This window comes from Carassius gibelio, chromosome B19 (genome assembly GCF_023724105.1).
Source record: "Carassius gibelio isolate Cgi1373 ecotype wild population from Czech Republic chromosome B19, carGib1.2-hapl.c, whole genome shotgun sequence".
NCBI lineage: Eukaryota > Metazoa > Chordata > Actinopteri > Cypriniformes > Cyprinidae > Carassius > Carassius gibelio.
The window spans coordinates 33827037-33899125 of NC_068414.1; the positions used below are offsets into that span (position 1 = coordinate 33827037).

Consider the following 72089-nt stretch of genomic DNA (forward strand, 5'->3'; position numbering starts at 1 on the left):
TGAGAATTACTAATAAGACTCTACAAATGTCCTTTTTTATGGAAAATGTTAATCATCTTTAAAAAAGAAATACAATTGTCATAATGGGAAAGAATTAAAAACATTTCTTATTGAAAAATATAATTCACTTTTATTTTCGGGGAAACCATCATTTACAATTATGAGATATGAAATAAAACTCAAAATTAAAATATCCACAGACATTACGGTAAAGAGACAGAGGAGAAAATGTTTAATGGTTATTGAAATCAATTAATCAATCACAAAAAAAGTTCCTATAAATGCTTAATTTAAAAAAAATATTTATTATTTTGCATTTTTATTTAATTAAGTAGTATGTCCAGACACGGCAGTAAAAAGATTTTTAGATTATTTTAGATTTTAAAATACAGAAAATATTTTTTTTAAGTATTTTTTAATTATTATGTTTTTTAAATGCTAAAATTTTAAATCTTAATGTTAATTAAAATATGTAAAATATGATTTTTAATAGTATTGTTTTTTATTATTTAGTTTCTGGGTTGAAACGTGACCTGGCTGTGCATGTTTTCACCCAGAGATTCACCCAGGAGCGTTTTTAGTGTTTCTATGTATAAGTGTGTGTGTGTGTGTGTGTGTGTGTGTGGCATTGGATTGGGCATGTCGCTGACACCCGGACGTCCCCTGAGGCAGCGGGAGCTGATTAGCTCTTGGTTAGGGGCAGTTGAGCTGTAAGGCGCGCTGAGGTTATGAGTGAGTTTTTAGCTGTGTGTGTGGGAGTGTTATTATAGCACTCGGCTCTGGCAGGGGAAGCAGAGAAAATGTGCAAAACATACGCCTTCTCTCGCTGTCTGCCTGTCTCTCTCACTCTCTCTGGCTCCTCTAAACAAAGCAGGTGATTCAGTCGAGTCATCCAGAGGTTAAAAACATGGCACGGCTCTTCTGAGCGTGTCACCAAGATGGAAACCTCATGAATATTCAGCGGGAGCAGCAACAGAGTGCTTTGATCCGGAGCTTCTCTGTTTAAAGAAGCGCAGTGTGAAGGTGTCTGTCTGAGGAACAGTCAGTGAAAGCACTAAACGAGTGTGTGGGCACATGCACAGATCGTACGTTCCTGTCGGTGTCTGTGTAATTGTTCACACTGGATCCGTAGGCCGATCGCCGGCTTTATTCACAAGCCTCTCGTGTAAGAAACGAGGCCATAGGAATTACAAATCACAATGGAGATCTCTTTACAATCACATTATTTCAAAAACAAATGAGCTGAGCTAGATAAGACAATCCCAGAATGCATTGCAAGCTCAAGATGGCAGACGAGTCAACAGAAATGCTGGTTATTTCATTAAATATGAAAAAAAGTAGTAATATAATCTAATTTAACTTGACTTTTTTTTCACACAGCTAATCTAAAATATGTTACCAAACTGTAGCTTATATTTACATTTATGCATTGAGCAGATGCTTTTTCCCTAAAGTGACATACAATAGAGAAAGTAAAAACGATTCTAAGAGCCAAATACACAATTCCAGGTTTATAAGGTTTATATATATATATGTATACTAAAATATGTCTCAAAATATATTTATGTACATATATTCTCTATTTTTATACATTTCTGGAAATATACATTTAAAATAAAACTTCAAAAACATGCAAAAAAGGCAGAAAAATATAATTGCAAAAATGTTTCAAAACATGTTTACAGATGCTGATGCCTGAAACAACATACAGAACTAACAAATATTGCTACAAGTGTGATTGCATCATATAATAATTATTAATTATTAATAATATTAATAATGTTCATCGTCTGGCTGACTACTTCTTGTATTAATTTTTCTGAAAAATCCTGTCAAACGTGCACAAACTGACAGTCACCAATTATAAGCTACTACTAAATATTGTAGAAGTTTAATTTTCTGTAAAGCTGCTTTGTAATAATTTGTATCAAAAAAGCGCTATACAAATAAACTTGAATTGAACTGAATTAAATGTATTTTTCTTGTCCCTAAAATACATTTAGGAATATATTTAGAAACATGAAGGTTGAAACTAAATAAGTTTTACATTTCAAATATATATTTCATTGAGCTTCACTGTTTACCATATACTTCAAATGTTTTGTGATTTATTTATTTATGGGATTGAATACACAGACAATGTACTACTATATAGAACTAATATATACTAATATATATATCTATATATATATATCTATATATATATCTATATATATATATATATATATATATCTATATATATATATATATATATATATATATATATATATATATATATATATATATATATATATATATATATATATATATTCTACTACTAACAAAAATTACAAAACCACATAAAATGATATAATATTTTTCAATATCTTTTCCAGCATCAAATAATCTGAGCTGCTCCACACTCATTTTATACTGTAGTTCTGTCCTCTTACTGTATATCAGACTCATTTGTGTCTGTTTTTATTTCCCCTGAGGAGTTTTATGTTGACTGAAACACAACTGAGCAACCTCTGAGCAAATAAACATCTCCTCTGGGTGATGACGGTGCACAGACACTGATTAGTCTCTGTTTCACAGGATTTCCTCATTTTGTTGGTCTTGTACGGTTTAAAGCTTTCAGAAGTGCTCAGATCACCTGCACACGACTCAACACTCATCCTCGCTTCCACAGGACGACTGCCTCCGGGAGCTCTCGGTTCAGGCTGTGTCCGGCAGGGGTGGACTGGCCATCGGGAACACCGGGACATTTCCCGGTGCCCTGACGGTCATTCTGACGGCCAAACTGAATCAAATGATTCGCGACCAGACTACGAACTACCGAACTGATTTAAATGATTTGTGATCCCCAAACTGACTCAAATGATTCGCGAACCCGCTTTGAACTCCCGAACTGACTCAAATGATTCGCGAACCCGCTTTGAACTCCCGAAATGACTAAAATGATTCGTGATCCTGCTCCGAACTCCCAAACTGACTCAAATGATTCGCGATCCCGCTCCGAACTCCCAAACTGACTCAAATGATTCGCGATCCCGCTACGAACTCCCGAACTGATTCAAATGATTTGCGATCTCCAAATTGACTCAAATGAATCGCAAACCAGCTTTGAACTCCCGAAATGACTCAAATGAATCGCGAACCAGCTATGAACTCCCGAACTGATTCAAATGATTTGAAAATAATCCCCAAACTGACTCAAATGATTCGCGATCCCGCTACGAACTCCTGAACTGACTCAAATGATTCACGAACCCGCTACGAACTCCCAAACTGACTCAAATGATTCGCGATCCCGCTACGAACTCCCGAACTGACTCAAATGATTCACGAACCCGCTACGAACTCCCGAACTGACTCAAATGATTCACGAACCCGCTACGAACTCCCGAACTGACTCAAATGATTCGCGATCCTGCTCTGGACTCCAGAACTGATTCAAATGATTTGCGATCCCCAAACTGACTCAAATGAATCGCGATCCCGCTCCTATTTCCCGAACTGATTCAAATGAGTTGCGATCCCCAAACTGACTCAAATGAATCGCGATCCCGCTCCGATTTCCCGAACTGATTCAAATGATTTGCGATCCCACTAGTTTTTAACTGCAGATAGTGCTCTAACTTAGTTTTTGACCACACACTCAAATGGTAATGAAGAACAGCCCTACAGAACAGAAAAGAACAGCCATACAATCTGCAGTATGAGACATACGGTCAAATCAAGTTTTTTATTATTCTTCACATCCATGAATAAAAGTCATGTGGGTTTGGAACAACAAAGGTAAACAAGTAAATGGTGACAGAATTTTTTTTTTTTTTGAATGAATGCTTTAATTCTACTGATAATTGATTTTCAGTTATTTGTGCTATATTCTTTTTTTCCTTAACACAACCATTAGTTGCTTGGTTTATTGAACGGTTACTGTAATAATCTATTTATACCATGGTTTGTCTAAATATCTGATTCTGATCTGCTAAAAGGTGTACATTAAAATACTTTGATTCACAGGTAGTTCCAGTCAGTTTAATTACAATTAAAGTTTAATGTGCTGCTGTAATGTCATGCATGCAAACAAAACACTTGCACACGAAGATCGGAGATTAAAGTAATGTGAACTGAGACATTTTGCATATAATTTATAGTCCAAAATGCAATGCTGTTTTACATTTGATTACTGTATTTTAATTCTGTACTTAAAATCTAATGCAAGACCTACCTTAAAAAACCCTGAAAGTCAGTTTATTTTATTTGTATCTTTACTCTGTTGTATTTATTTGTGCTGTTGCTTGTAGTTAGAATATTCTCAATAATATGATAATATATATATTTTTTGAAAGTATAGTTTTTCCATAAACATAGCACATACAACGTTACCGAAACCGTGACTCTAAAACCGTGAAACAAACCGAACTGTGAAAAAGTTGAACTGTTCCACCGTAATATTTACATAATCATTTGGCAGACGGACGCTTTCATTCAAAGCAACTTACAATAGATAAAATCTATAAAAAATAAATAAAACAAAAGGGGGTGGACAGTTCAGCTTTTGAGTCAGAGCAGGAACCTTCAGGTAAAGTTTAAGATATTAGCAAAACTAAACATGCTAGCTATACTCTTAGAAAAATATATGAGCTTTCATGATTTATAAGATCATCAGTAGTAGGACTGTGATCATTGGGACACACAATTGATGGCTGCATAATTAATACAGATTATTGAAAGTGCTTATTTCATATTGCAGAGAAACTCAATGTGCAGAGTGAGAGAGGGGGATTCAGTGAAAGATGATGGAGACAGTGAATGCCTTGATACTTCTTGATACTTCATTTGATTATTTTGCCGTTCACAGTCTGAGGATTTTGATTTATTTTTTAAGTATAACCCAATTCAAACCACTGAAAGAGCCAAAGAGTTTAACAGTCTGGTGGACACATGAATTGGGTGGTGACTGCAGCAACAGAGGAGGCCTGGGATGGAGTCAAATTCCCTGATTTACTGTCCCAGTCCGCCACTGGTGCCCGGTCTTTATTGAGGTCCTGGCGAGACTCAAACGAAGCAAACACAGAGCTCGTCTGCTGTGGGACACTGGGTTACACTGGGCCGCTGCTCGCTCTCGGACGCTCACGAAAGCGCCTGACGTGAGGAACGTCTGAGAGGAGCCAAGTGTGCCATTTGTTGAGATGTGCTGCGTCATCGTGAAAAATAATTAAAGAATCAGGCAGAAACATGTGACTGGAAAAGGCTTTTCAAACCAGCCTGACGACTGGGACAGACTTACCGGGACAAACTCACCCGAGATCAATAGAGAGGAAAGAACAGGGTCTGAGGAGGACGGAGGCATGTGTCAGGAATACTGATGAATAATCTCATTCAGCTTCACGACATAATCGGATTTAAATACACTTTTTACTTGGAGTTTCCTCCGCTTGACCTTAAAGATGCATCTTTATTATGGGAACGGTTTATCAAAACCCTCCGGCAAAATGAGAAATGACAGAGCACATCACAGCAGGAATAGATCGCTAGAACGATAGAACGATAGATAGAATGATAGATAGAACGATAGATAGATGATAAAATGATAGAACGATAGATAGGATGGTAGATAAATAAATAAATAGAACGATAGATAGAACGATAGATAGATAGAAAGAAAGAAAGAAAGAATGATAGATAGATAGATAGATAGATAGATAGATAGATAGATAGATAGATAGATAGAACGATAGATAGATAGAACGATAGATAGAACGATAGATAGCTAGATAGATAGATAGATAGATAGATAGATAGATAGATAGATAGAACGATAGATAGATAGATAGATAGATAGATAGATAGATAGATAGATAGATAGATAGATAGAACGATAGATAGATAGATATAGATAGAATGATAGATAGAATGATAGAATGACAGATAGAACGATAGATAGATAGAACGATAGATAGAACGATAGATAGAACGATAGATAGAACGATAGATAGATAGATAGATAGATAGATAGATAGATAGATAGATAGATAGATAGATAGATAGATAGCAATTGCAATGATATTTCACAATAATACTGATTTCAGTGAATGATCAAATAAATGTTGAGCAGAAGAGACTTCTTGCAAAGACTAAGGAAAAGCGATGATGAGAGATGTTTTGGTGGAGTATGGAAAATATTTCCAGGGCGGCTTTGTGAGAGCTTTGTTTCCTTTGTGACTGATCGACTGATCGAGTTTTACAGAGAGACACTGGATATTATGTAACTGTGTCTTGATGGATAGCACTCATGTTAGTAAGGTTATCTCAAGGTGAGACTAAACCATGAGGGAAATCTGACACAACCAGACTGAAGGAAAACTCACATGCAACGAAACTGTATTTAGATGATCATGATTTAGCAGTGTGCATGTGTTTTTAGCTGTATGCAGCTTTATTCATCAGCGAAGACATGAAGATCCAACACCTGACACTCCTTTAATTATCCTGAGATCTTTATCAGGGGAGCAGTCAGCTTTGGCAGATATCAGCATCAGATTTGTATGTCTGTTTGACAGAAGCATTTCAAGGACTTACAGTCAACACTGCAAACTGACAGTTTTACTGCGATCGTAATGCTGGTCTGTTCTTCAAGTGTTCCAGGCTCATTAATGAGTCTGTGATTGATATATTTATAGCTGGACGTCCTTGAGCACGCTGCCGGGTGGTGTTGAAGAAATGATTAAAAACTCACACGTAACAAAGAAGCAGATCTCCCGAGGCCGTTAATAGATGCAGCACAGACTGAGAAACACTTTCACTGTCCTGGAGCAGGATTTTATAGTATTTATGAAACATGTTTACATCATTTATGTCTAGGAGTGAAAGAAGGTGTCATTATCCAACACACCATCATGCATGTGTCAGAGTATCTTTACAAATTTTATGCATCAGAGACACAGTGGAAAATAAAATGTATTATGCAAAATAATTTTAATATAAAAGAGTATTCAAATATATTTACAAGTATTATTTTAATATCATTTGATCATCTTGCTTCAGCATGTAATCAGTTTGATTGGCAGGTACTGTTTGGAGCGCATCACATGTGTGAGACTGCAGGAACAAGCACAAACACTGAAGATGACCACATGTGAAGAGCCTGGTTTGTTCTGCAAAAAACAACACTGCTGCAAACATCTTAAGGTGTAGTGAGCAGGAAAGTGTGTGAGAGAAACTGGTGCTCTTTCAGCATTTTCCCAACCAATCGATTCAACAGTCCCTGATGAGGGCGATCAGGCACATCGTGCTCATTGCTGCAGAGATGCACACACACACACACACACACAGCTCTGATGCATGTTCCCAGGCATGGTTTACATTATCGTGGCAATCCTTTTAAAATGTGCAACCTGCAGAAAATGTATTTCATCTGCAGAAAGTGCAGAATATGTTTGTTGTATCTGATCAGGAACGAAACCCCTTTCAGATATTTTGGAGATATGGTTGAAAATGACCTTCGGAGCCAAAAACACTTCTACTAAAGATGGATTATGAGGAGCCATGAGAGTCAATAAGCAGCAGTAAAGAGCAGAAGTGCGTCAACAACTGTACATGCATCAGTGACCTTTGACCTGACCTCCCTGACTCAAAGATGAGCAGATGGTTAGGAAGATGGACGGACAGACAGACAGACAGACAGATAGACAGATAGATAGATAGATAGATAGATAGATAGATAGATAGATAGATAGATAGATAGATAGATAGATAGATAGATAGATAGATAGAGACAGCTGATGTCCTCAAGGGTCTCAGAACATAGTCTCCTTCAATTACAGTCTGGCCGAGTGCTGTACAATGAAGGAGTGCATTAGGATGAACTCAGAATGGACTCTCCTCTGTCTGCTCATCCTGTGCTTTCTGCAACTTGAACCTGCCGCATTAGAGCGGACTGTCAGCTTTCCACTGACGTTAGCTCAAATAGCTCAAATAACTCCGCTGTCTGAGGCAAGTCCATCGATCCCCGGGCTTCTCGTCCATTATCCAGCCTCCAGCCACGCACTGACATCCTCACTTATTTCATGTTGTTGTGTCTTATCTGAATCATTTGTAAAGAGAGTAATAAAATCACGTTGTGCGCTAATATACGGAGAGTTCTGCTATTAAAAATAGTACAATAAAAGATGAGGGAATCTAATCCAGCTCTCCTATGAAGCACTGAGCGTGTGTGTGTGAGCAGCATCTCGAGCGAGGTTCAGGAGGACTGTAATAGTGTCATGTGTCATTAGAGGGAGAGTCAGGTTTAATTATGGCAGGAAAGATAAAAGCAGTCAAGCAGCTCGTGGAGGGTTTCCACCAGTCTGTCTAGAGTTTATCACAGGTTCAAAGCATCTCTGTATCTCTCTCTCTCTCAAAGAAAATTACACTTTAACATCATTTTCCGGTGCACCACCATAACATCCTTCTGGCTGTATTTACACGACAAGCACTAATGTCTAAAGCCCATCATTTCACACACATCCCATTGTTTGTCCTTTCTTGTTGCATGTTAGACCACTTAAAGATGAGAAATGCAATTTTAGAGACAGACAGACAGACAAACAGTCATGTTTTTATTTTTATTTTTTTAATACACGTACTTCACTACAGAAAACAAGCTCAAACATTCTATTTGACACGTTAGGTTTTTCATGGTAGAATTCAAACACCGTGTGTATGACATGAGGGCGAGAATATGACGACAGAAGTGTGATTCTCTCTTTAAGATCCTCTCTGCTAATGGAATTACTGGACAGACTCTCAGCTCGTAAACAGACAGGAGATCCAGTTTCTTAGCATCTGTCATTCACTCACTGGGCTTTTAGCAGAACACCATTTAAAAAATCCTCTCCACGCACCTTACATGTGTGAGAGACGTTAAGCTGAACCCTGTCAGCCACACACACACACACACACACACACACAGCTGCTGCTGCTGAGGCTTAATCAGAACATTTACAGTCAAGTGGCTCAAGCTAATTCACCTTAATAGCATGTCAAGAGCATTTTTACATGAAATATTCCCCAATTCTGCAGCGTTCCACAGCGTGCTAATACGTCTGTCCTGCCTGCAGAGCGAGATTGAACACGGTCTTTATCAAGGCACAGAGGCTCTTTAGGTTGACGAATAGATACTCGCAGCGCTTCTGCACAATTTCCCTCTTTTAATTGTGTTATTCAAAGGAAGGAAGAGTAATGACCGAATCTCTGCGCTCCTAAGACTCATTTCTCTGCTGGCTTGTTGTGGGATCGGTTTTCTCTAGTCTCTGCTGTGATTTCTTTCTTTCCTTCTCTTTCTCTCTATTAAAAGTAAACTGTGTAATTTTTGTGCCACTATATCAGCAAACAGAATTATAAAACTACTGATTGTTTTCAAGGAGCTTCTTCATGTTTACTCCACAGATACAGAACGCCTACATCACACTCATGCTACTGCCGCAACAAAACTAGACTACAATCAAATTAGGTTGCTTGGGTGTTAAATACATTGTATTTTAAATATGCATGTAAATATATTTTATATATGCATGTTATACACATCCATATTTCTTTGTGCTAATGAATTTGATAAAAAATGGCCGATAACAAGAAGACTTCTATGGAAGTTCATGTTTCCACCACAGGGTAAAAAAACAAAAAACAAAAAAAAGTTACATGCAACGTTTTGTGAGTTATGAGTTATGTAGCTCTGTCGAGATGTATAGAAATCATTATATAGAATAAGATTCCAATTATAAAAACCAGTAGCAACACTGGCAATTGTGAGAAAATAAAAACTGAGAAAACATTGCAATTACTTTAATTAATTCATTTATTCAATCATTAATTCATTCTGGGGGGAGGGGGGTGCAAGATATAAAGAACTCCGGAAAAAAAAAAAAAAAAGTAAGCTGATAAATTATTCTGTGAATTTGAAAAAATAGTGACAAACTGCAAGATGTAAACTCTGTGTAGTAAAAGCACGATTATGACTTTATAACTTGCAAATGAGAAATAAACTCACAATTCTGATTTAAAAAAAAAAAATCAGAATTGAGAGATAAAAAGTTGCAATTACATTTTTTATTTTTAGATACTGTGGCGGAAACAAGCTTCCATAGATTTCTGAGCTGGTCAGATTCAAGGACGGATCTGAGATTTCTCAGTAAACAGATCCGGCTCGGACCAGGTCAGATGTCAAGATCAGATTTCAACAGGTCAGTTTCAGCAGGTCAGTTACAGTAAGTGCAGAAAGAGGAAGTGTCATGTTAACAGACAGGAAGAGAGGATGCTACAAATCATCTGAACTCTGCATTAACTTGTGTCTATTCTGTGTTGTGGACACACACACAAACACAGGCTGAAGCTCTAATATAAGTTGTTCCTCAGTAACAAGCCTGAGCCCATAAATCGCCCTGACTAGTGAAGACATCTCTCTTTCTCGCTCTCTCAGCAGGAGATCATTTTAAGATTTACAGTGTCCCAGAATGAGAGAGAGGCTTGTCGGAAATAGTGATTCACAGCTGATAGTGTATGTTCACTTTAAAGAGTTAGTTCAACCAAAAATATATAATCTGTCATCATTTACTCACTTTCTTATTGTTATTTGGTGAAAATGGTTGTTTGTTTCCATCTAAATAGTATGGATGGGATCAGAAAGACAAGAAAATGATGCAACACGCCATGAAAGTATCATAACAGTAATCTATATGACTCATGCTATTTACAAATCTTTTGAAGTCAATTGATGCTTTGTGTGAGGAAAATACTGAAATGTAACGATTTACTCACTGATCTTCTTTCCATTGAGCTATTAACATCAAGCTGTTGAGCTGTGATTGGTTCATTTAATCAGCAGTTTTGAATAGGATCAGTCTAATTCAGTAGTGTAGCCAGAAAAGAGACTCTGGGTGTGCATATGAAAATCTGGGTGTGCCACATTTATTGTCAGATTACTGTGCAAAATTATGGGATAGTATTTTTGTCACACTGCTTCCATCCAACCATACTCCTAGTGTTAATTTGCAGGTCGTGTCAAAATGTAGTCAATTGTTAAATGTAATAATTTTCTTCCAAATACGATCATTTTGAACTTTAGCTATTTCATTTTGTTTATTTTTCATTACAATTTATTCACTTACAATAAATAAATTACAATATATAATTATAGGATTAAAATGAATTGTAGTTGCTCAATATAGATCTTTTTTTTTCATGTTTTTGTAATGTCTGGGAAGCCAGAACGCGCATGCATCAACAGAAACATTTATTAGCTGAACACTGTTTTTTTTTACGTGCCATTTATAGCAAGACATATTACAGATGATATTACAGATGATATTACAGATGCTTTGTCAGATTTAAGTTGAAGCGCGTGCCGAACCGTGTGTGATGAACCGAACGTTTTGGTTTATTTCAGCAAACCGTACCATCCCTATTACCTCAATAATCAATCAATTACAGGCCTAAAACAATCATGCCCGAGCAGACGGATATTAGTACATCTCATCACACCGGCACCCGCGTCTAAATCAGTTGTATGGTCTGGTTTTCAGTCTAAAACAGTTGTGTCAAGTATAAATGTCTCGTCTGTTTCGGGACGTGCGCGCGCAGTCAGCGGAGGCTCGCACCTTTTTTTCTCAGATTTTGAAAAATCTTCGCGATCGACTTAAAATGCTTCCAAGATCGACTTGTCGACCGCGATCGACGGGTTGGTGACTCCAGATATAGCGACCAACTTTTTTTGAGCAAGCATTGATTATGCGTGACACAGTCTCAATTTGTGAGACGCATGTATTGGGCTTCAAACGCTGTGCGCTGTGGTCACCCTACCTGTTACACCCGTCTAAAGTGTGTCCACCTTTGTGTGTGGGTCCATGTACATGCTGAATCGACAGGTAAAAAAAAAAAAAAACCCTCAAGTCCAAATATTCATTTATCACCAATCACCTGTTTGACAAACACTTCCTGCTAAGATGTCCAGATCTGAATTAAACGAAATCTCAAACATGCTCCGAAGTCCCGATCTGAATCAACCGAGTCGTGAACAGGCTCCGAAGTGCCGATCTGAATCAACCGAGTCGCGAACAGGCTCCGAAGTGCCGATCTGAATCAACCGAGTCGCGAACATGCTCCGAAGTGCCGATCTGAATCAACCGAGTCGCGAACAGGCTCCGAAGTGCCGATCTGAATCAACCGAGTCGCGAACATGCTCCGAAATGCCGATCTGAATCAACCGAGTCGCGAACTGGTCCGAAGTGCCGATCTGAATCAACCGAGTCGCGAACAGGCTCCAAAGTGCCGATCTGAATCAACCGAGTCGCGAACAGGCTCCGAAGTGCCGATCTGAATCAGCCGAGTCGCGAACATGCTCCGAAGTGCCGATCTGAATCAACCGAGTCGCGAACTGGTCCGACGTGCCGATCTGAATCAACCGAGTCGCGAACAGGCTCCAAAGTGCCGATCTGAATCAACCGAGTCGCGAACAAAATATATATATAGACCCTTTTACAGTTGGTAAACAATGTGACGTATTTGTGTGGGCGGGGCTTAGCTGGAGGCAGAAAGATTCCCCTCAACACTTGAACAAACGGTAGCTAGCGAGTTTTCTTCGCTTGTTTTTTTAACAATGACTGGAGAAAATCTGAATATATCCGCTTTATCTGAATATTTAAGGTCACTCACTGTCCGGGACCGCGATAATTATTTGAAAAAGTTAACTTTAACGGACGGAACACTTACACTTACCTGATAGAGAAACCGAGCATGTATAGTAAAGAGAAAATGAGGGCGTATAAATCCTTAGATTAAATAAAGAGTGACATTACAGTAAAATTATTATTAAGATGTAAATAGTTTCTAGAAATAAAAATTCTGAAGACTGCAAATTAATTATAAACTTTCTGTATTTATTCTTTCTTACCATGTTCTTAAATTCCGGTCACAATTAATCACAACAATGTATATAAAATGTTCTCCGTCGATTCTGGCAACCAACAAGACAACAAGACGACATTTTAAGCTCCTTGAGTAGCCGACCCTGTGTTGGTTTGTATTAGCCGACCTCCAGTTTTCCGTTTGTTTTGCCTCCAGCTAGCGCCGTAACGTACCTCTGACGTCCGCGCAAAAGGGGTCTATATATTCTAAGTAAACAACAATAGCCCAAGTTTAGTAAACATTTTTTATTGAGACTATAAAAAATAATTCTGCATCTATTTTTAGATGTGCCAGCTGCCACTGTGGGTGGCACAGGCACACCCTTGCACACCCGTGGCTACGCCACTGGTCTAATTTATGAAGTAATTTAGACCGGGTTTCTTTTCATCATTTTCATTTCAAGATTTTCCTCAAAGCATTATATGACTCTAGAAGATTTGGAAGTTGTGCCTGAGTCATATAGACCAAGTCTTGATACTTTTAAGGTGCATATTCTTGTAATTCATGAACATTTTAGATAACAACATTTAGATCATTTCCACTGTAAGTCAGAGTATTTTCTCAGAGTCTTTGTTTGTTCATAGCTGATTTGTTTTTGATTTTTTTAATTGCTTGGCAACAGATACAAATGCTCAGAAATCTATGAGCCTTTCATTTCTCAAGAATGTTATTAAAATACAGTGTCTATACGGCAGAGCAGATATCTGAAATGTAATAAAAACCCCTAGAGCTCCAGGACTCATTGTTAGAAATGAGAAACCATGGCAAAATCTTCGATTATTTCTTTAGTCAATTGAAATGTGTCACTTTAGCAATGATGATTGTCTATACCACATACACAAAGACATGTTTAATACTGCTTCTGAATGAACACATAGACACAAATAAAACACTATAATAAAAAAAAAACTAGATTAGACAACATTATCAGACAGACTAAACTACAACATCATAATCAGACAGACTAAACTAGAGTATTAGACAAGCTACAACATTATCAGATATATTAAACTCTAGTATCAGACAAGCTACATTATCGGACAGACTAAACTCTAGTTAAAGACAAACTACAACATAATCAGACAGACTAAACTGCAACATGTTACATTATAATCAGAGAGACTAAACTAGTATCAGACAAGCAATAACATTATTAGACATTAAACTCTAATATTAGACAAACTACAACATTATCAAACAGAAAATCCAATATTAAACAGACTACAACATTATTAGACAAACAATAATATAATCATTTAAAAACCCTAAAATCTGATAAACTCAAGTTATGCAAACCAGAACATTGCAATTAGTCATTTTAAATCAGACACAAAAGAAGCCAATAACAACACATCTTAAAACCCTCTAATACCGATTAATCAGAATCCTATTATCAGACACAACCAAACCCTATAATCAGACACTGGGACTTCAGGATGTGAAGTACCTCATCTCTCTCAGACACACCTGCAGCAGAGCAACACAGGTCAAAGAGCCGGAGATGTTTTATATGAAGTGCTTTTATAACCTTTAAAATATCTGATTCTTTGCCAATGCTCTCAGAGCAGCAGAAGCCAGATGAACAGAGAGGACAGTACATTCAATTAAATTAAAGAGAAAAGAATTATTGATCCACAGAGTTCGCAGTGCGAGACACAGCAGGACAATGTGTCGTTCATTTGTCTCGAAACCACACCGCAACATGCAAGATGAGAGCTTTCCTGAGGCCCAATTTACTCTCATCTGCTCCTGTATGTGTGTGTGTAAGTATGTGGGTTGTGCTGACAGTTAATATCCTTCTTTTAAGAATATGGTTCTGCGGTACCTGGAATCGATTACAGGAGGACGACAGGCGACGCTCCTCACAGGAAACTGCTGCATTCCCTGGGGCCTCTTACACTCACCGCCTGAAAAGTGCTGAGCGCATGGAGCCGCACTGAAACAGAGCATCTACTCAACTATCTCTCTACCGTCTCCAGGACGAAGCAGGTCGTGCAAACCGGACCTCAGAGAGACGAAAACGACAACAATGAAGCCATTCAAATTACATCCGGATCCTTTATCTTCCTCCAGCTGACAGTGTTGAGTTTGCAGCATTTGCACTGATTCCTGAAAACTAATTAGGAAAAACATAATGCTTTCATGAGTCATTCATCATGAGCGCTATTGTGCTGGGGAAGCTGCTTTGAAACTGTAACGCGTCAAGCTACAAGCTTCTCGCAGACTGAAGCAGTTAAACAGGTCAAGCTAGCGTTTGAGTAATTAGTTATCAACTCTACAAGCTGCTGACAAAACATTAAAGCTGTTTAAAGGGGAAATATGCATTGAGAAAGAGTTTAATACATGCTGCTGCAAATATTTTGCTACAAAAAAATCCTGCATATTAAGCATTTTTGAATGTATAAATCAGACTTTGCAATGCTACATAGAGAAAAGGGCTTATGAGAGCATTTCTTTACCTGTAAAGTGTGACGAGTCCCTCGTTACTTCCACTAAGACCGGTCAGTGGGTGTGGTTGGAAGGCTCGTCAACGGAATGGTGTACACCTGTTCCTTCCCTATATAGTGTCAGCTCTGTTTGGTGTGGAGTGTGAACTCCCGGTTGTTTGGTTTTGCTTTGGCTATTTTGAGGTTATGATTAGTTTAACTCGGTTCTGTTGGATGCTTGGAGCATTTGTTTGTTTGAAGGAATCGTGTTTTGGTTTGTTGATTTCTTATTTTATGTTCTTTATTTATTTTAATAAATATCTTTGTTGCAACATACCAACCTGACTATGTCCTCCTTCCCATTTGTCACGGCTTTGAGCCGGTCGTGACAAATGTGGGGGCTCGTCCGGGATTTAAGTGATTTGTTTGGTAAAAATATTACTCAGTTTTATTGATTTGATGATTGATTTGTTAAATTAATATTTCTGTTTGCTCTTTTGGTAATGTTTAATATTTGGTTCTACAAATTCTGGAGGATATAGTGGTTGGTTGGTTGGTTGGTTGGTTTGTTTGTTTTGTTGCTCTCCGGGAGTTCAGGTTTGGTAAGTATTGGCTACTCTTTGTATATATTTAGAGGGGAAGTTTATTGGATTTGCTTTTCCCTGGTTAGGCTTAGCGGGGTATCCTTAACGGGATACTCTGATCTTTTTTATTTTAGTTTATTTTTTTTGTACGGTGAAAGCAGTCAGAGCAGTTGTCTCTGGAACACATCCGTGTTTTGTGGTAGTGACTCGTTAATCGGTTGCTATTGCAAACACTGGTTTATGGTGTATAAGAACCCACTGCAAGTAACTGTATGAAGATTAGGGATGAGTTTAGTTGTAGTTTTGAAGTTTAGTTAGAGGGAATTGCTTATCCAAATTTTAGCCCTCAAATATGTTTGGAAAAATTAAGTAGCCAATTTGTTGTTTGACCATGGCCTCAAAAATTGGGGAGTTTATTAGTGCTCCATCTGAAAGTTTGTTGAATAATTTAACTAAGGATCAATTGGTGGAACTTGCAGGTCACTATGAAATTAACTTGGTAAGCAAAGATAAACGTTTAAAAGATAACATTAAATTATTGATAAAAACGGAACTAATTGAACGTGGAATTTTAGACCCTCAGTCTCCAGAAGGTGCTTCAGATTTTGTTGATGCGTCTACAATGTCTCATTTAACGTTTGAGCAACAAAAACAATTCTTGTTAATTCAGAATGAGATGAAAGGGAAGATGTTAGAAGCTCAAAATCGCGTGGAGATGTCGTCTAAAATTCAATTACAACAACAGCAACTTGATCTTGAACGTTTTCGTTTAGATCTGATAAGAGAAGGAAAACTTGGGGTAATGGGAGGTGTAGACCGTGACTCGACTTCGTTTAAATTTGATGTAGTGACTAATATGAGATTGATCCCTAGGTTTGACGAGAAAGATGTCGAACGCTTCTTTTTGTTGTTTGAGCGTGTGGCAGATGCAAGAAAGTGGCCTGATGAGGAACGTACACTTATGTTGCAGTCTGTTTTTACAGGCAAAGCTCAAGAAGCGTATGCATCTCTTAGTGTAGAAGATGCTAATGATTATTTGACCGTTAAGAATGCAGTTTTGAGGGCATATGAATTGGTTCCAGAGGCCTACAGGCAAAAATTTAGGTCCTGGAAAAAAGAAGATAGCCAAACGCATGTTGAGTTTGTACATGATATTTCAGTTTACTTCAGTCGTTGGTGTACTGCTTCTGACGTGAAGACGTTAGATAATTTGAAGGACTTGATGTTGCTTGAACAGTTTAAAAACTCAGTTTCACGAAGAGTAGCAACATATATCAGTGAGAAAAAACCCGCCACCGCATATGAGGCAGCTATTATGGCAGAGACAGAGAAAACCAGTGTAATTATTGCCGTGCGTTTGGTCACTGGAAGAATGAGTGTCCGTCTTTAAAAGCAAAAGATGATGCTAAAGTGAAATCTAAGTCTTCAGTGAAATCTGTTGCTCTGGCTGTGACCACTTCGGGAGTTAATATGCAGAGGAATTGTTCATCATGTGTTTCAACTTTTTCTCCATTTGTTACAGATGGTTTTGTTAGACTGCTTAACTCTACAGAGGATGTACCAGTCAAAATTCTCCGTGATACAGGATCAGCAGAAACTTTTGTCTTAGAATCTGTTTTATCTTTTTCAGATGACTCATACACTGGAAAAAATGTGTTGATTAGGGGTATTGGATTAAATGTGATATCTGTTCCCTTGCACAAAATTGTTCTGTTTTCCAATTTGATCCAGGGAGATGTGGAGGTTGGGGTGCGTTCCTGTTTGCCTGTAGAAGGAGTGCAGGTAATCTTGGGAAACGATTTGGCGGGTGACCGAGTTTGGCAGGACATTTTGCCGAATTTGGTGGTTATGCCATCTGCTTTGATGGAGTCGAGTGACGAAAGTTCTACTGGTTGCTCGAATGTGTTTCCGTCATGTGTGATAACAAGGTCTATAAGTAAAACACAGTCTGACGGTAAACTGGAAACTAAAAGGGTGTTGAGTGAAACTCTAGAAATTCCTTCTCTCCTTTCTGTGTCACGTGACAATTTAATTAAAGAGCAAAAAGCTGACATGACTCTCAGTGAGTTATTTGACCGTGTTGTCCCGAATGATACAATCGTTAATCTCCCTTCTGGATATTATCTAGAGGAAGATGTGTTAGTGCGAAAATGGGTACCGCATGGAGAATTTGTACTTGGTGATCCCATACAACAAATTGTTGTACCTCAGTCTCTCCGTCAGGTTGTCTTACAAACGGCCCATGACACTTCAGGACATCTGGGCGTAAAAAAGACGTACAAGTTACTGTTAAAACGTTTCTTTTGGCCAAAATTAAAGCGTGATATATCAAAGTATATTAAGTCTTGTCAAACGTGTCAGCTGACGGGAAAACCGAATCAGACTATGAAACCTGCCCCTCTGTATCCAATTCCTGCTATTGGCCTACCATTTGAACACCTTATTGTGGACTGTGTGGGGCCATTGCCACGATCGAAAGCTGGAAATGAATATTTGCTTACTGTTATGTGTCAAGCGACTAGATATCCGGCTGTATATCCATTACGTTCTTTAACTGCAAAGTTAGTTCTAAAGGCACTGACTCAGTTTATCTCTGTATTTGGGATACCACGGATAATTCAGTCTGATCAGGGGAGTAATTTTACTTCAAAATTGTTTGGTCAAGTTTTGCAACAGCTTAAAATTCAACATAATCTTTCCAGTGCTTATCATGCCCAAAGTCAAGGAGCACTGGAAAGATTTCACCAGACCTTAAAGTCTTTACTGAGATCGTATTGTGTTCAAATGGGTAAAGACTGGGAAGCTGGGTTACCTTGGCTTATGATGTCCGCTCGAGAAGCTGCTCAGGAAAGTACCGGATTTAGTCCAAATGATCTTGTGTTTGGTCATGAGGTGCGCGGTCCATTATCTATTTTGTCTGCAGACTGGCAAAAGTTTGATCCACCTAAAAATATTTTGTCGTATGTGAGTGATTTTCGCAGACGAATTTTTGAAGCGTGTCAATTGGCAAAAGCATCTTTGAAAAAAGCACAAGATCGGATGAAGCGACTCTTTGACCGCCGTACGGAGCTGCGCTCATTTCAATCGGGTGATCAGGTTCTTGCCTTATTGCCCATTGTCGGATCCCCTTTCCAGGCAAAATTTGCAGGTCCATATACTGTTGCTAAAAAAATCTCTGACCTTAATTATTTAATTAAGACGCCAGATCGGATGAAGAAGACCAGAATGTGTCATGTAAATTTATTAAAGCCTTTTTATGGTTCTGAAGACTGTGACACTAAATATGAAGACAAAGTTGGGGTATCTGATTCTTGTATTAAACCTGTTTTGCTTGCGGGTTGTTCTGCCAGAAATGATGATACAGAGTTGCTGACCGTATCGGTTTTGACAAGTGGAAACCATGATGAGATTGATCCGGGAGATTCTATTCTTCAGGGTCGGTTACACAATTCTGAAGCGTTAAGCGCTTTACATGATCGATTTGGTCATTTAACTGAGGTACAACGTACAGATTTGATCAATGTGATTTCTGAATATGTTTCATTGTTTCCTGATACTCCGTCTCGAACAAATCTGATAGAACACGACATTGATGTGGGACAGTCAGCTCCTATTAGGCAGCGTTATTATCGAGTATCTGTGAATAAGAAAGAATATCTAGAGAATGAAATTGACTATATGTTGGAAAATGATATTGCTGAACCGTCTTTTTCTAGTTGGCCGTCTCCATCATTGTTGGTAAATAAGTCGGATGGATCATTCAGATTCTGTACGGATTACCGGAAGGTAAATGCTATAACAAAACCTGATTCATTTCCCTTACCTCGAATTGAAGATTGTATTGATCAGGTAGGAAATGCAGAATTCGTTAGTAAGTTTGATCTACTCAAAGGTTACTGGCAAGTGCCTTTAACTGAAAGAGCTCAAGAAATTTCAGCTTTCATTGTACCATCTGGTTTATTTTCATATAAAGTCATGAGTTTTGGATTACGAAACACTCCAGACAGTAAAAACCATCACGGCGCACCATTCCACACACTCCAGACAGTAAAAACCAATCACGGCGCACCATTCCACAAACTCCAGACAGTAAAAACCAATCACAGCGCACCATTCCACACACTCCAGACATTAAAAACCAATCACAGCGCACCATTCCACACACTCCAGACTGTAAAAACCAATCACAGCGCACCATTCCACGCACCCCAGACAGTAAAAACCAATCACAGCGCACCATTCCACACACTCTAGAGTCTAGACAGTAAAAACCAATCACAGCGCACCATTCCACACACTCTAGAGTCTAGACAGTAAAAACCAATCACGGCGCACCATTCCACGCATTCCAGACAGTAAAAACCAATCACAGCGCACCATTCCACACACTCTAGAGTCTAGACAGTAAAAACCAATCACAGCGCACCATTCCACGCACTTCAGACAGTAAAAACCAATCACAGCGCACCATTCCACACACTCCAGACAGTAAAAACCAATCACTCTCATTAGATGAAGCACATTCGATTATGAACATAGCTTGTCATTGTTAGTTGCTTTTATTAATGCCATTTATTATTTTTATATAAAATTATTTTGGTCATACTTTAGTATAGGGTCCAATTCACACTAATAAGTAGTTGCTTATTAGCATGTCTATTATTAGCATATTGGCTGTTTATTAGTGATTATAAAGTACATATAATGCATGACATCCATAATCCTGCCCAATAGCCTAAACTTAGTTAATAGTGAGAATTGGACCCTAAAATAAAGTGTGACCATTATTTTAAATTAATAAAGCACTTAGCACTAGTCAACTAAATGAGTGTAACATGTCAAAGATGAATGCACCTTTGGAAGTTGAATGTAAGGGGAAAGTCATTTTGGAATTTCTGTAGTTTAATGTGATGTTCTTTATGTTCTTGTTCATGATTCAATTTTATTTTATTTCTGTAATTAATTTATAGCATTAACAAGAGGACCCGCTGAACTCATTTTTGGAAGCGATGACTGATGAATGTATTTTTAGTCCAGTGACTGTATATAAGATTAGTACTGTCCAAGTTCAGAGGCTGTCATATGTGGATCAACTTACTATGTTGTGGATTTTCATCAGTTTCGATATGAAAAATAACTTCCATATTGATTCAATGGCTTTATTGCACTTTTAGAAAAAAAGTATCATGTTTTTATTGCATTTTGAGTGTTTCTAATGTTATTATAACCTAAAGATGTGAAAGTATGACATTTGTCAAGTATGGTAACCTATACTCTGAATTGGTGCTCTACATATAACCCATCCAAGCGCACACACACAGCAGTGAGTAGGGAACACACACACCATGAACACACACCCAGAGCAGTGGGCAGCTATTTGCTCCAGCGCCCAGGGAGCAATTGGTGGTTCAGTGCCTAGCTCAAAGGTATTTCGGCCATGTGGTCAAATGGTTAGAGAATTGGACATATAACCCTAAGGTTGCAGGTTCAAGTCTCAGTGCCGGCAGGAGTTGTAGGTTGGAGGAGGTGGGGGTCATGAACAGTGCTCTCTTCTACCCTCAGTACACATGGCTGAAGTGCCTTTGAGCAAGGCACTGAACCCCCAATTACTGCCCGGGTGCTGGAGCAAATAGCTGCCCACTGCTCAGGGTGTGTATATTTATATATAGTTGTAACCTTTTGTAACACACTTTTAGCTAGACTCTCCCCAACACAGTTTTATGGTTTTGCAAAAAAAAAAAAAAAAAAAAAAAGCCAGAGAACGTTTATTCAGAAAGAAAAAAAAAAACAAAAAACCTTGAGGCACATTAGGCCGACCCAGAATCCAAGCCCTCAGAAACTCATCAGATTTCCACAGGGTTCAAACCATTCACAATCTCACATACTGTATACATCCACACTCCCTATGTATTTATTCCATCTTTTTGCCTAATCTGAATATGTTTTCGCGATATGATTTGATATGATTAGCGCTCTCAGCTACACATTTTATATGCATTCTGAATCATCTTGCTTGAACATAACCAACTAAAAGTATTAATGCTACTAACATTATATTTTCCAGAAGTGTGACTGCAGCTGCTTAAAAATAGAGCAGCTGTTCCAATAATAAACTACTTTTTCCTGTAGGAATACAATGTTGCATCACTGTTTTATATCACACTGTATTACACAAAGTCTTAGAGTACTGCAAATGTTTTCTCTGCACTCTCTGTCATTGTTTTATGCTGCAAATACTGCTCTTAAATCATGGAATGATATATTATATTGCATTGTCATACAATTGTTTTTGCTGTATTTAGGATCAGACAAATGCAGGCTTGGTGAGCAGAAGGGAATTATTTTAAATCATTAAAACTTTTACTGTTCAAAAAGGTTTGACTGGTAGTGTGCATTTGAAAATATATTAATATATGACCTTCTATTTTGAGCTACTTTATTTTAATAGTTTTTCAATATGGTTGCTTGAATTTGGTTTAATTACTCTACATTTCTACATTTATAAAATATAAAAAAGTACATTTCTTAATGACCTTTAAACTTTTGAGTGTCTGCAATCCATTTAGACACATCAACCACTAAAGCAGCTTGAAGAAATCATTAACTCTATTATATTAAAGTATATTAAAATATCAACTGGAGGGAACAAATGAAAAATGAAGGAGTCTGAATAAAAGGTGGTAACTCTTCTGCTCTCTCGTCTTCATGGATCACATTGAGGATGGTCTCCTAGATTAATTCGACTCAGATGAACTGATTGGAGGTTTGTTTTCATGTAGGCCGTAGATATATCTTCATTAAACCTCATTTTATAAGTCAATTAAAGTGACTCACGAGACACTCACAGATGTCACCAGCGTTTTTAATTCCTATGAATATCCACTTATCTATTAACCAGAGCGAGCTCATCTTGACAAATGTGTCTCTAGTCACTAAACTGATCAATAAGCAGAAATCAGCTCGAGTAAAAATGATTATCATTGAAATCAGACGATGAGGATCCTCTCAGTCCGCAGGTGGTTTCATTTCTCCCTCTGTGACAAGGGCGACATCAATTACAGGAATCACAGCAAATTTATTCCCTCACCGTGCCTTCACTCGCTGAGTCGCTATTGATTAGAAACAAAATGGAGACATTCAATTATGGGTAATTGGGTTTGATTAACATATGCAGTACACGGTTTGCGCTCCACAGGGACGAGTCGTCTACAATCAGACACTTGTGACCCGAGCGGTGCATTGATCAAACACGGCACTAGTGCAGGATGAGCATCTCACTGAACCTCCAGAATACACTGAGACCAGGACGAAGAACTCAAGATGGATGTGAACAGATCAGGTCACCAGGTGAACCTGTGATTGAACTGGACACTAATGTAAGGATTTTAAAGCTTCACAGTCTAAGCTTCACATAAAAACAGGGGTTTTCAAACTTCAAGATTCCCTAAACGTGTCCCTGCTGGAGCACAAGACCAGGGGTATATTTGTAGCAATAGGCAAAAAAAAAAAAAAAAAAAAAGTAATATTTTATGCCAAAAACCATTAGGATATTAATTAAAGATTATGTTCCATGAATATACTGTATTTACTGTAAACATATCAAAACTTAATTTATGATTTAGATTTTTTTGCACCCTCAGATTCTAGATTTTCAAATAGTTGTATCTCGCCATTGTCTGATCCCAATAAACCATAAACCATAAATCAATAGAAATCTTATTTATTCAGCTTTCAGATGGTGTATAAATCTCTATTTCGAAAAATTTACACTAAACTTTGTTTTAATAAAAAAAAAAGATAAAAATATATATATTAGTAATTTTGTTTTATGTTTTAGTCACTTGGTCAAGTATTTTTTTCAGTTATACTTATTAAGAGTACAATCCTTCTTCTTTCCTTTTTTTTTAATTAGATCAGTAATGTCATGATAATTTTATATATGAAAATAATACATAGACTACCATTCAAATCTCTGGAAAAGAAATTTATATTTAATTCAGCAAGGATGCATTCAACTTTACTTAAAAATGAAACATTTATAATGTAACAAAGGATTGCACAACTGCTTATGTAATTTTGTGTTTGAATATTTTACAAATAAACTTCTGTTTGAAAGCAATGCTTCCTGAATTAATTATTATTCTTTGCTTGGACACAAATCCACTGTAAAAAAAAAAAAAAAAAAAAAAAAAAAAAAAAAATTATATATATATATATATATATATATATATATATATATATATATATATATATATATATATATATATATTATTATACTTATTCAAAATTTGAATGCGCGATATTCCTTCAGTTAAATCTTGGAAGAAAGAATGTTTATATCAGTGTTATTTTTTTTAATCATTTAGATACTTAAATATTCTACAAATATTTTTAATTAAATTATTTTTTTTTATATATTTTTTTATTTAATCTCTAGCTTTTATTCAATTTTATTTCAGTTTTAGTTTTAGTTAAACCAAGTAAAAAAATGTATATATATATATATATATATATATATATATATATATATATATATATATATATATATATATATATATATATATATATATAGCTTTGGTAACTAGATGATGTTAATTAACTAGTTAATGTTTATTATATTTAAGTGGCTGGTTTTTAATGGTTTTAGTTTAGTTCACTATAATAACCCTGAAAAAAAAAAAAAAAAAGATAAAAGTATTAAATAAGAGACTTTTTTTTTTGTCAGTGTTGTGCTTGAGTCTCCACAAGTCAAATCCTCTGTCTCGTCTCTTTCTGGTCCAGTTTCTCTCTCAGTAAGGCTGCTCCAGTCAGCAGATGAAGGCACAGATGCTGAGAGCAGGTGTATGTATATTTCAGCAGCTCAGCGGCTGGACATGAAGCCACTTACACGAGGACGCCGCACTCAGGAGAGAGACACACACGCACACACACACAGTCAGTCCGTGGACTCTGGCATACAGATGCTGGCTGTTGACTCTCATTTGTCAGACGGGTTTCGCCTGGAGCCCATGAAAGGTCAGGATGCATGTTCACATGTGTTCTTATGTATGTCTGCTGGGAGAAAACTCAGAAACACTACAGTCATCCTACAGTCACAGGGAATTGAGACTCCATCACTGCACATCCCAATACAACAGCCACTTTATCTATAGTACACCCTACACAGGAACACATTTAAACCAAACATAAACTAAATTCAGCTGGATGATGACAACTGTGTTCTGTAAATTAGCTTTATATATTAGCTGAACTGAATTAGTTTACATTGGATGAACTTTCCAACATTGAACAATTATTGAACTGAACTGAATCAACATTCAACTGAACTCTGAATGATGACACTATTGACACTATATCTGTAGAGCGGAGATTTAACTTTGCATCATTGGCACGGTTACAGTATTTTAATGCTTTGAAGCATTCTGCATATACAGTAGTGCAGTATAAATAAACATTATTGTAATTAATTTCTTCAGATATTTCCAGCATATAACATACTGGCGGGAGAATCACGTGTTGCTCATTAACACTTTACTGGGAGCCTTTATATATTTAATGCATTATACAATCATTTTTAATGCATGAATTATGCCTTTAATGCACATTATAATGCATTGTATGATTTCATTAATAAATGTAACCACAGATATAATACTTTATAATAGGCTACTTATATATTTATGATTCCACCTTGAGAAAATGTAATGCATTAAAAACATTCAACAAAACAAGCATTTCGGATGGAACAAGGAATAATGGATTTTAATTTTGGCTACAATTATTTATGAAAATATATAATGCATTATAATGTACATTATTAATAACTGCATTATAAACTGCAGGTCAAAAGTTCACATTTTTTTTCGAACTCTTTTGCTCACCAAGGCTACATTTGATTAAAAATACAGTAAAAACTGTAAAGTTGTGAAATATTGTTACAATTTAAATGAACTGTTTCTATGTGAATACATATTAAAGTGTAATTTACTCCTGTGATCAAATGTGTATTTTCAGCTTCATTACTGCAGTCTTCAGTGTCACATCATCTTCAGAAACCATTATAATCTGCTGATTATCATCAATGTTTGTTGAAAACATGGCACATTTTATTTTAGTTTTTTAGTTTAGTTTTTTAGGATCCTTTGATTAATAAAAACTTTAAAAGAACAGCATTTATTTAAAAATACAAAACCTTTGTTACATTATAAATGTTATTGCCACTTTTAATCAATTTAATGCATCCTTGCTGAAGTTTAAATTTTTGTAAAAAATATTTTTCAACCCAAACTTTTGAAAAGTAGTGTATCAGGGTTTACACAAAAACACTAATCAGCAAAAACTTTTTATTATCAAGATTGATAATAATGTTTCTCAATCACCGAGTCATATTGTATATTTTTAGATTCTACATTTTTCTCCTCCACTGAATATCCTGTGGTGCTTTACAGAAGTAAAATAGGTTGTGAATGATGTTTCATGTTGAATTAAAGTTGAGAGAAAGTCCTGTTCTCCAGCGGTGACATCACTGTAAACTGCAGCACAGACAGACTCTCAGGACAGCTTCCTTTCTCTGTCTCTGTCTCTGTCTCTGTCTGTTTAATTCAGCTTTCTTCTCTGATCTGAGTGATTAGGCATTGTAATAGGGCTGAGCAGGAGTGCTCCTCTGTGAAATATTAAAGAGGGAGTCTGTGCTACGCCTGATGAATCCTGCAGTTGTGCTGCTCTGTAATGAGCGCCGGAGAGCCACCATCTCTCAGGAAACGCTTAAGATTTGATGAGATTGTGAGAGCCGACTGTAAAACACAGTCAAACTTCTGTAAGCTCTGCCTGCAGCCGCACGCCAGCTGTTGCATTATTCACAGTGAAATAACACACGCTTTACATCTACCTGTACACTGTTTGCTTCAGTCAATCCTGCAGCAGTATGAGGAAACCAGCCCAAGTGGCACAGATCGCTCAGCATGGCATAGAAGTCTACTACATTTACTACTTGCACAGAATGTATTACAGTTGTCTCAGTTCATTAACGTGTATTGGCCCTATCATTTAAATAAATAAACTTATCAAATGGTCTACTACACTGTTGTCACATGACCTCACTATATTGCATATTTAATTCAGCCAATTCTCAGTTTCAGTTACCTCAGAAATAAAAGTTATCTTGCATATTTAAATAATTTTTATTGGGTTATTTTTTGTCAATTTTTGAAGTACTGACTGTTTTTACATTTTGGATTTTTTGTATTGATGTTCATTAAGATTCATTACCCCCAAATAAAAAAAAATAAAAAAAAATGTAGTATACTAGTAGTACATTACACACACACAAAAAAAAACATGATAAAAATGATTTTTTCACATTCAATTATATATAAAATATGATATTTAATAATATTTTTGATGAACATTTTGTAGAGATGAGTAGTGAGTAGTGATGTCTATGCAACTATATAATAAAGATAAATAAATAAATTCTAAAAATGAATGTTCATTTCATGCACAGTATACAATACTGCAAAAACAGTGGTATGTTACTCCGAAGATTCCCAGTGACCCGTCACGTCATCGTATGGTTTACAGTCTGCATCTGTTAGAAACACACAGCAGAAGAGCAGTGATGCAGCACGCGCTTCATGTTCTCACACAACAGAATATGGAGACGAGAGACAAGTCCACTTGAGTGTTTCATGTTCCTGCTTGGGTCGAAACAATAGCTGAGAGACGAACCCTAGAGAGGAAGGATTCATACAGCTGCACGCTGAACACATTCATCAAACACATGCATGCAGACGTGCAGAAACACACACACACACACACACCTCAGCCTGGGATCTGAGACTCTGTCCTGCACAAGGACAGGTCATCTGAGAGAGAAAACAACAGATAACACACACCATAGCACTGATCCACAGCCTAGTGACACAGATACTCAAGAAAACACACTAGAACAAGACAGGTTAGAGAACAAAAAAACCACTCTAGTCCAGTTGAAGATTTTAAAAACATAACAGGTGAAAACTTTTTTTTTAATGCACTAGTCAATTTTGGGTTATTTGGCTTTTATGTAGTTTCAGACCAGTGGAAAGAAAACATGCAAAATACACTTTCAGGTGTTTATTTTATAGCACTTTATCTATCTGTGTCTATACATTTTAAAATCCAACACATATCTTTAAAGGCACTTTAAGCAAGAAGCAATGGAAATCAGAAATTGGATGGATTGCTGTCACAATGTCATGGCATTTTTTGGCATGGCATGTTTTTTTTTTTTTACAATGTGTGTATTTCTGCATTTAAAAGCACTGCATCTTAGTAATGCAAACTCAAAACTCTGTTTGACTAAAGAGTAAACAGTCTCTCTCATGAGGATCTGCTGTCTATGCAGTTCCCTGTGAAGCCTCTGAGCCTCGGTTTCTCTCCATGAGGCCAAACTCACGCCGAGTAAAACCTACACTCTCTCCAGGAACCGCTTCAGGTGATCTTTCTTACAAACAACCGTGACGAAGCCTCATCTGTGAGTGTGTTCATGTTTATACACTTTAAACCGTGCAAGATCATTCCTCTCAGAAAATCATGTCAAATGTTTCTCTTAAAAAAATGTTTAGGGAAAAAATAGACTTAAATGAGACAATCCAGGGAAATTAACCATAACAGTAAAAACAATGAAGTTTTTCAATTGGAAGAAATAAATAGGCTTATATATAAATATGAAATTTATTTGGAACAAATTGGATTATTCTTTTTGCTACATAATAACAAGAAATTAATACATTTATTTATGTATTTATATATGCATTTATTTATGCGTCCTATGCATACTAATTTAAAAGGTCTTTTGTTTTTATGTTAATGATAAATATAAATAAATACATAAATGAATAGGGAACATATTGGACAAAACCATTTTCCAAATATATAATTAAAATACATTATTAATTTATGCATGCATACTAATTTTTTAAAAGCTCTGTTGTTTTCACTGTAATAATTAAAGTGAAATGTAATAATAAAATAATGCTAAAATAATAAATGAAGCCACATTTAACATTAATCATCAGGATCAAAACAACACAGTTTGTATAATTTGCATACATAAATAAATATACATTATCTTCAATTATATACTGTATAGAAAACTGAAACAATTCAATATGTTCCAAACAGTTAGTCAGTCAGTCAGTCAGACATTAATATATTTTTAATATAATTTTAGGAGATGGAACATGTTTTCATGAGATGCGACACACACAATAACTGTGAAGAGAATAATTTTAAACTGAGATCTTTGACTCTCGCACATATCCAATCTGAGCTAAATCCTAAAACCTAGCGGAGAACTCTTCTACAACTCATAATGTGAGATTCAGGAGAAACATCTGGAGACTGGAGCAAAAGTCTCCATTCATTCTCAGTGCTGTCTCAGCAACACAAGCTCAGCTGACTCTGACAAAGGCACTGCTGCACAATGCATCATGGGAGCGTGCGGTCGCAGCGCAGATGACCCAGAATATTTTCTGCTGACATTCCTTGGAGGCGAGGAAACTTGTGTGCAAGCTAAAACTGGGTTACATAACATCATCCTAATATAGTCATGCAGGTAAGGCTTCCGAATGACTTATAAACAGCACAGACCTGCTCATTTCTCAAAAACACAGTCTCTGCAATAAAGAAAAAATTCTCCTTCCAGAAATTGGCCTGTTAGCGCTTATTCAGATGTGGCTGTATGGTGTGAAAATGCCCCTTTCTTTCAAGGAATCACATTTAAGGTGAAGTATGTTTCCTCGGTGTTAAAACACTTGTATCCAGGTTTAATATGAAGGTCTGTTGTCTTCAAGAAAGAAAGAAAAAGAAAGAAAGTCATTATTTTTGCACTCGTGTGGACATTGCTGTTGCAAAAAAAATAAAATAAAAAATAAATCCTATCCTAAAAAATGTCTTAACATTTAGCAGTCCACTCAAATGAAGATATTAAAACCACAGCATGCATCTCTCGAAAAACAATTCTGCTGATTTGCAAAAACTGGCCTATTATTGCCTATTGGTATGGGGTAATATTATTTTTGCACTTGCATTGTCACTATGGTGCAAAAAAAACAAGTGTATGACTTTTTCTTTCAAATGAATACAATCAGGTTATATTAAAAATATCTTCATGGAACATGATCTTAACTTCATATCCTAATGATTTTTGACATAAAAGACAAATCTGTATTTTTGTCCCATACTATTTATTGTTGTCTATTGCTACCGACATCCCTATGTGACTTATGACTGCTTTTGTGCTCCAGGTTCACATATATTTTGCATACATACTGCTGCAAAAGTACGTGTAGCATTTTACGTGACCACACAACTGCTTGTGCACGAGAAATAAAGATTAGATGACGTTAAAGATAGCCGCTAATGTGTGAGTGGTGAGAAACGTGCAGATGTGCAGACCACGGGTCCCACAAGTGCATTCAAACAGGCCAGCAGAACTGTTGAAAGAGCAATAAATGTTTCAAGAGCAAGAGCTTTTAAAAACTCACCCAACAGCGCTGGAACTTAACTTAATAATTATTTAAAAGCTTGTGTACATGAGTGTGTTGCCACCATTCAGAGTCTGTGTGTGTGTGTGTGTTTGAGAAAGAGAGATTGCTATGTAATTGAATAGGACAGATACATGCACAGAAGAACAATTCCCCTCCTCCAATCCCATCAGCCCTGAGCATCATTACACACATGCAGTGTTCGGTAGGGAAAGACGGCTGCTGTAATTTCCATTCAGTGAGACGGGAAAAGGCACTGAAGCTGTGAAACCGCTTAATCAAAGCTTTGATGGATTTTCTAATGCTGTTGCATGCATTGCAATTTGCTCTGGTATTGATTATTTTAGAATAGTGGACAAATTGAATTTTACGATTAACACAAACAGCCAGAGAACATGCAGAGCCCTCATTTATAAAATGCACATATGATAACTAATTTTCACTAATTGGAACAAATAAGGATTCATGAAGGCAAAGTCTGACATAAAATGTTCTTTACATGTACTCCAACTGAAGAGCATGTGTAAAAATGTTTTCCGGTATTATCAATAATTAATCCAAATGTTTATTAAAATGTTAAGATAAATAGACAAATATATATATAAGGTTTACATTTATATAAGGTTATATTAGTTAACAAAAATAAAATAATAAAACCACAAGTCTCTTGAAATAAAATAAACATTAAATGAATAAAATAAAATTGCAAAACACCGCTTAATGACAAAAACTTTAAATTAAAATGAAAATATAACAAATATAAAAATGAACATTTATTTATGAAAAAGTCTAAAAAGAGTTAGCTGTAATACTGTATTTTTGTGTATGCATGATAATAATAATTGCTATAAGTTTTATAGCAAATATTTTCAATAAGATATTGTTTTTTGTTTTAAATTACTGTTAATATATTTGACTATTAACTGAATGAAAGAAAAATGCAATTAAAAGTGTACAATACTACATTAGTAGGTATTGTCATTTGTTTTGTAATTTTTCACATATTTACACAATATTTCTACTATTTTCTGCTTTTGTGTTAAAATTGGATAAAGTTATATTAATTTAGTTATGTTTTTTGTCATTTTAGTTTTTGTTGTTTTTAAGGTCTATATAGTTTTTATTAAGAATATATCTTTACAAAGTAAGAAGTAAAATGACATGAAATACATATTTGTGAAACAATATATGCATGTATGTTATAAACGGGGCCATGTGTGAACTGCGGATGTGTGTGGATTATATTGGGGTTGATGTAGTTTTATACGACATGCGTGTGCGCTGCAGACTCAGAATGAGGCCGATCCTCATGTGTCAAGTGCAATTATGGGATGGTTCCAGCAACGGGAAGCAGTGGGATGGGGAAAGCTGCTATTGAGCGCTGCTTTGAAGCTGTGAAACTGCAGCATGGTGCTTAATCAAAGGTCTCATGGTGTTTGTTTATGTTCTAGTGCTGGTGAACACATTACAAAGACCATTAATTGCTTGGGCAGCCGCCCAACACTCACCGGCAGGGACACGCAAACATTCAGCACATCACCATCCTCGAGACAGTTCGAGAGCTGCCATGGGCCTGGCCCAAGGGATCAACAGCCTGTCCTGCTCCTCATTTACAACACGTCAACATCTGATCTGCTGATCAGCTCCTCACTGCCATTTATACTTCATCAAGTGGCTTTAAGACCCGCTTTACTTTTGCATTTCTGAATGAAACATTATATGCAATGATACATGCAAAATATAGGCTTGGTTTTTATCATCATCTGCCAGCATTTTCCTCCTGAATGTCCTCATTTTCACAGTTATGTCCTGACAGGCATTTCAATATAACATAAGATGTTCAGATGTTTTTCTACTGATGCCCTCTCTACAGTACTCACACATTATATGGAGAAGTATTTGCATTACATTGCCTTGCCTTCTTGCAAGCCTTGATTGATTGATTATGTGCAATGCCTGCATGCTATTGGTCAAACAACTTTTCAATCATTTACATTCGGCAAGTATGAAAACAATTTGAAAACAAAGGCAAAAGCTGAATATTTTAGACATTTTAGAAATCCTGGCCAGGACATGGGTGGGGAAAAAAAGACTCATGTTCACCTAAATTACACCTTTGCTGTTGCAACCTTAACAATCAAAATGATAATAAAAAAAACTATATCAAGAGACATAAAAAAAAAAAAAAAAAAAAAAAAAAAAAATTACATATAGCCACAATACTCAAATGATATCAGCTAAAGATAGGTTGTTTCTTGATGTGGAGCATGTTTTTTTCATTTTGTTAAAAGATTAAAAAGAAACAATTATTTAGAAAAACATGCAATCATTAAAAATTACAATAAGAGCAGAAAAATAAATACACTAAAATATATTTGAAAAATGTCAGTAATAGTGTGCACTAGTACGCACTTTTGCATAATTCAGTTTTGTGTAATTAGTGCTGAAGTCCAGCTAAAGATATACTGAAGAACATTTGATTGTGCTAAAGTTGAGCTATTGCAAAGTATTCTTTACTTTAAATATCTTACATTTAAAGACTGAAATCATACAATCACATCAATAGTGACATTAAAACACATATATACATTGTGCACAATTAGTACTCCAAATAAAGCTTTGTTAAGTCTCGTGAAGTATTATGTTAATACATTTGAACTGTACTTAGTATGAAATAATGTATTTTAAACATATAACTTTTTTACTAGAGGTGTATTAAAGAAAACAGGGTTTACCTTGAATCCATGTAGATTTTCAGTGTGTATGGAAATGCATATGAATATGAATTTAACAGGTGTTTCCAAGATGATATCCGTACTTACTGTTATCATATATAGTGGCATACTACTGCTTGAAACAGCTGTTGCATAATGCAGAATATTTAACAAAAACAGCATGCAGTAAACTGAAGCACGTACTGCAAAGCATTGTTTGAACTATTTCCTAGCACGTTTACTGCACTAAAATGATTTTTATTATTAAAAAACAGTCATGCACTTCATGTCTCTTCAGTAAACGTATGAATGACGGAAGCGTGAAACATTTCTGCTATTTCACCCCACATTATTTCTCTGCTTTTATGACAGCTACTTTGAAATCGTGGAACGAGCGAGGTTATCGCTTCCCTAAAATGGACCCTTTCCTCCCAACTTCTGGGTGGCAGCGAGCTGGGGAAGATAATTTGTTATTATTAGTGAAAGCAGAATTGTGTTTTTGCGCTGTTTTCATGTCACACCAAACACAGAATTGCCTTTGGGGCTGAAGCTGCAATAAAGATAAATTAGAAATAGATTGCAGAAACTGTTTCCATCCATAACAGTGACTTTGTTTTATTTCATTTCGTTGGAACACTCACTAGGTTACGTTCCCTCCTCCGCACTTTTGGGCTGGAGGTTCTTCCTCTCGGTACATTGTCACGCTTGCTGCGTGAGCCCTGTGGGCTTCATCAAGAGGCGCTCTGCAGAAACGCTGCGTTTCGCATTAATCAGCGCCGCCTCTCGCAGGTACTGCTACACCAATTAAGCCCAGGACACGGAAGCTGCTGGAGGGTTTGCCCTCCGGTCGGGGGACTCTAGCTCTATCACTACGTGCAGTGAGAGTGTGCTCTCGGCCAATCAGACGGCGGCTCCAGGCACAGGGGGTTCCTCGACAGTCACCTGACCGTGGTGTAGGACGCAAGAGGACACTGGGAAGGACGGTGCGTTTGCGCTCGTCTGGGGAATGGGATAAAAATACTGAGCTGACAAGCCAATTAATCAGCTTTCAGGGCACTGCAGTGTAGAGCATCCTCGAAAGGGCGCCAGGACACTGTCTCTTTAAGAAGAAATTGCGCTGATGCTGATTGGTTTTGCGTTTTGCAAATTAGGAGGCATGGAAATGCACTTTTAGAGTTTGAACTGCAGCTTTTTCCCTACAACGTGAATTTCAACTCTAGTAAGGGCCTCCAACTAAAATGGGACACCTGAGCATGAGGCCGTGCATTAAAACATAGCTATTTGTCACCAACACACCATTTTTTTTTTTTTGGCAACATCATCATTAATATTTCTAGGTATTATTTTCATGTGAATTGTCTTTTCTGGTATACAGTACATAAACTCCATATGTTTGGATAGACTCTTATATGTACCATATTTTGACATCAACAATCAAAGACAAATAAATGTTTGCATAAGTACAACAGTGCACATTATAAACGGTCAGTATATTGATATAATATTTTAAATTTCTACACAAATGTACAGAAATGTATGAAAGCTTATTTCCACCATGGAATAAAAATCAAATGGCAATTGTGATATTTTCTCAATTCAGACTTTTTTTCTCAAAATTGCGAGTTTACATCACAATTTTTTTTCTCAGAATAATGAGTTTGTTATGCTATCAATAATATCTCGCAACTGTAGGATATAAAGTCACAATCCCAAACTGAGGGGTTTTAACTCACAATTGTGAGATATACATGTACAATTCTTATTAATTTAAAATTTATTTAATAAAATTTGAGTTTTTCTGAGCAATATCCACTTTTTAACTTACAATTCAGACTTTTTTCTGAATTGCAAGTTTACATCTCCCAATTAAAGGGGTCATATGATGGGATTTCAAGTTTTTCTCTCTCTTTTGAGTGTTACAAGATGTTTGTGAATAGATAAGATCCCTAAAGTTGCAAAGACTCAAGTCTCAAACCCAAAGAGATATTCTTTATCAAAGTTTAGACTCCTCCACGCCTTCCTAAAATGCCTCATTTAAACACGCCCCCACATGTCTACATCATGATGTGGGAAGATTTGCATAACACTGCCCAAATGTTCACGCAAAGAAATAAGGCGTAACTTTGATTCTCCCTGTTGCTGCTGCAACCATGTTGTGGAGACACAGTTTCATTGTGAAAGCGAAAATACTTTGTTTGGCCTCCCAAATGAAGATACAACTAGAATTCAGTGGCTAAGTTAAATTTACAACACTCTTCCTGAACAGTTCAACCCAAATATTCAGATGTGTGATGCACATTTTATGGAGGACGGTTATCTGATTCTGGGAGAGAAGACTACAATGTCGTCTTTTCTAATTCGCAGTCTGTAAGTATGCTTAAATATTTATAGGATTTGCTGCTGATGATTCAAAAGCGAATTTTGCACAGTGTAGAGTAGAGCTTGTTGTTTTTCATTTCTCAGATCACAAATGCAGACATGGTTTTATGTTTACGCTGTGCAATGCAACACAATGATTAAAAAGACAGTAAAAGTCATTATAATCAGTGATTATGTCCCCACTGGAAGCAACTAAAAAAAAAGAATTGCGAGAAATAAATTTAGCAAATCTCGCACATTTACATCTCTAGCTAATTTGTCTCCGAATATTGAAATTAAATTACTCTATCAATAACTCACAATTGTGAGATATAAACTTGCAACTTTGGAGGAAAATAAAAGTCAATTGTAAGATAAATTTGCAACAACTATCCTAAAAATCATGAGCAATAAACGTTTAAATGTGAGTTTACATCTCGCGATTACTCACAATTCAAACAAAAAAGACCAAACTACATGTTTAAAACTTACAATTGTGAGATATAAATTTACAAAAGTCTTTAATTTCCAAAAAAAAAAAAAAAAATATATATATATATATATATATATATATATATATATATATATATATATATATATATATATATATATATATACAGTATTGTTCAAAATAATAGCAGTACAATGTGACTAACCAGAATAATCAAGGTTTTTAGTATATTTTTTATTGCTACGTGGCAAACAAGTTACCAGTAGGTTCAGTAGATTCTCAGAAAACAAATGAGACCCAGCATTCATGATATGCACGCTCTTAAGGCTGTGCAATTGGGCAATTAGTTGAAAGGGGTGTGTTCAAAAAAATAGCAGTGTCTACCTTTGACTGTACAAACTCAAAACTATTTTGTACAAACATTTTTTTTTCTGGGATTTAGCAATCCTGTGAATCACTAAACTAATATTTAGTTGTATGACCACAGTTTTTTTAAAACTGCTTGACATCTGTGTGGCATGGAGTCAACCAACTTGTGGCACCTCTCAGCTGTTATTCCACTCCATGATTCTTTAACAACATTCCACAATTCATTCACATTTCTTGGTTTTGCTTCAGAAACAGCATTTTTGATATCACCCCACAAGTTCTCAATTGGATTAAGGTCTGGAGATTGGGCTGGCCACTCCATAACATTAATTTTGTTGGTTTGGAACCAAGACTTTGCCTGTTTACTAGTGTGTTTTGGGTCATTGTCTTGTTGAAACAACCATTTCAAGGGCATGTCCTCTTCAGCATAGGGCAACATGACCTCTTCAAGTATTTTAACATATGCAAACTGATCCATGATCCCTGGTATGCGATAAATAGGCCCAACACCATAGTAGGAGAAACATGCCCATATCATGATGCTTGCACCTCCATGCTTCACTGTCTTCACTGTGTACTGTGGCTTGAATTCAGAGTTTGGGGGTCGTCTCACAAACTGCCTGTGGCCCTTGGACCCAAAAAGAACAATTTTACTCTCATCAGTCCACAAAATGTTCCTCCATTTCTCTTTAGGCCAGTTGATGTGTTCTTTGGCAAATTGTAACCTCTTCTGCACATGCCTTTTTTTTAACAGAGGGACTTTGCGGGGGATTCTTGAAAATAGATTAGCTTCACACAGACGTCTTCTAACTGTCACAGTACTTACAGGTAACTCCAGATTGTCTTTGATCATCCTGGAGGTGATCATTGGCTGAGCCTTTGCCATTCTGGTTATTCTTCTATCCATTTTGATGGTTGTCTTCCGTTTTCTTCCACGTCTCTCTGGTTTTGCTCTCCATTTTAAGGCATTGGAGATCATTTTAGCTGAACAGCCTATCATTTTTTGCACCTCTTTATAGTTTTTCCCCTCTCTAATCAACTTTTTAATCAAAGTACGCTGTTCTTCTGAACAATGTCTTGAACGACCCATTTTCCTCAGCTTTCAAATGCATGTTCAACAAGTGTTGGCTTCATCCTTAAATAGGGGCCACCTGATTCACACCTGTTTCTTCACAAAATTGATGACCTCAGTGATTGAATGCCACACTGCTATTTTTTTGAACACACCCCTTTCAACTAATTGCCCAATTGCACAGCCTTAAGAGCGTGCATATCATGAATGCTGGGTCTCATTTGTTTTCTGAGAATCTACTGAACCTACTGGTAACTTGTTTGCCACGTAGCAATAAAAAAATATACGAAAAACCTTGATTATTCTGGTTAGTCACATTGTACTGCTATTATTTTGAACAATACTGTATATATATATATATATATATATATATATATATATATATATATATATATATATATATATATATAAATTTTCACTTTTTTCCTTAAAATTCTAAATGTATATGTTACAATTAATAACTCGCAATTGCGCGATAACAATTCATTGAAGGAATACAGCAATTGAATAATTGACAATTTTTAGATAAAAATGTAAATCCTGAATTCAGAGTTTCCCCTTCTGAATTCTGAGTTTACAGTTGTGAGATATGAATTTGCAATTCAGAGGAAAATAGTCAGAATAGCAAGATATAAACATGAAATTGCAAAAAATATATTTAAATCCATGGCAGGAACAAGCTTGCATAGAAATGTATGTGAATAGCTATGAATATAGATGTGCGGACAGATGTTACTAGTACAGTGGCATTATGAAATATACCATCCTTCATTTCTGATGACTTGAGAGACTGAAGAAGACATGACAACCTCTCTGGTAAGTGAATATAATGAGCAACTGATGCTTGCTGGTTTTTATGGTGCATATCATCTCTAGGAAGTGAACGACTGAGTGCACTGAAGCGATTCTGACAACGGGACTCCCCTAGAACGATTCCCTCAGCAGTGCACTTACTGCAGAACAGAACGGAGCTGCTCGAGCTGTAAAACACTCAAAGTAATTCAACTACAGTCAAGCTACCCTTTTCTAAAAGCAGTCAACTACAATACAGACTACTGACAGAGCAAACAGAGCAGGATTGATAACAAAACAACTTCAGTCGCAATCAGAGATATGCAATGAACAGCATTCAGCCAGAGCTATACACACTCAGTCCCTGTTCACACTAGTGAATTTGAAATGAAAACGATCCTCATCTACACTGGTGTTGTCATTGCATTTCAGAAACTATGTCCATCCACATTACACAACCAAAAAACTCATGTCACATGATAATTCATGCACACTGGGCATGCACATAAAATTGTAAACAGTTATGGTTTACACTTTCATCAATGATACGCAGAGCGAATGTGGACAGTCATGCAATCCTTTTCAGAAGTCTCTGTATTGGTCTGTTTACAGTGTTTTAAAAAAATATTTAAATTATTAGTATTAATATTAATATTAAAAATAATTGTAGTAAAAATACTATTAAACAAATATTAAACATTAGGGTATGCAATATAAATATTACATTAAAAGAATTAACATTTCCCTTGTATATGTGAAAGCAGAATTAAAAAAAAGACAATTAATATATATATATATAAAAATACTTTTTTTTTTTTTTTTTTTCAAATGTCACTCTTAAAAGATTGCGCCACCTTTTGCAGCAACAACTGCAGTCAAGAACTTGTGATAACTGGCAATGAGTCTTTCACATTGCTGTGGAGGAGTTTTGACCCACTCTTCATTGTAAAATTGTTTTAGTTGAGTCACATTGGAGGGTTTTCGAGCATGAATTAACTGCTTAAGTTCATGCTATAGCATCTCAATCAGATTTAAGTCTGGACCTTGACTTGACCACTCCGAAACCTTTCTTTTTGTTTTTCTTGAGTCATTCAGAGGTGGACTTGCTGCTCTGTTCGGGACCATTGTCCTGCCATTGTTCAATTCAACATCAACTATGGCAAGTGATCTCTTTACATGTGAAATTCTAAATGAAAATTTCTACAATATAATTAATATATTAAACAATGAATATTTCCTAAATAAATATTAAACTATTGTTATGAGAAAAGCTACTGCTGAAGTACTGAAAAATGTGCAATAGCAAACCTACCAAGTCATAGCTAACCATTTAAATCATAACTACCAGGTCAGCATTTATTCTTGTTCAATTTAAAATGAACCAAGAACTGTAACAAAGTCACACTAAAGGTTTGTAAGGCATAAGTCAGTGGGCTGGATTCTCATCTACTTATTATCTCCTCAAAAGCACTTAAAACCATTTGATGTGTGGATTAAGACACAGCCTTGGACTCCCATCCATCCATCCGTTTCTGTCCCTCCCTCCTTCATATTCTCATCCGAGCGGCTCTTCGCTGTCAGAGAGGGCAGCTGATGTGGGAAATCTTAAGCACTGCTCAAGTACTGGCCCAAATCAATCACCTGTTTCACATTCAGGGGGAATTTTAAGAAGGGAGGGGAAAAGAGACAGCCGGGCTGAAAAATCCAGCACTGCCGCATGCATTTCCATCGCGGCGTCTCCCCTGTCAGCAGCGCTCCCCGAACAAGCCCCTGAAATAAATGAAAGCAGTTCCACTCTGCTGACTGCTGGAGCCTCTATTCCCAGGCTTGATTTAGTGCCACTTTTTTCTTAATGGACTGTTTGTGAGACTGGCTTCAGAAGCGGAGCGGACCCGCACAAACCCACCAATCACCAAACGCAGCAACAGGAAAGGTTCTGCTGACCTCTGAGACGCTTCACCACACCAGCTAAACACACAACTTTTGTTAGCGCTCACCGCAGGGGAATGTTATTAGCATGAAATGACACGTATGATTACTGCTCTTTTCTTTTAGCTCTCTGCTGCTGGCTCTCTCTCAAACTAACAATTACTATGACTTCTACCAGAGCAGTAGTGCGGTGGAGTGGTTAAATCTCAGGGTCGGGAGCCAGAAGGTTGTTGGTTTCATTCCTACAAGCAGAAAACGAACATGCGTCCTTGAACTTTTACAACAACTAATTTCTGTCCACAATTAAGGAATAATTGTGACAGCTGAAGGTTGTTGTTTCTTATACGATTCTTCAATTCTGAGAATATTTCAGATTTTTAAAATAAATAAAACTTCTTCAAAAGTGTTTCATCTGTTTAAACATTAATCACATGTCCTGGAACGAAGATCTGATCATGGCCTTGATCAACCTTCAAAAGGATTCTGTATAATGTGTGATGGTGTGGATGCTTCTGATGGTAATGTCATTTCCCACTTTTTGAAGAAAAAGTCCAAATCCTTGGACATGCACAACAGGGTGTCCAGTGGTGAATTAATGTTGAACTTGTTAAAAAAAATGTTTAAATAAATAAATCTGACCTAATTTTTTTACCAGCATGTTAATGGAAAGAAAATTCATTAAAAAAATTTAAATTGCATGTATTTTTTGTTTGGTTGTTCTTGTTTTTGTAAAAAAAACACATGCGTCCATGCTTGAATAGCATTTGGTTTTGAAATTATTCATCCATACTTGAATTTCAACTTTTAAAAGCCTATACTTAAATTGCAAATATATCCATGTTTAAACTGCCTTTCAAAAACACAAATTTTATTTTGAAAAAAGCTGAAAATTGCAGAAAAAAACCATTTGCATTTTTAAAGGCACAAATTTGTACTCAAGTTAAAAAAAAATGCCTAAATTGCTTTTTAAAAGACAAATTGCATTTAAATTGCTTTAAAAAAAAAAACTATGTACTTAAATTATATATATTTATGGGGTGGTCAATGGTTTTTATTATTCATTTTATTTTGCTTGATTGTGTTTATGTGGTGCATAATGCTTTGTTTAAAAATATATATATGTATTTCACATAGTTTACCTGGATTGTACACTGCCCTGTCCCTTCTCCTATAAACACTCATGATGATTTCATGTTTTTCAGAAGCCCCTCCCTCAAAAAGACGCTATGGGCTCAGATTGGTTAGCTGGCCCAGTGTGTCTGTAAGTCACGCCCCTCACCTCAACAGCATGTGCTCTGGCTGAATTGAAAACAATGGCGTCTGTCCATACTCATAAAGTGTATAATTGGAACAGTTCATTGTTGAAGCTGAGCTGACAAGCTGATGATCTGAATGAGAGAGAGAGAGATGCGGAGCGTGTGCAGAGCAGAGGAACGTGACGAGCAGAATTAAGAACCGATGCTTTAAAACGCTGATTTTGAAACTTGTGAATCCATTAGAATCATTAGAAGACAGAATCGTGATTCATATGTGAATAGATTTATTCATGTTCCCTTAGTTTTGACAGCATGGCAACAACTCTTCCTCTTTTTTTAAAGCAGCGCAACATGGTCATCAGGGTTTGTGACGTCACTAACCCGGGAAGTTAGTGACGTCATTTTAAAAGATATTATCTCCATTTGCATTGAACTTTCCACATTGTAACCTTGCAGACAGTGCCTAAAATTAACACATGCCAAGAGCCAAATGCGAGTAAAAATAGGCATTGGCGAGTATATGTAACAGTGTCAGTCGCCACACCTGGCCTCCTTTAAATTTACTATTCAATAATCCGGCCCTCAAATGAAGCTAATGGAAACGGATTATGCATCTAAAAATTGTTTAGAGACAACAAAAATAATAATAATAAAAAAAAGTAAAGCAAAGAACAAATTGTAAGTAAAGTAAGTAAAGTAAAGGACACATTAAAAAAGACTGTAAATAGGTTTAGTAATTTTAGTAGTAACAACTGCCAGTTTTTGCAAAAATTGTTTCATGGCCGATAAAAATACATTTTGGCCGGTAAATTTCATCACATCACTGGCCATTGGCAGGTTTGGAAAAAGTTTTTTTTAGGCCCTATTTACAGATATTGTTTCTGCTCAAACAGCAACATTACACGGTAACTAAAGTTTAAAAAAGTGAAATCACAATCAACCACCCCTTTCTAAAAATGTAATAAAGGACAAATCCATGCTTAATTAGCATGCTTTTTAAAAATCATAAAACCTTACCTAAATTGGAGGGGGCGGGGGGCGGGGGGGGGGGGGTTTGCATGCAAAAGTAACATTTTTAAAAGCACAGACACTTAATTAAATTGCACAAAAAAAACTGTTCTAAAGTTACATCTTAAAAAAATAAATAAATAAACTGATCTGCATGCTCGGCATACTTACACAGTCTTCCAAATTAATAAAGGTAAATGTAAAATAAAAAGATGTCAGAAAAGTTCCCCGATAGCAGAATCACCCATTTGTGTTCTAGCGTTTCACTTGGCACACGTGTTATTGCCTCAAAAGTGTCCTTTGGTAATTGCCATTAACACAACAAATACTCTTTTTTTGTAAGTCTTTTTGGCTGGAAAGGGGCTGCCAAAAACACAAACGTTAATTTAAATAACAAAATTCAATTAGCATCTAGCTCGAGCGTGTACCGTGGTTCTCAGTGTGTACTCTGGTAAGCCGCTCCAGTCTGGACGGCTGCCAGTGCTGCTTAATTGCACAGGGGTTGTTTTGAGTAATTAGGCAATCGGAATATCCACTAGTTTTAAATAAGGCAAAGAGCTACTCTCATCCGGCAGCCAGCGCTCTGACAGAGGAGATGTCGGATCGCTAGAGTCCCGCGAGAGCCGCTGTAAAGGCCTGTCACGAGAACTGTTTGTCTTGAGCGATGTGCATCTCACAGCCTCGTGTTATCAGCTGACACATGATGCTATTGGTTCGGTAGTGACACACATTCAGCGCTTTATTCAAACATCTCACGCTCTGCAAGCTTACACAGTTTAGTCTCCTCTGTGGATCAAATATTTCCAGATATGCATTCCTGAGGGACACGATGCCATCTTTCCATACGTCCGTCTTTATACTCAAGAGATTCACTATAATGAACTGCGCCTGCTGATAGTGTTTTTTATATGAAACCAGGTGATAAATAGAACAAAGTTAACACTGGGAGTCAAACAATGCTGACTTTCTTAAAAAAAATAAGTCTTATTAACATAGAAAGGAGGTGTGTTTGCACAGACAGGTTCTTAATTTAAACATTTATAGCAAGCCATATTACAGATGATATTACAGATGCTTTGTCAGATTTAAGTTGAAGCGCGTGCCGAACCGCGTGTGGTGAACCGAACGGTTTGGTTTTTTTATTTCAGCGAACCGTGCCATCCCTATTACCTCAATAATCAATCAATTACAGGCCTAAAACAATCATGCCCGAGCAGACGGATATTAGTACATCTCATCACACCGGCACCCGCGTCTAAATCAGTTGTATGGTCTGGTTTTCAGTCTAAAACAGTTGTGTCAAGTATAAATGTCTCGTCTGTTTCGGGAGGTGCGCGCGCAGTCAGCGGAGGCTCGCACCTTTTTTTCTCAGATTTTGAAAAATCTTCGCGATCGACTTAAAATGCTTCCAAGATCGACTTGTCGACCGCGATCGACGGGTTGGTGACTCCAGATATAGCGACCAACTTTTTTTGAGCAAGCATTGATTATGCGTGACACAGTCTCAATTTGTGGGAGGCATGTATTGGGCTTCAAACGCTGTGCGCGCACGCGCTACGCGGGACGGGTGGTCACCCTACCTGGCACACCTGTCTAGAGTGTGTCCACCTTTGTGTGTGGGTCCATCAGGGGCGCAACTATCCAGTGTTAGAGGGGTATGCAGTAAAACATTTTTAATAATTTTATTATATATATATATATATATATTGATATTCTTTTTATTAAACATTTTAATTATTAAAAACAAAAACATATTAAAACAAAAACACAGCATAGAAAATACAGTCACTTTAAGAGAATGTAATGATCCAGTAGGCCTACGTTCAGCTTACCAAGACGGGCATTTGGACATATTTTTTGTCTGAATTTGTCCATTTAAATAAAATTCTTCAGAGAAAGCTTATATTTGCGCGCGTTCTGAGGTGCGGGTTTTGTGCGCTTTGGATGAGCGCATGCACAAATCTTCTTACTGCGCGCGCGAGCTCGCGTCCTCTGCCTCTTAAATGTTTAAACTGACAAAGCTTAAACTAGTTTAGTTTAAACACAGATATCAACGTGTGCTGTTTAGGTCTCATCTGTGCGCACGCGCTATCAGCACCCGGGTGATGACGGAATAAATGACAGCTCAGATTCCAGTTTTACATATTCTTCGAGTATAGACGTCACATTTTAAATCCTACCTGTTGCCTTTCACCAATCACTTATTAAGCTGCTGTCGCATCCCTTGACATGCCATCTCCTTTTGCCTCTTTCTTTTTCTATTTTTAGCCCCTGAGAGCTTTTTTGTTTTATTCATCTTTTTCGAATTTCAACGACAACGCAGTAACGTTACTGCTGCTTACTCAGCGCTCACAGCGCCCCACCCACTCGCACACACACACACAAACATACATACATATATATATATATATATATATATGTGTGTGTGTGTGTGTGTGTGTGTGTGTGTGTGTGTGTGTGTGTGTGTGTGTGTGTGTGTGTGTATGTATGTATGTGTATATGTATATATATATGTATATATATATATATATATATATATATATATATATATATATATATATATATATATATAAACTTTTAATATAGCCTACATTTACAAAAATTATTATTAAAAAAAAAATTATGGTGCATATGGCGCATACCCACTTTTTGCGCCACTGGGGTCCATGTACATGCTGAATCGACAGGTAAAAAAAAAGCCTCAAGTCCAAATATTCATTTATCACCAATTAACTGTTTGACAAAGACTTCCTGCTTCGATGTCCAGATCTGAATTAAAAAAAATCTTAAACTTGCTCCGAAGTGCCGATCTGAATCAACCGAGTCGCGAGCATGCTCCGAAGTGCCGATCTGAATCAACCGAGTCGCGAGTATGCTCCGAAGTGCCGATCTGAATCAACCGAGTCGCGAACAGGCTCCGAAGTGCCGATCTGAATAAACCGAGTCCCGAACATGCTCCGAAGTGTCGATCTGAATCAACCGAGTCGCGAAAATGCTCCGAAGTGCCGATCTGAATCAACCGAGTCGCGAACAGGCTCCGAAGTGCCGATCTGAATCAACCGAGTCGCGAACAGGCTCCGAAGTGCCGATCTGAATCAACCGAGTCGCCAACAAAATATATATATATATATATATATATATATATATATATATATATATATATTCTAAGTAAACAACAATAGCCCAAGTTTAGTAAACATTTTTTATTGAGAACATAAAAAATAATTCTGCATCTATTTTTAGGTGCACACCTGTGGCTATGCCACTGATCAGAATAATTTTTTTCCACAAAGCTTCTAAAAACTGGAATCAGAATCATTTTCTTCTCTTTTTTTCACAAAAAAAAAAAGATTCTAAAACCTGGAATCTGAATAATTTTATTCCACGATTAAGTTTAGAAAAACTAAAATCAGAATCACTTTTCACCATAAACTTTCTAAAACCTGGAATTCGAATCCTTTTTTTTCCCACAACAAAACTTCTAATACACAGAACCGGATACCATTTTTACCAGCTTTCCAAACCTGGAATCGGAATCAGTTTTTGTTGTTTGTTTGTTTTTTTTTACAATAAAGCTTCCAAAATCCACAAACTAAAACCTTTGGAAACCTCTGGATTTTTTTTCTCCACAATATTAATTCTAACAAAAATTTGAAAAAATTTGAATATTTTCACTCTTAGGCTGTTATTTTCACTCTAAAACCAGAATCACTTTTTCCCCCCAAAAATAAACTTATAAACGGATGCTATTTTTTCCCCATAATTAAACTAATTAAACCAGAATTAGAATCACCTTTAGAATTCCCCACATTAAACTTCTTAAAACCTGGACTCAGAATCTGGATCACAATTTCCCTTCCCCCATCTCATCTGTGTTAGGATAGCTCAGATTAGCATGTGTGTGTTAAAATACTTAACCGCATGAATAACCTCGGCTCACAAGTGAAAACACTGCCCGCTGTACCATCAGTGAAAACCTCCGTGATGTAAATATAAGAAACACGTGACCTGCGCTCAGAGCAAACAGTTGACACGCATGCTAATAGCTAATTATGAACTATGGGGATTTATTTACCTGGAAAAGCTATTAGCCTCCCAGGACCTCCATTGCCATCATCACCAAATTAACTTCCCAGTACAGCTTGAGGGAGGAAGAGCGAGACGGAGAGAGAAAGATCCTGTTGGGAAAAAAAAAAGAGAAGAAAATGAAACAAAGAGACCAGTTTGGACCAGCTTAAATTTTAAGATGGACTTGAAGCTGCAGTGTGCATTGCTGAATGTTTGTTTTATGACCCAACCTACAAATAAATAATACTTTAACTATCTAATAAAAACAAGAATAAAATATAACAAATATAATTACCTTAAAAAAATAATATGCCTTAATATTAACAAATTAATAAATACATAAAATTATAATTATTAAATTAATTAATTGTGTGTGTGTGTGTGCATCATTAAAATGCTTTACTATAAACAAATAAAAATTGTAAATATAAAATAAAATACAATATACTAAAATATCAACAAATAACTAAAATAACTTACATTTTTGGAGTTTGCGGTTAGGCCTTTTGTTCAAAAAATGGAAGACAGAATGAGGGAAACCTGTTTGAAAACAATTAAATAATTTATAGAAATGATATATCATTACATAGAGAACTTTTCCATACAATTATTATGCTACGCTGTCACATGGCCTTATTACATTGTTTAATTATCATATGGGTAGAGACCAAGTTGAATGCACTGCATTGTGGGATACAGTTTAAAAGAAATACAAAACCTGTGGTAATTGAAAGAAAATGTATTTGGAGATGATACAGCATAATAGGAAATTCACAAGCATCTTTTTAAAGGCCGGCCATTTTTGACTAGGGAAACATCGGTTTATGCAAAATACATTTGTGTATTTAGCAGATGCTTTTATCCAAAGACACTTACAGTGCCTTCAGGCTATAATTTTGTTTTTGTTTTCTTAACCAGTATGAGTGTTCCTTGAGAATTCGAACTCACAACCTTTTGCACTGCTAACACAATGCTCTACCACTGAGCCACAGGAACACCATATATAGGAATATTAATGTAGGAATAATTTAGTTTGGGACTACTTGTTTTATCCAAACAATGCAAGACAGAAAGAGGGAAACCTGTTTGAAAACAATTATTGTTATTATTGAAATTGGAAATTTCCACACAGGATGGGCATGATATTAACTACCCTTTAAATGGCACTTCAAGGTGGTCTCCAGCTGAACTAGCTGGTCTAGTTTGGGTTTTTCAGAACAATACAGAGGGAGGAGGTGGAAAAAGAAAGCTAATGATCGAGAGAGAAATTTCAAGAGTGATAAAGAGATACAAAGAGATCAAGCGGGCGCTCAGGGAATGGGCTCTTTGAGGCATGACTGCTCCAGGTAGCTGAAGGTGTCTGTCAACCGGGCTGAAGCAAGTCCAGACAGGGCCATTATCTCTGATCCAGAGCGTTCCCTCCTGACCGAGCCCAGATCCACGGCAAGAGAAAGAGAGGGAGAATTTAACCCACCGTCGTGATTTCATTTCTCTACGTGACTGATTATTTCCCTGACTGAACAGTCCTGTCAAAAGCCCTTTGGCGTGAGCAGACATATTACGAAGATCGATTTCCCCCGGACGCTCGAGGCGCCAGGCCTCAGGTCCACTTAACACCTGCGTGAGAGCAGACGGACTGCGCTTTACCTGTAACCTTGATGTCAAGCTGGAAAAAAAGCTATTTGGAAACAAGAGGCTTTGATTTAGATCCTTTATGTGTGCTGCCTCCTCTGCTTTGTATGTACAACATGCAACAGAAACAGCTTTTCAAAACACAGAAAGCATATCTTTATTAATAATTTTGCTTTTTTGAAAGTGCTTTTAAAAGCAGCCAAGTTAACGTTATATAAATATAAATGGCAGTGCACATTTAATATTTACAAATAGCAAAAGTAAAAACAAGATTATAAATGCAGTCTATTGTAAATCCTCTTATTTAGCAACTAATGCTGCCGTCTTGGGAAGCTGCTACTTAAAGGAATAGTTTAACCAAGAAATTAAAATTTGATGAGAATTTCTTTATCAGATTTGAAGAGATGCATCATTACACCTCCTGCTCTCCAGTGGATAATCTGTAGTGAATGGGTGCCGTCAAAAAGAGAGTCCAAACAGCTGATAAAAACATCACAATAATCCACAAGTAATCCACACCACTTCATTCCATCAATTAATGTCCTCTCGCAAAAATCTAAGTCCATAATCCAAAATTCACTGATATACTCATTTATAGCTGTTTTGCACGGTTTAATTGATAGACAGGAGTGGTGTGGGTTTTTTTGATGGTTTAATCAGCTGTTTGGTGTCTCATTCTGATGGCACCCATTCACTGCAGAGGATCCATTGATGAGCAAGTGATGCAATGCTAATGTAGTGTAATACTAAAGTTCTGCAAATGTGAAATGAATGAATTATTATTTCTCCAAATGTGTTCTGATAAAGAAGCAAACTCATCTACATCTTAGGTGGCCTGAGGGTCAGTAAATAGTATGTTATAAGTAGCTGAAATAAGCACAAATGTTAGGGCATGTCAAAACATATCAAGGGCCCCAGAATCACCTCGAACCCCAGAGGGTTAAGAGTTTGTCAGTCTCTCTTTTGCAAATCCCTATAAACACAAGCTTTATACCACTACACACCAACAATTCAGAAAATGGACACAAACTAGACAAAGTCAACATTTACGGTCAACACCTTGTTAAAAACCATTAGTTTTCGGCATGATCCTGTTTGAGTTTAATGTTTTTCATGCTTTAAATAGATGTACAGTCTTACAGTTCACAACAAGTGAACACTGCAAAGAACACTATATTCCACAATGCAATGCACTCATTAAGTTGGAAAATAATCATTAACTAAGATTTAAAAAAAATAATAATTTATTTGATTGGCCTGCCAAAAAACATGAAACATTTTGCCTAAAATTAGATTTAAAAATAATCAGCATAGCTTTACCACACTCAACAAAACAAGCATGTTCCCAAATGTTAGTTTGACTATCAGAAGCAGTACAGGTTTAGGACCAAAATGAGCTATTATTAGTAATAAAGAGAAAAGCAATTATCCAGAATATGGAAACTTGAATAATTGGAACCAAAGACTCACCAATCATACAGCAACAAAACACACAATGTCCTTCAGAAAACATGCTGATTTAATGAGATGAAAAACAAACACCCAGACACCATTAGACAGATAAATGAACAAAGTCATGACAAGAACAATTTCAAAATAAAAGACACTCTAAATAAAATAAATAAATAAAGGTTCCATAAATAATAAAAGTTAAAGGTAATAAAGGTTATAAAGGTTAAATAATTAATTATAAAGGTTAAAGAAAAAATAAAGTTTCTAAAAAGAGGTTTTACACTAGAAGAACCATATTTGGTTCCCCATAGAACATTCCAGCAAACAGTTTTCAAAAGAACCTTTTTTTTTCTAAGAGTAAAGAACATTTCAATGATCTAAAGAACCTTTTTCCACTGTGGAATGGAGACATTCCTTGGCTGTTAAAAGTTAATGTTGATGTAACACACTCACTCACTCTTTTACACGCTCAAGGTTGGATCCACCTGATTGCATTAGATTTTTCGAATCCGGTTGCGGATGTGACAGATAAAAGGGTGTGATGCACTTCTGGGCTGCTTTGTGCCTGTATCAGCGCTTAAAACCTCCCGTCCAAAATGCTGCGTGTAAATATTTGATGCTGCTGCAACTCGTTCTGGGCTCTTCTGAGTTCTCTGTGTGTGGTTTGAGCACTCCGCACTAAAAGCTACAAGTTACAAAAAGACAAATACAAGGAAGCGGCTTATGAATTAGAAATCATACCATGTGCTGTAAAAACACATGGCCCATCATCAACTCATATTGTGTTTTTTTTTATGTAGCATTCAGAGCAGATGCTCATAAACAGCTGCATACTATAGATAGATACACACAAAGGAAGGAAGGAAGGAAGGATGGAAGGATGGATGGATGGATAGGTGTATTTACGTTGAGCATCATTTGCACTTGTTTATTCTTCTGTCTTTGTTAGTTTATCTGCTGTAGTGTTTTCATTTCCCTCCAGGGTTTAATAAAGTTCAATCGTCTCGTATCTGACATCCTCACAATCATTTACGACTAACATAGAGCATTAAAACATGCAATGCACACGTAAACACCGCCTCACTTTCAGGAGAGGTTATCGGCTCCCGCTTCCAGAAATAATGGAGTCTGGAGGAGATGCGAGCCTGTTTTGGAGGAGAGATTCATGAACGTGTTTGCTTTACCGCAGCCAGAGGCCTCAGGGACGCGTGGCTCTGACAGAGACAAAGTGACAGGCGACTGAAGAGGACGCTGGGAACCGAGGGAGGCTTGTGTAGTGTCAGCCGTTCACTCTGTGATCAACGGCCGGCCCTCGGACCCCTCACCCGTCTCGTGCTCGGTCAAGAAAAAGCATGATCCACTTCCGCGCTGAAGCCCTGCGGAAACGGCATGCGAAGCCGAGCGGAACGAGAGACATTTACGCTGTTTGGACAGAGCCGGGGGAGCTTCGTCCTCCCAGGTGCTTGATACTGTGTTTTTCACTCTGAACTGAAGGATTTCTCTCTCGCAGTGACAAAGCTGTTCCAGTCATCGCCCGAGGACCTGGTCTTACATGACACGGCCTCTTTTCTTCCTCTCTTCAGCAGTTTCTCCCCTCTACTGCAGCAGGCAATATGCCGTTTCTTCTTCCATTGTCCCAGCTCAAATTTGTAATGTCATCAACTGTCATCTTGAATATCAGCAAAAAGTACGGCCCACATTCAGGCCACTTACAAAAGAAACAGATATCAGATTGTCACGTAAAATGGCTAATCACAGAATGTGTACTTTTATGTGCCACTCTATAGAGATTATTACACTACAATAAGATAACAGGGTTAAAGCGTAATTGGAGTTTTCAATCATAAATCCTATGTATTCAAAATGTCAGATTCATGTTTATGTAAGCTTTAAAAATTGCGTTTATGTTTCTTTGATATTCAGTTCAGTTTATTGTACTTCCTATATTCAAATTCAAATGGCAACTCTGCATCCTTTCTGCTAGCTCAGTTCAAATTGAGGATTTTTTAAATTTGAATTTGAATTTTAAAAGGTGTTCTTAATTCCGTTTAGAATGATGCATACCTCACTAACCAGCAGGTTAACACACTGCTACTTACCACTTCTTAAGCAGTGGGAATTGAGGTAACAAGTATGCTAATGCAGGGACAGAGTGGGCGGGGTGCCAGCGGGAAGGATCCGCCTCCAGCAGGTGGTTGGGAAGCAGTGGTGCTCACTGGCTTTTCCTTAGGGCACAGACACACACACACACACACACTCACACACTCACAGTGTGCAACTATGCAGACTTCTCCTGTAGGCCCAGGGCTTCCTCGCAGGGGTGACAAGCGCTGACTGAGAACTCTGTAATTGGAATGACCCTGAACTCACACACACACACACACTCCTCGATTCCTGCTTTAGATAGATTGTCAAACTCCCAAACTCCCGCTGCTCATTTGCCGATGTGCATGACCGTGTCCAAGAGGCAGCCGCACTTGAGACGCAACCAAATTGATGGAGCTTCAGTAAATGTGTGTGTGGGCTCTTACACGAGGAGGGGACGTAAAGTGATTTGTGATATGACACGCTCTGCTCGAGTAAGAGGGAATGGGGTATGTTTCTCAGGTCTTTGGGAATCATTCCGCACCTGTTACAGAAGCCAGGCATGCGCTAGCTCAGCACTTTTTATAAAAGAGTGAAATCTAATGAAATCTGACAGGTTAGACCACCACATACTCAATTTTTTGCAAGTCAGTCAGAGTCAAATCTCAAGCCTTCGCCCTCGTGTTCTGATGGAAAAGTCGCACTGGAAAAGTCTTGACTCAGACCTTGATAAAAATTGTTGAATAAACCATGTCTTCTTAAGATTTATTAGCCTTACTAAATAAAATATGAACACAGCTAGAAAAAAAAAGTCAAACGATATTTACTACAGGGTTTCCCAAACTGGGGTTTGTATGTTGATGAAAAACTAATGATTGATTAAATCATTAAAAGGTCAAATTAAATAAATTCTATAAAATGTACTTGTTTACCTGCCAGGGGCGGACTGGCCATCGGGAGCACTGGGACATTTCCCGGTGGCCTGACGGTCATTCTGGCCTGCCGGCTGCCGCTGTGTAGTTGATCAAGCTGATGTGCAATAGGCTGTTATGCAACTGCGAATTAATTGACGGTTTTATGAATCTACGAATCAGGCGATCACGGAGTGAAAATTACAATACCACGACCAAACATCACTGAAGCATTGCCTAATTGGCCATATCCAGAGGCAGGCTTTATCTTGGAAGATCTCGCAAAAAATGGAGCTGTAAATGCAAAGGAGGAGCAGAGACCAAACGAATAAAAAGGTGAAAAGCCCTGGCCATAGACGCAGCAAATTGCTGGATGAGCATTCTGGATTCCCAGACATTACAACAATAGGCATGAGGAGAAAATAAAAACAAACCATTCACTCTTGATCAATGTGAAGGAGTTATGCTGGAATATGAGCAGTCATTGTCACTGATTCGCAAAACCGCTACGAACTCCCGAACTGACTCAAATGATTCAACTGCACTCTGGGGTTACTCAAATGATTGGCGATCCCGCTTCGAACTCCTGAACTGATTCAAATGATTCGCGATCCCGCTTCGAACTCCCGAACTGCTTCAAATTATTTGCGATCCCGCTTCGAACTCCTGAACTGATTCAAATGATTTGCAATCCCCAAACTGACTCAAATGACTCGCGACCACGCTACGAACTACCGAACTGATTTAAATTATTTATGATCCCCAAACTGACTCAAATGGTTCGCGAACCCGCTTTGAACTCCCGATCTGACTCAAATGATTCGCGAATCCGCTTTGAACTCCCGAACTGACTCAAATGATTCGCGAACCCCGATTTGAACTCCCGAAATGACTAAAATGATTCGTGATCCCTTTCCGAACTCCCAAACTGACTCAAATGATTCGCGATCCCGCTACGAACTCCCGAACTGATTCAAATGATTCGCGATTCCCAAACTAACTAAAATGATTCGTGATACCGCTCCAAACTCCTGTAAGGTTTAGAAGTGGAGGTCATATTTCATGTTGGAAAGTTGTAATGTTTAGAATTTAATATGATTTATATTTGAGTTAATATACTAGAAGTATATTTACAATGTTTAGTCAGTTAATTATTTACACCTTTATGTGTTTACATATTTAATGCAGTAAGGATATTCTGCTGAATCTGCCTATCTGATTCACTCACGTTTATCTCAGTCTAAGTCCTTGCTTCTGATTGGTTAGTGATGTCACGTGAAAGGCCGTGGGGAAGGAAGTGTTGTTGTTGTGACGGTGTTCAGTAAAAGTGCCGCTTGACTGAAGTCTTCTGTCTCCATTCTGCTGTTCATTATTATAAAGAGTGATCTACCACCACATAACGAACCCTCACGTTACATTTGGTGGCAGTGTGGTGTTATTTTGGTGGTTTTATTCCTACGAACTGTGGATGCGGTCATTTTTATTTTTTTTGCGCTATCTGGATTTTACACTCTTTGTGAACAGTGGATTTACTAACAACTACTGTGGAGATATTAAGGGACTATTGCGGTATTTGTTTACTTATTTATTTTTCCACTTTACGTGCTTTTTGTGAGTTTTGGGACTGGATATTTTGTCACCATGTCGGCTGATGAAAGTGAAACTGGGCTGCAGTCTTCCCCCACGCGACGACGGCGTGATGCTAACGTTACATCAATAGGTGCTGTTTCTCTAGCCACATGTGCTGTCTCCAGTGCCCTAAAAATTGATCTTCCACCTGCTTTTAAAGGAGATGGGACTGAATCATTCACAAGTTGGTCTCGACGTTTTGAAGTGGCAGTGCAGGCTATGAGTTCAACTGATACAGATCTGTATACGGTGATGGCTTCTGTCCTCCCTACTCGCCTAGCAGATGCTGCATTTCTGTATTGGGACAGCCTTCCTTCTTCTATCCAGAAGGACTATGATTCAGTAAAGGAGAAACTCAGGGACGTTTTTGGACCAATATACTCCCTGCCATTCTTCCAGACACATGTGAATGCTCGACCTCGTCGACCAGGTGAAAGTTTGGATGTGTACAGTGCTGACATCACTCGTCTTGTATTAGAAGCCTTTCCAAACTATGACCACAATGCACTGGAAGGTGAAAAATTTCGCCGCTTTGTTGCTGGCTTGGACCCAAATCTTCAGTCAAAAGTCCATGAGATGGGTGCAGAGGATCTTGAGGATGCCCTGCGTATCGCCAGCCGGTGTGAGAGGGCGCGTGCAGCACTCCAACTGACAACTGTAGGGTCTCCACACTCTCACGCTTCAGAGCAGGTAGCTATGGTTCGTCCTAAATCTACTGATGATAAGCTTCTGCATGCAGTTGAGCAGCTGACTCTTACTGTCAACAGTTTACAAAGTGAAGTACACCTATTAAGAGAGAAACACAGCCACCTAGCTCAGCGTCTGGACTCCCAAACTGAAAGGTTTTCCTCTGATGATGCTCGATACAGTGCACGCAGTGTCTCTCCACAACCCTATTATAACAGACAACACGGCAGAGACAATTACTCACCTGAGCAGTATCATGGTCGTGATCCAGGGTCCTGCTATGACCGTTGTCCTCCTTCCCCTGTTACTCAGAGAGACCGTCAATGGCATGACAATGACAGACGTGACCGTCATCGCTCTCCCTCACGCCAGTCCTATCAGTACTCCAGGTATGGTCGCCATGACAAGGATGATACGAACAGATACAGACGCAGCCCTAGTCCTGCTCCACAGGGAAACAGGGATGCCAGTCCACATGCTAGAGGTAGTGTTCGCTTCAAGTCTCCTGAACGATATTCGCACTCTGATTCCAACCGTCAGGGAAACTTCCATTAGCTGCTGTTGAGGGGCAAACATCAGCTACTGTCTCACTGCCCCAAAAGGATTTTCCCAAGTTAATGCCTGACAAAAATGACTCACACTCTGATGATTCTGTCTCTTCTACAATCTTGGCTATTGTTGAGGGCATTGAAGTGTGCACTTTAATTGACTCTGGTTCTACTGTTTCCATTGTGAGCGAAGATTTTCGTAACTCTCACCCAGCATTAAAAAAACGCCCCATGACACCCTCGTCTCTGCCAGCTCGCTCAGTTGATGGACAGTGCCTGGACATTTTAGGCAAGTTAACGATTGGTATCAGACTTGGACATCAGGTATGGCAACAGGACTTTGAAATTCTCAGAGGTGCTTGCCAGCCAGTCATTCTTGGGTTTGATTTTCTACGGAAACACCATGCCCTCCTTGACATAAACAACAAAATGCTGCAACTTTGGGACATGAAAATTCCTCTCCTGCCCAAAGGACATGAAGTGGCCGCCTGCTGTAATGTATCTGTGCTAGCGCCCACTAAGATTCCAGCTATGAGTGAAACTCTCATCACAGCCTGTGTGTCAGCAGCTACACCTGCTTCTCCCATGCCAACTGACTATTATGGTGTTCTCATGCCCAACCCATTGTGTGACATCATTGTGGCACATTCTCTCAGTGAGGTTCAGAATGGTACTACAGTGGTTCGAATCTTAAATCCCTCCCGAGATGACGTTGAGCTGCATTCAGGTCAACACCTGGGTGAGTTTCATTCAGTTTCATCTGTTGACATCGTATCAGGGGAAGGGACAGGGTGTGCAACCTCCCCTGTGCATGATATAGCTCCACCTGTCCAGATAAATGACAGCGACCTGTCCCCTTCCCAAGTTCAGTCTCTGAAATCACTGCTTCAGAAATACTCAGCAGTATTCAGTAAACACTCAGAGGACAGAGGTCGCACGAGCATCATCAAGCATCAAATCCGCACTGGTGAGGCCACACCAATTAAACAGAGAGCCTACAGAGTGACACCAGAACAGAGAGCTGAAATACAGACTCAAGTTGACAACCTGTTAAAGGCAGATGTCATTGAAGAAAGCTACAGTCCCTGGGCTGCGCCAGTTGTTTTGGTGCGCAAGAAAAATGGCACATGGCGTTTCTGCCTGGACTATAGAAAACTTAATACAGTGACAATCAAAGATTCCCACCCTCTTCCGAGAGTCGATGACGCACTGGATGCTTTGTCGGGCTCTGCCTGGTTCTCCACAATGGACCTACAACATGGCTATTGGCAAGTCGAGCTGCAGGAGGAAGACCGTGAAAAAACAGCATTCACAACAGGTAGTGGCCTTTATCACTTTAAAGTTATGCCAATGGGTCTCACCAACGCTCCAGCCACATGCCAGCGTTTGATGGAAATGGTACTTCGTGGCCTCCCATGGAGAACATGTCTAGTGTATTTGGATGATGTCCTCATCTACAGCCGCTCTTTCAGTGAACATCTCCAGCACCTGGAAGAAATTCTCTCCAGATTCCAGTCAAGTGGCCTGAAGCTGAATCCCTCAAAATGCTGTTTTGCCAGGGATCAAGTACAGTTTCTGGGTCATGTTGTATCCAAAGACGGCATTCAGCCAGACCCGCGGAATGTGAAAAGTGTCCAAGACTGGCCTACTCCACGGTCAGCTACAGAAGTAAGAGCATTTCTGGGACTTTGTTCATATTACCGCAAATTCATCCGAAGCTTTGCACATCACAGTGTTCCTCTACATGCTCTCACAGAGAAGAATGCACCTTTCCAATGGACTTCTCAATGTCAGGATGCATTCACTTATCTGAAACATGCACTCACAAACCCTCCAGTGGTTTCTTTCCCTGACTTTACTGTGCCATTCTCCCTCTACACAGATGCTTCAGGCTCTGCAATTGGTGCTGTGCTTGCTCAGAGGCAAGGGGATCAAGAAAAAGTGGTTGCTTATGCTAGTCATGTTCTCACAAAAGCAGAAAGAAAATGGTCAACATATGACAGAGAACTCTGGGCCATTGTCTGGGCCGTGCGACATTTTCGCCACTACCTTTACAAACAGCCCTTTGTTATTGTAACTGATCACAAACCTCTCCTGGGTCTCAGGAAAATACCCATTGACAATGACAGAACTGGTCGCCGTGCACGCTGGGCCCTTGAACTTGATCCTTTTGAATGGACTGTAATTTACAAGGATGGCCACAGTCACCTCAATGCAGATGCAATGTCACGTCGCCCTGCTGACATCAGACCAACTGAGCAGAGCACCTCCTCCAGTGCTTTTGGTAATCCGCACTCTGACAAGAGACATTCTAATCTGAGTCCTGTGAGTCTGTCTAGTCCGGTCAGTTTTGTACATCACAGCCTCTGCAGTACTGATACAAAGCCAGTTTGCTGTAACCTGACTGGACCACAATCTCCTCCGACCTCCTCACAGTGTGTTCAACAGTCTGTCTCCTCCACATTTGTGCTGCAGTTCCCTGAAGAGGATTTTAAAAAGGAACAACAGCGAGACCCCGTACTGTTAGAGGTTATTAGCTGGACAGTTAAGGGACAGAAACCCCCATACTGGCGCATGAAAAAACGCACACTTGTTGAGAAAGCATTTTGGCAAGAATTCCACAGACTTACTTTTCATAATGGTGTGCTCTGCCGTAAAGTTTTCAACCCATCCACAACATCAGTGCTCCATCAACTGATTGTCCCTCATGCTTTGAAAGACACTGTTCTTCAGATGCTGCATGGAAATCCTGTAACTGGTCATTCATCTGCTGATAAGGTCCTGAAACGTGCTCAACAGCTGTGCTACTGGCCCTTTATGTCACGTGACATCAAGATGTGGTGCAAGCAATGTACTCCATGTGACGCCAGACGGAGTCCCACACCTTATCAGAGAGCTCCAATGAAAACAATTGTTGCTACTGAGCCATTCCAAAAGGTCGCAGCTGACATACTTGAGCTCCCCATCACGAGTCGTGGCAACAGGTATGTGCTTGTTGTCCAAGATTATTTCTCCAAGTATGTCAACCTCTATGCCATTCCAGACCAGCGCGCCATAACAGTAGCGAAATGTCTGTTTGAAAACTTCATCTGTGAGCATGGTATTCCGGAAATGCTTCACACTGATCAGGGACGTCAGTTTGAATCTGACCTGATGAAACATCTGTGTGACCTGCTGTGCGTGCAGAAAACACGAACCAGCCCATATCATCCTCAGTGTGACGGCATGATTGAGAGGTTCAACAGGACACTTATTGATCAGTTAGCCAAGACACTTCTTCAGCAGTCTGGGGAATGGGATGACTGCCTCAACCAAGTTGCTTTGGCTTACAATACCAACCCACACTCTACAACAGGATTCACACCATTCTTCCTCACACATGGTCATGAAGCCAGGATGCCTGTCAACATGCTGTTACCTAACAACACACCATCTTTGTCTATTACGGGTTCTCCTGCTGACTATGTTGCACAATTGACACAGAAACTTCAGTCCGCTTTCAGTTCTGCTGCATGGAACAGAGATTATGCCCACAATCAGCAGAAACGACAGTATGACAAGAGTGTTAAGCACACTCCCTATGTTCCGGGAGACCTTGTCTGGTTAAATGACCCCACTACAGCAAAACAAAAACTTGCTCCTCACTGGAAAGGCCCCTTTGAAATATTAGAGTGCCTAGGATCTGATGTGGATTCTCCTGGAGTGACATACAGGATTCACTATCTCCTGGATCAGTCTGATAAGTCCCAGATTGTCCACTACAACCGTCTCAGACCCTACTATGCTCCTGTGCCAGATTGTGGACATGAGACACCTACACGTGACTTTTTGCAGTCTCAACTCCCTCATTTGACTGCATTATCAGGTGCTTTGCCCTTTAAGCCTTTAAAGTTTGCAGCCACGAGGAGTTACACCTTATCTGGCCAGGGCAATACTCCCTCATTAGTCCCTCCCACTGGCCATCCACAACCCCGACCACAGCCCCAATCCCGCTCTCCCCTGACTCAGTCTTGCTCAGCTCCCTCCTTTGGCCCAGTAAGCCAGTTTGACACTGTCCCCTCCACTCCTCAGGCGTCTGGTTCTTTGCTACGCCCTGGGAAACGTTCAGTTAGACCTCCAAGATTCCTTAAGGACTATGTTCTGAACTGATACAGTTGGTTTATTGCTGTGGTGAATGTTACTTGTTTATTTGATGGGAAACGGGGACGTTTCTTTTGTGGGTGGGGGAGGAAATGTAAGGTTTAGAAGTGGAGGTCATATTTCATGTTGGAAAGTTGTAATGTTTAGAATTTAATATGATTTATATTTGAGTTAATATACTAGAAGTATATTTACAATGTTTAGTCAGTTAATTATTTACACCTTTATGTGTTTACATATTTAATGCAGTAAGGATATTCTGCTGAATCTGCCTATCTGATTCACTCACGTTTATCTCAGTCTAAGTCCTTGCTTCTGATTGGTTAGTGATGTCACGTGAAAGGCCGTGGGGAAGGAAGTGTTGTTGTTGTGACGGTGTTCAGTAAAAGTGCCGCTTGACTGAAGTCTTCTGTCTCCATTCTGCTGTTCATTATTATAAAGAGTGATCTACCACCACATAACGAACCCTCACGTTACACTCCCAAACGGACTCAAATGATTCGCGATCCCGCTACGAACTCCCGAACTGATTCAAATGATTTGCGATCTCCAAACTGACTCAAATGATTCGCGAACCCGATTTGAACTCCCGAACTGACTCAAATGATTTGAAAATAATCCCCAAACCGACTCAAATGATTCGCGATCCCGCTACGAACTCCTGAACTGACTCAAATGATTCACGATCCTGCTCCGGACTCCAGAACTGATTCAACTGATTTGCGATCCCCAAACTGACTCAAATGAATCGCGATCCCGCTCCGATTTCCCGAACTGATTCAAATGATTTGCGATCACTCCATGAACTCCCGAAATGATTCAAATAATTCGTGATCCCACTAGTTTTTAACTGCAGATAGTGCTCTAAGCTAGTTTTTGACCACACACTCAAATGGTAATGAAGAACAGCCCTACAGAACAGAAAAGAACAGCCATACAATCTGCAGTATGAGACATATGGCCAAATCAAGTTTTTTTTATTATTCTTCACATCCATGAATAAAAGCCATGTGGGTTTGGAACAACAAAGGTAAACAAGTAAATGGTGACAGATTTTTTTTTTTGGGGGGGGGGGGGGTGAATGAATGCTTTAATTGTACTGATAATTGATTTTCAGTTATTTGTGCTATGTCACTTTAAATATTTTTACTTATATGAACTGCTTTTGCTCATTTCAGCAAACAAAAAGATGCAAGACTGCAAACTTTCCAGTACTCCTGTGTACTGATAATCCGGCTTCCACCCAGTCCCAGGAGGTTTGTCGTCTGTTTTATCCTTCTTCACTAAAATGTCTTAAAATTGCTTGGTTATTGACCAGTAATGCTAGGAGATTGTAGATATACAATAGGAATGTTGTTATTTACTACTTTTTTCAGATTATATTAAACCTGGAAAATATTGGAGTAGATCGATTAAGTTTTCAGGAGCACATGACTGTGATAAATGCTGAACTACGTAAAAGACAACTTGACTACACCAACATATAAAAAATCTAATGAGATACGCTCTTTTTAAAAGAGTTGATTTAATGACAAAATCAACATGAGAGGTCATGGACATGTTCCCATTTCCTCGGATTCGGGTTTTTTGTATGAATAAAAACAATCAAAATTGTTTTAATGAAATTTTCTTTCTTTATTTTTTTGGTAGCTGCTGCATGAAGTGAAGATGCGGTTTGGGAAGGACCTTCATCTTAATCTAGAGACTGCTCTTCAAGTTCTGAACAGTTTACTTCAGCAAATTGACAGAAACACAAAAAGTATGTTCTTTTTTTCCTTAACACAACCATTAGTTGCTTGGTTTGTTGAACGGTCACTGTAATAATCTATTCATACCATGGTTTGTCTGAATATCTGATTCTGATCTGCTAAAAGGTGTACATTAAAATACTTTGATTCACAAGTAGTTCCAGTCAGTTTAATTGCAATTAAAGTTTAATGTGCTGCTGTAATGTCATGCATGCAAACAAAACACTTTCACACAGAGATCGGAGATTAAAGTAATGTGAACTGAGACATTTTGCATATAATTTATAATCCAAAATGCAATGCTGTTTTACATTTGATTACTTGATTTAAATTCTGTACTTAAAATCTAATGCAAGACCTACCTAAAAAAAACCTGAAAGTCAGTTTATTTTATTTGTATCTTTACTCTGTTGTATTTATTTGTGCTGTTACTTGTAGTTAGAATATTCTCAATAATATGATAATATATATATTTTTTGAAAGTATAGTTTTTCCATAAACATAGCATATACAACGTTACCGAAACCGTGACTCTAAAACCGTGAAACAAACCGAACCGTGAAAAAGTTGAACTGTTCCACCCTAATATTTACATAATCATTTAGCAGACGGACACTTTAATTCAAAGTGACTTACAATAGATAAAATCCAAAAAAAGTTTAAGCTATTAGCGAAACTAAACATGCTAGCTATACTCTTAGAACAATATATGAGCTTTCATGATTTATAAGGTCATCAGCAGTAGGACTGTGATCATTGGGACGTACAATTGATGGCTGCAAAATTAATACAGATTATTGAAAGTGCTTATTTCATATTGCAGAGAAACTCAATGTGCAGAGTGAGAGAGAGAGCGAGAGATTCAGGGAAAGATGATGGAGACAGTGAATGCCTTGATACTTCTTGATACTTCATTTGATTATTTTGCCGTTCACAGTCTAAGGATTTTGATTTATTTTTTAAGTATAACCCAATTCAAACCACAGAAAGAGCCAAAGAGTTTATCAGTCTGGTGGACACATGAATTGGGTGGTGACTGCAGCAACAGAGGAGGCCTGGGATGGAGTCAAATTCCTGGCCTGATTTACTGTCCCAGTCGCCACTGGCTCTTGCATTCCATGTGACCATTAAACACCATCAGAGAAACATAAACATGCAAATGTGTTGTTAATTTATTGAAATATAAACTTGAAGAATGTATTTTTGCTTAAAGGGTTCAGATGGCAAAAACAAGTTTGGGAATCCCAGGTTTAGTAAATTTGATTTTATAAGATATTTCTGACTACAATTTTGAGTCATATTTAAAGCACTGATAAAACTGCACCGCTTACCTGTGGTCAAATCATCCATATATAATATTTACACCAGTTTCTGAATGTAACAAAAAAGTTAAAAACAAGTAAAAAAAAAAAAAAAAAAAAAGAATGAATCTGAGCAGTTTGACATTTGACCAACAGAGAATGGCCTAAAATATTGTAGGCTAATAAATATTACCTTAAATAATTGTCAAAATACAGCCTCACTTCTTGTTTGCAATTGTTTTGTTTTTCTTTGAAAAAGTAATGAAATTCAGAATAAAGGCCTGTTCACACCAAAACCGATAACTAGCTGTATTAGCGTCCATGAACAGACGATGGACGTTTGTCATGATAGACAGAATCTTGAATTTAATGCCGATGGCCTTTTTTGTGATCCAGAAAAATTCCTAAAGTTTGGAACAACATGAGGATGAATTTCATTTTTTGGGTGAACTATCGCTTTAAAAATGTCTTTATGCCATGTCCTAACTAGGAGTCTCAATGTGACGCCGTTTAATAACAACTGTTTGTGACTATTTTTTGTATGTCGTCTTTGAAAGTGAAAATGGTACACAAAACTAAATGATAACCACCAATCAAAGCATACACTCTAAAAAATGCTGGGTTGTTTAAACCCAACTTTGGGTCAAATATGGACTATTTTTTGTAATTAAATTTTTAACCCAAAAGTTGGGTTAGTCCATATTTGACCCAAGGTTGGGTTGAAACAACCCAGCATTTTTTTAGAGTGTATTTTGCATTTAATATCTTGAGCGGGTGATTCAAACCAAACAGCGAACACAATTCCCCTTTACAAGTTTCCACATCTAAAGAACTGGGACAACATCACAAATCAACATGGACGAGTTTTAACACTTGTCGCTCGTTTTCTCCCGCAAAAAGACCTTTCGTATGCCACACATCTGAGGTACAGATGCTGATTTTAGCAAGACATCTGTCATTAGTTGTTGTTTGAGGCAGGATATGGTTTCCCCCCTGGTTTCAGCGTATTTTTAGACATTGTCAGGATCCTGCTGGTGAGGTTCTGGTTACAGACCACCTATTCCATCTGCCTCTCACCTTGCTGTCAGATTCGACGACGCTTCCCTCCCAATCACGTCTCTCTTCCGAAGCTTCATCTTTATTCTGAGGAAAAGCATCTGTTGATGGATTTTTGGTTAGCGGCGCTTGTAAACGCATCGTTTTTTTTCCCCTTCACTGAGTTGCATTTAATTAGGAATTCCACTTCTGCTTGTGTTTTCGAGGAGCTCTTCAAACGCCACGCACTGGGCCGTCGAACAGATATAATTTTACATTTAAATTGAATCTTCTGTTTGAGTAATTGGGCCAATCCCACATCATTATTTCCCTTGAAACTGCCGCGCACAGAAGCACCGACTCAGTTTATCTGGAGATTTGGATACGTGTTATTATTTTATCATGCGGAGCGTCATAATTCTCTCTCTTTGTCTGAGATGGCATCCGTCCATCTGTGCATCCGCAGGGCCGATGGTTTTACCGGAGGTGATGGAGCTGTCTGAGCTCCTGTACTCACTCGTCAACGGTCATGTCTCTGCTGTAGAGCTGAAGAAAGGAGGAAAAGCAAGGGATGAAATGAATTCTCTCCACCCTGCTGGTGAAATGTCAGGGAGTGCAGCCGGTTAGCGGCGACAATGAGGGCCCTTATCACCTGCTAATTGAAATCCAATGAGGTGTGAAAGAAGCCTTTAAAAAATTCACAATCAACAGGACCATCACGCACAGCCACAACCAGAGAGAGTAATTTCATTTTGACGTCTCTCCCTCTTGTTAAAGATCCATCACTAACAATTATGGCGTGAGATTGGGTTTCACGGTGCGTATGGGTCTGCAGCAGCATCCAGTCAACCCTGAGCCGCTGTTACACGGACTGAATTCATGCTAAGAGCCGAGACCCTCACACTTGCTCTTCAAATGAACACGATACACATGCATGCTTTGGTTTTCAATGGGGACATGTGATAATAGAGAAGACCTGGGTTTGAATCCGGCCTGTTAAGGAAAATAAACATTGTTAGTTTAATAGCTTTGATGCATCGGTTTTCAACATCCAAAGCAAACGTTTAAAATTTCTGTCTCTTAAGCAGCAAATCATCATATTAGAATGATTTCTGAAGGATCGTGCGACACTGAAGACTGGAGAAATGATGCTGAAAATACAGAGAAAAAATACATTTGAACATATGTTCACATAGCAAAAAGTTATTTGAAACTGTAATAATATTTCACAATTTTACTGTTTTTACTGCATTTTGATCAAATAAATGCAGCCTTGGTGAGCATAGATACGTTTTTAAGGACTTTTACCAACCACAACCTCTTTAATAGAAGAGTGTGCATTAAAATAACTTCAGAATGCAAGATTTAATAAATTACAGAAAACATGTAACATGATTTGAATGCTCCTATTATAATAAATGCAACTGTGAAAGGTGCTAAATTAATCTCTTATTTATCCAATTTAATATGGTTCTAAAGCTTCAGTTGGTTACAATGCTGAACTAAAATAAATCAAATTAAAAATAAATAAAACTGTGAGTAAATGGCAGCAGACCTAATATGTGTGTTGTAATTGTGCAGTCATAGTGATTAACTTGTATTTGTAAGATATAAGATACTTTTCAGATTGTGACCAATAAAATATAAAGATTTTGTTGCATCATCTAATCATGCATCTACACTCTTAAAAACGGATGGTTCCATGAACAACATTTACCATTATGGAATGTTTCCATTGCACTAAAGGTTCTTTACAGTGGAAAAAAAGTGAAATATTGGTTTCTCATGTTAGAAAAAGGCAGAATTGCAGTGCTGCCAGTTTGAATGGTTATTTATAGCAATACAACTACAGCTAATTATCAAGACAAATGGTTGTACGATGGCTGTGTGTGTAGTGTTTGTAAAGACGTGACGTCTGTTTACCGCACTTGAACATATGCACACAGCGTGCACGTTGCATGTCGTTCTTACACGTCTCTGTTCCTATTTAAGGGTTATACATCAGGTGGATTGGGCTCTGTGCGCGTTGAACAGGTGTCTGACTGTCACAACTGATGTAGGAGAATATGTTGTGCGATCCGCCAGCGTGAAAGCTCTCGCTCTCGTCCTCGGCTCGAGTCTGCATGTCGTTCCTGTTGCCTGCAAGTCCCATGCGCTTACTGACATGTTTGTTGACATCAAATATTCAGCAGTGGCGTCGAGCCGACGGTGACGCGTGCACGATCTCCAGAGACTCTGATATCTGATGCGACGCCTCGCAGCGCGCGCGCGTCTCTGTGTGTGTGTGGGGAACATTGATTGGGATGCGCGCGCGTGTGTGTGTGTAACATTGATTGGGATGCTGGCTGTAAAGAGCAGGTTTCAGGTTTTTCAATAAGACCAGGCGCGGGCGGATGAACGCTTTGATTCTGAGTTTCACCAGGAGCCTGTGGCTGAAGACAGTGACTCAACAATTCATGGATATTTCTTTCATTGCAGAGAAAGAGCCAGCAGGGGTTTATACCACAAATAAACTAGTCAAAAACCAATGATTTCTGAATGATCACGTGACACGGAACACTGGAACAATAATGCTGAAAAGTCAGCTTTGATCACAGGAATAAATTACATTTTTCAAAAAAAAAACGTTGTACTGTATTTTTGATCAAATAAATGCAGACTTGGTGACTAGAAGAGAAGTTTTTAATTGATCTATCTGATCCCATACTGTACACATTAAAATAAAAGCTATAAAACACCAATAATATCAAATGTGAAAAATTAGATGCCCTGGCCTTCATGTCTTAATCAAAAAGCCTCTTCAAAGTGTAAGTGTTGGAAAACTGAAAGTAAAATAAAAGTAAAACTGACTGTGAATACTATTTAATGCAAAAAAAAAGTCTCAGTGTCTCAACCTGCAAAGTCTGCAGTCAAGATTCAGAAATCTCAATGTTGGGTCAGTTTGAAAAAAATATACTTTAATTCGGCAAGGATGCATTAAATTGGTTAAAAAAATAACGAGTACACCTTTGCAATATCTCAAAAGATTTCAATTAAAAGTAAACTCAAAATTCTCAAAATCTTTGTTATAAATCAATAAATCACAGTTTCCACAAAAATATTTGGCAACACAACTGTTTTCAACATTGATAATAATAAAAAATGTTTCTGGAGCAGCAAATCATCATATTCGACTGATTTCTGAAGATCATGTGACTTGAACACCGGAGGAATGATGCTGAAAATACAGCTGCACATCACAGAAATAAATCATGTTTTAACATATCTTAAAAATTAAAACAGCTATATGGAACTGTAAAAATATTTCACAATATTACTGTTTTTACTGTATTTTTGATCAAATAAATGCAGCCCTGGTGAGCAGAAGCGTGTTTCACACTGTCCTTTCAAGTCAGTGATCTCAAAGCTCAAGCATTTCTCATTAAATTCTCCCAAGGTCAAATGACCTGAGCTGCTCTCCACTGTATGAAGCATAACCTCTGAGCAATAAGCCTTTCCAGTGTGTGTGTGTGTGTGTGTGTGTCGGATCTCTGTAGAGCTGGATGAGTACATTGGATTGATCTGATTGTGGTGTAGCTGGTGGTTTGTGATGATAAAGCCAATAAAGTGCTCTCTTCCGTCTGTAGGATCGGCCTTATATCAGATCAGCTCAGCTTTAATCCACACGACTCCATGTAATGCGTCGGCCCCGCGGCTCCGGCCCTCAGGTTCATCAGAGAGTCCAGACTCCAGCGCTCGCTGCTGGGGGGATTGCACTCTCACATGGACCCCAGCAATCAATCATCTCCTGCAGAAATCTCTAACTTCAATCTGTAGAATAAATATTTGAAGCATTTGGACATTTTCAAAATGTATTAAAATAATCTAAAAATATGATTAAAAATATTAATTTATATAAAATAAAGTATAACATATAAAGCAGTAATTATTAACATTTATTCTTAAATTAAATAAAACAATTTGTCCCCTTGGAATTATATGGTTCTATTTGACATTTTTGTCAAAATTGAGTTATTCACATATTGTTGTTAGGTTACTTATTAACATTCTGTTATAGATTTTTTAAATGTTGTGTACATTTTGGGACTTCTTTTATATAAAAAAAAAAAAGTTCTACACAGACGAATGGAATGCAAAAACTTTTAAGCTCAATATCTCAAAACTACTAGATTATTATTTATTAAATTAATATAATATACACACATCTTCAGCAGACTTTGTTGAAACCTATATATATATTGGTGCAAAAAAAAAAATTATCAACAAAATTGCCTTTAAAGTTGTCCAAATTAAGTTCTTAACAATGCAGATTACTAATAAAAAATTAAGTTATGATATATTTACTATAGGAAATGTACTAAATATCTTCATGGAACATCTTTACTTAATATCCTAATGATTTTTGACATGAAAAACCCCATGTCAAAAAAATGTATATTTGTCTGTTGCTATAAATATACCCCAGCGACTTAAGACTGGTTTTGTGCTCCAGGGTCATACACACACACACACACACACACACACACACACACATCTGTATCTATGAAGGGCCACACAGGAGGACCATCACAGATATCAGCCTGCAGCCGCATTCATAAACACGAGCTCAAAACCACACCGTACTCCTGTCTTTTCCTCGAGTGTTGATGATTTACAACAGCATCTCTGTTCAAAACAAGAAAGCAGCTCAAACCAGCCTAGAGGAGCTAGCAGGTGTTACTAGCCTGGACAAGTTCTCAGTCTGGTCTTTAATGACGATGTAAGACTAAGAAACCAGGTAAACCATTTCAAACCCGCTAAGACCAGCAAACCATATCAACTAAACTAAAGACTAAATTCTGCTCCTGCCAATGCACTGTTCAACTCGTGAATCAACAGGAGTCCGTTCATACATTCTCAATCTTCTCTTCACATACAGTATCTACACAAATGCTGTTTAATGCGATGGTTTTGCAGGCCAGAGCTGGAGCGAGAGAGCGAGCGAGGTCTCGATGTATCTGCTGTCAGTGTGACACAACTCATCAAACCGCTCTGGCCTTCAGGGTTTGTGGGTAAAATCTGTCACACACTCACAGTCGCACGGAAAACTGAATTTAAACTACGGCCTGTCGGCTGGAATCACATTTCCAATCCGCTCAAATGAATTGTCATTCTCAGCATTACAGCGCAAAGCTTCGCCTGTGGTGAGACTCATAAATCTCGGCCGTTCCTCTGTCTTCAGTCGAGGAAGAAACGCTGCATTGCCAGTCGCTTGCGTTTTAAATATCTGTCTCGATCGATCCGCCAGTTTAGACTTGAGCTTTCTCTGACGAAGACGGTCTGTGGTGTGGAACGGACCGACTAATGCAACCTTTATTTCACATGTTATGTTTCGGGAGAAAGCAATCTTGAATTAATTATGAAATGCTTGGTTTGTTATTGCCTCCAAAACACAATCACATCAGTTATGGCTTCCTGAGCACTGAGATGTTTGATGTGGTTTCTTCAAGTTTGATTCGATTATGCCACAAGCTCCGTTCAGCTCCTTAACATCTCCTACAGGCCTAAAACACATAAACACAGAAGAGAAGATTTGACTTTGGGTGATTACAAATAATTCATTTTACTAAATAAATATACACTATGAAGTTTCATCAAAGTGAAATAAGTTCTTGTCTAAGGACAATATTGATTGATCCAAACTTTTTTGATCCACTTCAGATGTTGACTTCTATAAGATATTGTTATTTTGCTGCAAATATTACATAGCCTTATATACATTTATATTTTTTGGAAAAGTCCAGTTAATCAATAAAAAATAAAATTTTTAAATAAATTTTAAAATTAAAAATTATAAAATTAAAATAATGCATTATAAAATAATATTTACATCATCTAGCGAAGCAAACTGAAGTGGGGTAAAAATAAAATAAAATATATAGGATTTACAATTACTGTGTGGCAAATATAGCCAAATAAAAATGTAATTTTAAATTAAATTAAATTAAATTAAATTCAAATGGGGTTAAAATTGTAAAAGAAAATGTATAATAAAATATATAATAACAAAAAAATGCATAAATGAATTAGTGCAAAAGAGCAGTTTAACAAAAATACATAAACAAACAAATATGCTAATATAATGCTAATATAATGCTTATAAAGATAAAACCCCCAGCTGTAGTGAAGACGAGAAGATGCTGAAAAGGTCCTGCTAAAGAAGTATGTTACTAAAATGTCTTTTGATGCACTGATCTTGAAAAGCAAAGTCTCCTGGTGAGGAAAATCTCATTAATTTACAGTCACAAAAAAACATTTCTAACCCATTTGTATTTCCAAAAGTCTGAATGTGCTCTACATTTACTATTAAAGAGATCTCATTTGTGAATGTTCTTTCATAAGACCCCCTGTAAGGTATGATTGTTAGAGGAAGGCACCTCCTCTCCTGCTCTTTCTTCTGCCGCTGCGTTTGAACCTGTGCGTGTGTCTCTTGAGCCGGACCTCATCTGCTGCGCTCGCTGATAAAGCCAGCCTTTGATTCTGGCCTCACAGGTGAAGGAGGAACACCTGTTTGATCCCAGGGCCGCTGGTTTGAGATCCTCTCCTCCTCTCCTCCAGATGATGGGCGCACTCGTCCCAGCCAGGACCTTATCAAAGCCACGGAGCTTTTCTTCTTGAAAGGTTTGAGAAAGAAAGCCAGCGCTGCTTTATGTGACAGCACCTTAAAAGAGAAGATTCCTTTTTGAGATAATACAACAAAGATAAGTTTTATCATGATAAAATCACAGTTATGGTTTATACAGTAATCATTAATAAAAATAAGAATTATTATTATTATTATTAAATACATAAAAATCTATTTTTGGATATTCCAGTGGTCCAGTGCAGTAAAGTGAGGAACAAAGGAAGGAAGAAAGGATGGATGGATGGATGGATGGATGAAATTATGCATGGATGGACTGATGGATGTTAAGGAAGTATGTATGGATGGATGAAAGGAAAGATGGATGAATGGATGGAAGGAAGAATGGATGGATGGATGGATGGATGGATGGATGGATGGATGGATGAAATTATGCATGGATGGACTGATGGAGGAAGGAAGTATGTATGGATGGATGAAAGGAAGGATGGATGGATGGATGGAAGTATGGATGGATGGATGGATGGATGAAATTATGCATGGATGGACTGATGGAGGAAGGAAGTATGTATGGATGGATGAAAGGAAGGATGGATGGATGGATGGATGGATGGATGGAAGGAAGTATGGATGGATGGATGAAATTATGCATGGATGGACTGATGGATGATAAGGAAGTATGTATAGATGGATGAAAGGATGGATGGAAGGAAGAATGAATGGATGGATGAATGAAATTATGCATGGATGGACTGATGGATGATAAGGAAGTATGTATGGATGGATGAAAGGATGGATGGATGGAAGGAAAGAAGGAAGGAAGGAAAGATGGATGGATGGATGGATGGATGGATGGAATGAAGGAATGATGGGTGGATGGAAGGAAAGAAGGATGGAATGAAGGAATGATGGATGGATGGAAGGAAGGAAGGAAGGAATAGAGGGATGACAGAAGGAACGAAGGAAGGAATGGTGGATGGAAGGAAGGATGGATGGATGAATGGATGAAAGGAAGGAAGGATGGATGGACTGATGGAATGGACTGATGGAGGAAGGAAATATGTATGGATGGATGAAAGGAAGGATGGATGGATGGATGGAAGTTAGGTAGGATTGAAGAATGGAAGAAAGGAAGGAAGGATGGATGGATGGAAGGATGGATAGCTTTGTGATAACAATATATTATATTTCCAAACTGGTATGGAAGATGCACATCAAGGTTTTAGAAATGAGTTAGTGGTGTTGTGAACCAGGGGTTCATCATTCCCATCAGGAGGACAGACGACACGGCCCTCAGACGCTCGCTGACAACCTGATGCGTAGTGTGCATTAAATCAGCGCGTGCAGCTTCAGCAGAGGAGCGTACGGTGCATGCAGAAGCTCGAGCGCCTGACACTGACGGATCAAGCAGCATATTCAAACAGACCGGTGACGCTGACAGACGGTGGAGGAGGACCGCGCGCCTCTGTCAGACGCTCCCAGCGGTGACCCGTCCGTCTGCCGCTGGAATGCAGATGCTGGAGGAAACACGGCGTGACAGAGAGGCCATCAAAGCCTGACCGCTTCAACATTTAGATGGATCTGAGCCCGAAAAACACAGCAGCACTGGTGATCTCATACAAGCAATCTCTACCTGCATATAAAGGGTACATCAATGCACATTTGGGTAGACACTGAAACATGCAATATTAGTGTATTGACAGCAGCTAAAATGTAAGCATTTCATGCCTTTAGAAATGTACAAATATTTACCTTTTATTTTTATTTATTTTATGTTTTTTTTGCCATACATTAGAAGAAGCAATGCATGCATA

At 37.9% G+C, this 72089-nt stretch overlaps 1 long non-coding RNA gene across 2 annotated transcripts; it reads right to left on the reverse strand.

The window, feature by feature from the left end:
• Positions 1 to 27301: 27301 nt before the first annotated feature.
• On the reverse strand, positions 27302 to 52659 carry LOC127979151 (uncharacterized). Of its 2 annotated transcripts, XR_008158736.1 has the most exons (5): positions 52587 to 52659; positions 49588 to 50254; positions 46966 to 47025; positions 46493 to 46595; positions 27302 to 27527 (listed from the first exon to the last, which is right to left on the reverse strand). It is a non-coding gene; the product is annotated as an uncharacterized LOC127979151 (long non-coding RNA). The 2 variants fall into 2 exon arrangements; XR_008158735.1 differs by lacking the exon at positions 52587 to 52659 and having other exon boundaries at positions 27316 to 27527; positions 49588 to 50361.
• Between the last annotated feature and the right edge of the window lie 19430 nt (positions 52660 to 72089).